This window comes from Urtica dioica, chromosome 7 (genome assembly GCF_054948205.1).
Source record: "Urtica dioica subsp. dioica isolate 48M chromosome 7, U.dioica_male_clone48M_v1_H2, whole genome shotgun sequence".
Taxonomy (NCBI): Eukaryota; Viridiplantae; Streptophyta; class Magnoliopsida; order Rosales; family Urticaceae; genus Urtica; species Urtica dioica.
The window spans coordinates 26394508-26456685 of record NC_142762.1 but is presented as its reverse complement, the minus strand read 5'-3'; the positions used below and the strand labels follow the sequence as shown (position 1 = coordinate 26456685).

At 38.8% G+C, this 62178-nt stretch overlaps 4 protein-coding genes and 1 long non-coding RNA gene across 11 annotated transcripts; 1 reads left to right on the top strand and 4 right to left on the bottom strand.

The window, feature by feature from the left end:
- Positions 1-2274: 2274 nt before the first annotated feature.
- LOC149390573 (Protein kinase superfamily protein) lies at positions 2275-8454 on the bottom strand. 3 transcript variants are annotated; one of them, XM_089619548.1, is made up of 17 exons: positions 8197-8454; positions 7368-8108; positions 6496-6794; positions 6262-6406; positions 5550-5662; positions 5031-5230; positions 4765-4941; positions 4445-4666; positions 4257-4297; positions 3927-3995; positions 3710-3810; positions 3525-3615; positions 3345-3443; positions 3166-3234; positions 2901-3032; positions 2717-2811; positions 2275-2619 (listed from the first exon to the last, which is right to left on the bottom strand). In XM_089619548.1, exons 2-17 carry the CDS (start codon positions 8004-8006, stop codon positions 2523-2525), a joined length of 2589 nt encoding a protein of 862 aa, XP_089475674.1. In that variant the 5' UTR covers positions 8007-8108; positions 8197-8454; the 3' UTR covers positions 2275-2522. The 3 variants fall into 3 exon arrangements, with proteins under 3 accessions (XP_089475674.1, XP_089475672.1, XP_089475673.1); XM_089619546.1 differs by having other exon boundaries at positions 4762-4941; positions 8197-8452; XM_089619547.1 differs by having other exon boundaries at positions 4762-4941; positions 7368-8094; positions 8197-8452.
- Positions 8455-22545: 14091 nt separating this feature from the next.
- On the bottom strand, positions 22546-23612 carry LOC149390572 (uncharacterized). The gene is made up of 2 exons (XM_089619809.1): positions 23205-23612; positions 22546-22968 (listed from the first exon to the last, which is right to left on the bottom strand). Exons 1-2 carry the CDS (start codon positions 23610-23612, stop codon positions 22546-22548), a joined length of 831 nt encoding a protein of 276 aa, XP_089475935.1.
- A 4135-nt stretch (positions 23613-27747) lies between these two features.
- Positions 27748-51319, top strand: LOC149390571 (binding protein). Of its 5 annotated transcripts, none has more exons than XM_089619141.1 (41): positions 27748-28007; positions 28517-28700; positions 30022-30085; positions 30507-30732; positions 31092-31268; positions 31551-31874; positions 33641-33863; positions 33944-34012; positions 34404-34850; positions 34983-35292; positions 35423-35878; positions 35970-36128; positions 36269-36418; positions 36492-36647; positions 36826-36867; positions 37037-37378; positions 37925-38098; positions 38707-38867; positions 38957-39272; positions 39414-39846; positions 39992-40328; positions 40430-40618; positions 41289-41550; positions 41737-41928; positions 42008-42226; positions 42315-42488; positions 44360-44475; positions 44740-45195; positions 45275-45485; positions 45768-45989; positions 46139-46594; positions 46672-47001; positions 47107-47559; positions 47650-47696; positions 47794-47887; positions 48434-48640; positions 49005-49130; positions 49221-49592; positions 49714-49945; positions 50178-50884; positions 50981-51319. In XM_089619141.1, the coding sequence occupies exons 2-40, from the start codon at positions 28582-28584 to the stop codon at positions 50873-50875; spliced, it is 9741 nt and encodes a 3246-aa protein (XP_089475267.1). In that variant the 5' UTR covers positions 27748-28007; positions 28517-28581; the 3' UTR covers positions 50876-50884; positions 50981-51319. The 5 variants fall into 5 exon arrangements, with proteins under 5 accessions (XP_089475267.1, XP_089475266.1, XP_089475268.1 ...); XM_089619140.1 differs by having other exon boundaries at positions 50178-50908; XM_089619142.1 differs by having other exon boundaries at positions 44743-45195; positions 50178-51319.
- LOC149390570 (uncharacterized) lies at positions 50977-52080 on the bottom strand. The gene is made up of 2 exons (XM_089619807.1): positions 51697-52080; positions 50977-51069 (listed from the first exon to the last, which is right to left on the bottom strand). The coding sequence occupies exons 1-2, from the start codon at positions 52078-52080 to the stop codon at positions 50977-50979; spliced, it is 477 nt and encodes a 158-aa protein (XP_089475933.1).
- Positions 52081-53388: 1308 nt separating this feature from the next.
- On the bottom strand, positions 53389-54256 carry LOC149390569 (uncharacterized). Its single transcript, XR_016300103.1, has 2 exons — positions 53917-54256; positions 53389-53815 (listed from the first exon to the last, which is right to left on the bottom strand). It is a non-coding gene; the product is annotated as an uncharacterized LOC149390569 (long non-coding RNA).
- Between the last annotated feature and the right edge of the window lie 7922 nt (positions 54257-62178).

The window sequence follows — 62178 nt, the reverse complement described above, 5'->3', positions numbered from 1 at the left end:
AACAAGGTAACAATAGTACTAACTCACATATACTGAATATAAGTGATAGTGTAACAGATCTAGACCTGCCTATTGCGTTGAGGAAGCCAGCTCGTGCATGTGGCCCCTATCAGATCCAAGACTTTGCCTATTATGGGAATTTGTCCACCAAGTACCAAGCTTTTGTGATTCAGATAGATCAGGTCACTATACCTGACTCAATTCAAGCAGCAATGACAAGTCCTGAGTGGAGTCAAGCAGCAAAAGAGGAGATAGCAGCATTCGAATAGAACAAGACATGGAGCTTTGTTAAACTACCTCAAGGGAAGAAGACAGTGGGGTGTAGATGGCTCTTTACCGTGAAACACAAGTCAGATGGTTCAATTGAGAGATACAAAGCTAGACTTGTCGCCAAAGGATATACGCAGTCTTATGGAATTGATTATCAATAGACTTTTGCACCTGTTGCTAAGCTCAACACAATCCGAGTTTTGATGTCAATTGCCTCAAACTTGGATTGGTCACTGTTCCAACTAGATGTAAAGAATGCTTTTCTCAATGGCAATCTTGAAGAAGAAGTGTATATGGACTTGCCCCCGGGATTTGAAGATACAAATGACAAGGATCGAGTATGTCGTCTCCACAAGTCCCTATACGGACTCAAACAAAGCCCAAGAGCCTGGTTTGGTCGCTTCACAAAGGTACTCAAAGAATGTAACTATACTCAAGGCAGATCACACATTATTCACAAAGCACTCAAGTCAAGGGAAATGCACAATCCTAAGTGTATATGTGGATGACATCATTCTCAGTGGTGATGATCAAGAGGAAATCAAGAAGCTCAAGGCAGTCTTAGCATCAGAATTTGAAGTTAGAGATCTCGGAGAGCTAAGGTATTTTCTGGGAATGGAGATTGCAAGGTCAAAGCTAGGAATTTCTGTGTCGCAAAGGAAATACACACTTGACTTGCTCAAGGAAACTGGCATGTTGGGGTGCAAACCATCAGATACACCAATGGATCCTAACGTGAAGCTAATGAAGAGGAGCACTGATAAGGGAGTGGATAAAGGTCAATATCAGAGACTAGTTGGGAAACTGATCTACCTATCTTACACTAGACCAGACATTAGTTTCTCAGTGAGCATGGCAAGTCGATTTATGAATGATCCATCTGAATGTCACCTAGAAGCTGTAATGAGGATCCTCAGGTATCTCAAGTCATTACCTGGAAGAGGATTAATGTTCAAGAAGCAGAACTGCCATGATATACACGTCTTCATTGATGCTGATTTGGCAGGATCCAAGACAGATTCAAGATCAACCTCGGGCATGTGATCATTTGTCCGGGGGAACTTAGTCACATGGCGTAGCAAGAGGCAGTCAGTTGTCTCAAGGAGCAGTGCTGAGTTCAAGTTGAGGGTCCAGTTAAGATGTGGTGTGACAACAAGTCAGCGCTAAGTATGGCCAAAGATCCTGTGCAACATGACCGGACGAAGCACGTTGAGATAGATAGACATTTCTTGAGCGAGAAGATAGATGAAAATGTCATCTCCATGCAATATGTTAACTCTCATAATCAAGCTGCTTATATTCTCACCAAGCCATTGCCTCGACAACACTTCCATGAAAATTGTTCCAAGCTCGCCTTGATTGGCATCTATCACCGAGCTTGAGGGGGAGTAGAGAATTATCCGGGTTCATCAGTTATCTATTAGTTAGCGTGTTAGTTACGTCACCTAGTCTTTAGGTAAGTTTAGTTCCGATAGCTCTGGTGTTAAGCTATCCGAAATAATAGGCTCTAGTTATGTTAATAAGTTTTCTCATTTGTTTAATTATCTTCTTGTATATATTCTGATTCGAGTATCATAATAAAATTATCGAGAATTATCAAGGCACTCTCTAAATTCTACAATATATATATATATATATATATATATATGATATCCATATGACAAACGTGTCAACAGCATAACGACGGCATATTTTGAACATTAGTTAATAACTCACAAGTAATTTGAAATTAAAATATTGATTGTAACTAGTGAATATGAAAATGTTAAGTACACTTGTACAACAAATGACAGAAAAAAGTCCTACATAGATTCTTTATATCAAATTTGCAAAATCAAAGTATTTTACAAAAACAGGGAATACAATCATTTTTCTTTACCAAACATACGGGCGTTACATATATATATATATATATATATATATATATATATATATATATATATATATATATATATATATATATATCGATTGCTCCGAGGATAGAAAACAAGTTGAGAAAAAGAATACATGGCTAAAAATCCATTATCTGTGGTTAGACTATTATATAAGAGTACATGATGTCAGAAACCACGGTTAATCTCCGGTGGTCAAAAGAACAGTTTTCTTTTTCAATTTTTTTTTCTTTTCTTTTCTTTCTTTTAAGTGGTATTAGAAAGGCGAAACTAACTGCATTTAGAAAGGGTTAGACAACCTATCGTAACGTCTCTATATTTTGGTTGGTTTTGAAGACATAGCTTTTGAGTACTCTGTTTTTAGGTACCGCTTAGTTGCATTGGTTGCAGTGGCGACTTCAACAACTTCTTCAACGAATCAACGATGCTTGAGAAAGTTGGACGTTTACTCGGAGCACTGCAAATTGGGAAAAGAAAACCTTATAACCAAGGAAAATGAATGAAGATTAATGCGACAAATAAAAAAAAATAAAAATAAAAAAACAAGCACATACTCGTCCCAACAGGATTCCATCAGAGAAGTTAGCAATGGGGACGTATTTGGTGGAATTGCCAGCCTCCTGTTCTGAAAGGCAACAGCTCCGACTACCTGAAAATCCTCTCAACCCGTTAACTCCTTAAAATCTAGAATAATATTTTAGTCTTTCCATGAAAATGAGTTGTGTGTACACAGTGTACCTGCGCGGGACTAAGTCCACTCCAAGGTTGTTGCATAGTTACGAGTTCCCACAGAATCACTCCGAAGCTATAAACGTCGGACTTTTCATTCGAAGGCTCTCCACGTAGGAATTCGGGAGCCATCCACTCTGGCTGAAAAGAAAAGAAAAAAAAAAAAAACAAGAGTGGTTAAGAACAAAGGCAGACCCGAATTCTTTACAACTATATGATATGATAGATCTTCTCTCTCTCCGAAGGGGTGTAAACGTGGAAGAGAGGAACTTACTGTTCCAGCAACAGACTTCGACGATATGAAAGTGTGTGCCTTGAATCGGGACAGCCCAAAATCACAGACCTGGCCAAAACATTAAAGACATTAAGCATTCACGACACAGAACTCACAAGTTTTACCATTAAAAAAAAAAGAGAGAGGAAGAGAGAGTTTTTTTTATTTTTTATTTTTACCTTGACAGTCCAATTTTTATCCACCAACAAATTCGGAGATTTTAAATCCCAGTGTACGATGGGAGGGTTCAAGCAATGCAGATAGTTGATACCCTTTGCCTGCCGAGAAGCAAGAGAATCATGTTTTGCAAGCATCGACTATTTGAGCCATATAATGATAAGAACAGTTTGGGAACAAACCACATCAAGTGCCATCCGCAAACGCCGCCTCTGATCAATAAGTTCGCCGGAGGCAGAAGCTGGCCTATGTATGAGGCGATACAGACTACCCCTTTTGAATTATCGTCAACACCAAATCCGACACGTCAGAATCACAAAATAAATAAATAAATAAATAAAGCAGTAAAGCAATTGCATGCTATTACCTTGGAAGGTACTCGGTTACTATTGAGAGATGTGGACGTTTTGTAACCGCACCCATGAAAAGCACCACATTTGGGTGGCGAACACGTTTCATTATCGCAACCTGAGACGATGCGGACACATTTTCAGTGACACATCCTTTTACACATTTTGTGAGAAAGGAACCAACCTTTCTCTCTCGCCTCAGTCACTTCTTTGGAAATCAAGTAAATGTCGTACCTCTCTCAAGAACTCCTTCAACTGGTCCTCTTCGAAATTCTGAACGGTTAGAACCTTCACAGCGACATCCTGAATTGCAGTCACCAGTGTACTATCAAACCAACTGGAACTTCAATGGCGAAAAATGAACATACTCATTGAAGAAATGAAGTCTTTGAGAACAATTGAAGAAATAAAATTCATTCAGAGATCTTGCATGCTAAATCAATAAAACTGAATTAAGCCAATGACATGCCTGCACGACTGATTGCTCGGCAGATAAAGTAGCAATAGAACAATGATAAAAGTAAGCTTAATCATAAAAGTTAATAGAGGATAAGATATACTAACCGATCCATGCCATTCAGCGCGATGCACAGTTCCGAATGACCCTTAAAAATAGGGGAAAAGAGGAAAAAAAAATTAAACCTGGAAGTCATTCCCTTATACTCTGGAAAGTAATAGGCAGATGGCAAAATAAAATATTTCATTCACCGATAAACGGAACACAGTAAGATACACGAGAAAAGAGACCATACCGGCACCAACACGTTCCTTGATACGTAACTCATCCCATGATATCTCAAGCCAATCCATTGCAAGAGACGGCTCGAGATTCAGGTAATTGGGAACTGCCATGGCAATAGCAGACTGAATATCCCGGCTCTCGGCTTTGCTCGAGTCCTCCTTTCGACTTGATGGCCTGGTTATGCCTGCCCTTACTTTTGTCTGATTAAGAGCCTCAGTTTTATATCCACTCCCTGATATGCAACCAAAAATAGTTCTCATCGACTATCGGACAATTATATCCGAACTTGAACTCTAGTATAGTCAGGCGCGTAATCAGAAATATTACCACGGACAGAAGACATGATGGAACTCTGAAGTGAGCAATGATCAGAGTTTTCTTTTGATTCCAAAGACATGAGGGAAAATTCCTTCCTGATATTGGATTGATCAACTAGACCACATGTGAGCCCCCTCTGTTCTTTTAGAAAACCACCAGCCCTAGTTTTCAGACTTTCAGTTCTCAGGGCTGAAAGCAAATAATCAAACATTAAAACTTTTTTTTTCCTTTTTTTCTTATGTAATCTACTTTGTAGTTCAAGTCAAGTAGGAACACACCGGTGTGTTGGAGATTTTCAGGAGAAACACGTGAGCTGTTCGACTGTGCATTTTGCCCGCTGTCTTTGTAAGGATGCTGAAATTCTTTCAGATGAGAGATCTGGAGCAGTGAGGGCATCGGAGAAAGAAATCCTCCGTTAATCGATGAATCTGGACCGTGGATATTTCCAGGTTCGCCAACTAAATCAACAACGTATTCCCTGTCACAAAACACAATTAGAACAGTGTAAACGTCATTTGTTAGAAAAAGCACAAAAAAGCAATGAAAAGAGAATTAGAACAGCTTTCTATTTCTTTATAATCTGTACGTGAGAATTATCCATGTGAAAGAAAGGCAATGAGAAACCCAGAAAGCAATGTTACCGTGGTACATGCGACTATAAAATTGTTGCAACATGCCATTTCCGGCGATATATATATTTATCCTGATTACCATTCTATGAAGGATTGAATTTCAATCATTGTGACACAAGCTTTACAAGAAGTTTCCTTTCGAAAAAATAAAAATAAAAAAATAACCTGGACTGTCTGGCATCTTCAATTTTGACTAGACACGAAGACCTATGATCCGCAACACAGTATTTGCAACCACGAGCTATCCGACACGGCAAACCTATGTAATCGGCCAGTTTCTGCATATGATAAACAGATCATTCTTGCATGTCAAGACAAGAACAAGATATAACAGTTCGCAGAATCCCATGGAAGAAACTATACTAAATGAAGTTCGCAACCACAATATAATGACAGAACCACAAAGAGGAACCATCCATTTCATTGCCACTTGTGAAACGACAGTTTAAATAGCAACACAAATGTAAACACTCGGTTAGGACCGTAAAATAGTCGGCGTACTCGCTTTTATGGGCTCAACTTTATTACACAGCAGGCAATTTATATATTTATAAAAAAACAGGGTCCATTAGCTATGGAGTCATATTTACAGTTTCACATTGTTATATAGTCAACGTTTCGTAAATCTTAGGTAAATAGTCACGTCCATGTATTTATATGCGTAAATTGATGTCCATTTTATTTCAGTGAAAACGCAAACCAGGAATAGCACGTCATGTTTGTGGCTGTTTAACTAAAATTTACGAAACGTTTGCTATATAACAATTCCAAATGTTTTAGTTGGCTAATATTTATTTAATCGTTTTGCAAAAAAAAATACTTTGATAGACTTATGAGAGTATGATTAACGAAAAGAAAAAGAAAAGGTTTGTGTGACCTTGAAAAGGATAGCGCGATGCCTGCAAAGTCCCATTGAAAGGCTGCCAATCGGAAGCACGATGCATTTTTGAAATTCTTTGAGTCTCTTGCTCACTAATTTCCAATGCATCTGGAGATCGCTCTGCTCCACCGGAAAAGTACCCCTTCAACCAGGAAAAAAAAAAATAAAAAAACTCAACTCAGTTAAACACTTGTGAACCGTCTCGGAACATAGATACAAATAGATACGCACCCCATGTAGATGGCAACGAGTTTTCCCAGCTTCTCTACGAGTACCAAGGTGTTTTCGGAGGCGCAGTAGAGCTGGTGCGCTTTGTCTTCGAGCTCCTTAAGTCTGGAGTCACCGTTTGTGTCAACCAGAACAACTTCCATGGACGTCTCGGCGGGGTCGATTGCCTTGAGGGACATCAATGATGGGAGGCGCTTTCCCTCGTCGGCGTCGTTGCACATCACCCACAGATATGGGTTCATCCCCAAAATGCTGTAGAAACCGTCCGTTATTTTGTCTGTGTAAGACAAGCATCCGCTAACCTACATCGTTTTACACCAACTATCTTCATTTTCAATCAAATCCAAAGTTATAAAAAAAAACAAAAAAAGTTCATTGTGAATCCAATTTACACAGTACAATAAACATGCTAGCCTTTTAAAAAAAAAGGGTAACAAAACATTGTATGACAACTCAGATTCACAATAAGGCAATATCGTTTTGAAGTGACATTGATATTTAAAGGAAAATACGAAGAAAATTATATACTCGGGAAATTATGTAATTTTAAATACACCAAAATCATCCGTTCGTGGGAATTCGGTTGGATTTCATATTTCACTCATTCTTATTCCAACGATAATATGAAAATACTTAATTCACTTATAAATGTTACTTCAAATCTTTTCTCAAAGGACACAGAAAAATAATAATGATTTTCAATTCGAACTTGGGAGTCCAAAATAAAAATCTGACTGCTGTTTAACAGGTGGCAAATGATAAGCAGTTATTGCTTTCTTGAATATGAACTCTCAGTATAGTACCACGTGGCGATGGAATAAATGAATAAAAAAACAGATGGCGACGAATTTGAAAAGAGGTAATGGCGGGCTCACCCAGAGACGATACGAAACGGTGTGGACATCGGAAGTATCGGGAGCAGTGAGTTGCATCATCAGATTGGGCTCTCCGGCGAGGCACGCCTGAGACCCCAGCCTCCGAGCCAGACTCAGCTGCAGCATATAGCTCTCCTTCGACCTCTGCGCCAAGCTTCCCTCCTCCGTCGCCGTCGCCGCCGCAGTCTCCGACGAAATTGTCGATAGGCCGGAGTGCTCCTTCGCGCCGGAGAACAGGCTCCCGGCGTAGCTGCTCCCGCTCGAGGCCTCCGGCGGCGGCGGAGGGAGGACGTGGTCCTGCTCCGGCATCCATTCGTCGAAAACCTGCTGCCGGCGGCGGCGGTGGTGGTGGTGGTGGTGAAGCTTCTTCGATTTGTTTGCGAAGAATTCGGAGAGAGCGGGGAATTTCGTTCTGGTTGTGGCGGAGAAGATCACTTCATGATCGCTGGCCGTGCCTTTGTTGTTGTTGATGAGTGGTTCCAAGGCCTTGAGAGAATTGTTTGAGTTTGTGTTTGCGTTGGTGGTATTTAGCTTGTTGATCAATTTCTCGCGATCTTCGATCTGCTGTTGTTTCGATTCATCGTTTATTCTTCGATCCGGAAATTGCCTCGGAAAGAAGTATGTCGTCCTGTGAGGCATTCTTCTTCTTCTTCTTCACGTGAAAACCAACGCGGTTTTCACACACGTGAGATCGAGCTCACTCTGATCTCCCTTCTCGCTTCGCGCACTGGAATAATCAATCTGAAAGAGGAAGTGATACTTTTCGATGAACTAAATTATACCGATCACGGTCAACGGATACGATATCTACACATATGCATACACACACCTGTGGGAATACGAGGCGCGACGGAGCGATTTCGGTTTCTGCAAAAAGAAAAGAAAAAGTGCTGCGCTGTTGATGATTTTTTTTTATTACTTTTGCATCGAAAACCGGTCTTTGCTAGTTATGGATTGGAAGAGAGAACTAAAGAAGTATATGAAGAACGAAGATCACAGAAATGAGTGAAGCCGTTGGGCTTTGGGGGTGTTGTGTGTGCATATACAGATAGAGAGAGAGAGAGAGAGTGACGCACACAATAGGCGGTGTGGCGTTAGAAACAGAAGAGATCTAACGTGAGTTTGTTCGGACTGCAGTGAAGGAATTTTTTTTATTTTTAGATTATAATATTTTGAGACAAACTAAAGACGAATCGGTGGGAAAGAATATATAGGTGCAAAAAAATGGGAGAGGATAGGATACTATTGTTGGCAATGCTAACCTGCGCCGTGGAACATCATGCGCACCAAACGTGTTCTCTTTACACGTGGAACAGAGTTCCATAGCCATTCTGACACGTGACTACATAGGTCGGAGATCGTCTGGGTGCGCACCGCGCATATAAGCTCAGTTTAGTGATATTTTCTTAATTTTTTTTAATGCGTCAGAGGGATGGGGTTTGTTTTGTTTATTCTTTTCTTTCTTAATATTGCTTGATATTTAATCAACCACCGCATGGCTGGACTTGGGATGATTTGTGTAGGAAAACGCTAGATGCTTATATTTTATATTTACAGTACCACTTATAATTGTTACACATTATAATAAGCACGATAACCTTTAAAGCTAATTAAAGTATTATAAAAGTGGATAAGTTTCCTGATATAGCCAAGTTCATTTTTAAAAAGAGGTCCACTACCGTCAATTTTTAAGTTCTCTATTGGCTCAGATTTATAAACAGCTTTTTTTTAACCAGTGGATGGAATGGAAACTACGATTCTTAACGGTTGATTAATTTCTCATAATGGTGACAGAACGTAAATGTTTTTAATTTGTTTTCCCCGAAAATTGTATAAGAAATAGAATTTTTTTCATATATATTTTTAATTAATTAATTTCGACTAAATTTAACCACTTAATTAAAAAAAATGTCAATTAATTTTGATGAATTTACTTAATATATTTTTTTTATGTGTAAATTGCACCTTTGCCCGCAAAGTAAATGGGCACAAAATATGCTTACAATGTTTTTCTTATTCTTATCCCTTTATAACTGTGATGTGTACGATAATAACAACATAAAAAAAAAAAAAAGCTTATTATTACGATTAAGTTACGTAATATAATATTCCGATAAAAATTAAAAAAAAAAAAGTTAATACGACTTTAATTTTTTTATGTCAACCCAAAGCAAGAGTTAAATTTTACGACGAGAATTTTTTTTTCCAGGCAAGATAGAAAACGATGGAATTTCCTTAGGTCTTAATTAGTAAAATCTAATTATCTGATCATGTGACTTCTTGAAGGACATAAAAATGTTATAAGTCTCGATTCATTGATTTTCTATCGTCACAAAATAATAGAATATCATTCATGTGAAATATATAATATCCCTATCTCATATTTCACGTCAATAATTAAACTAAAAAAAGCACTGTGACGTGATGTGATTACGTTGCCGAGTAATATAGCCTGTAAGAGAGGGTACGTTAATTACTTTTTTTCTTACTTTATTTTATTTTAGTTTTTTTTTTTCCGTGGTTAGATCACAACAACATGTGAGTAGTTGTTGAGGAGGTTGATGATAACCAAAAGGGTATTGTTTGCCTTTTTTTGTGGTTTGTAATAATCCTAACGCAAACCCCTTTACTTTCTCTCTTCACTTGGTATGCGTGATGCTCTTATATTACTTTCTTTTTTCTCAGCTTTAATTAGCTTCTTCTTTTTTGTAATAGATCCTGTATTTGAACCTTGTATTACTTTGTATCACACGTCAGCTTAACTTAGATTTTATCTATCTCTAGATTGGTTGTAATTTTGAATAACTTATAACTAATTATATATGTTTTCTTTGAGATGTTCATTTTCTCAATGAAAATTTCCGATCTCTCTCGCTTTCCTCTTCTCTCATTCACAAAATTCGTTTGCATCATGGTAGTTGTTCTTGTGATTCAGTTCATTTTCATGTTCACGCATGAGCTTTTTCATCTTGAATGAATATTCTTTGCATTTATGTGCTGGGTATGTTCAGTTGCAACCTACGGGAAAAAAAGAATACTTATTTAAATACAAACAAACAAATAAATCTAAATTTATCACTACCACGAAAACCTTTGTCAACTACAGCCAAAATCTTCGGCTGTAGTCAGTCAACCTTAACTACGGTTTATGATATGTAATCTAGTACAACAGAGTTTTGTCACTTAGCATACGACTTCAGTTTTTTTTTTAACAGTGTTTATATATACAAAAAAAAACAGTAATAAAAACATATTACTACAAATAATACATATAGTGTTTATATATCTCGTCAATAAAAACTACAGCGTTAGAGAGTTATTTTATTTTATTCAAATAATTTATATACCAGGACTATCAATTTTCGTTGTAGTCATACCTACAACTACTTTTGTTGTCTAGAGTATTTACGTATTTGATTATTTAATACTAATGTTTTAAATAGTTTATCAATATCTTTATCTGTAGTATATTTTATTTATACATTCAATTTTCTATTAAAATATATGCTTAAATAAATAAAAAATTTAAAAATTACAAAATTTATTTTGGTTAACTTTTACTACTATAAATTATTTTAGGTGGGGAAAAAAAGCAATGAACTAAAATAACACTTGTAAATTATATTCACCAATCGTTGAATTGTATCAAACTTTCGGGTTCTATAGTTGATTTGAACTAGAATACACGAAATCCTCCAACTTTTTCATCAGTAACATCTCTTGAGCAGTGTAAAATATTCTTGGGCCTGCCAAAACATTGAGCAAATGCATTATTGTAAGAAAATGGTACAAGATGGGGGGCCTTAACTTCTTTTTCTTAATTTTCTGATTCATTTATAATCTCATCAAAAACAAAAAGCAGCCAAATGAAACACCGTTATCACACTTAACCCGGGGAAACCGACCGGTTCCCGTCCGAAACTCGGGTTCAGAAGAGGTTTAGGTATGGTTATGAACAAAATCAATAAACTCATTGAGAATCGCTGAGAACCGGACGAGTCTCGGTCCACTTCCCGGTTCAAACAAATCGGCTTGGTTCATTTGGTTTTTTTTTTTTAAAATCATGGTATTTTAACGGGAATTGGGCCGATAACATTCATTTTGTCCGAGATTTAGGGTTTTCATTTCCGTCGCGAGCTCTTCCAATCTTCACGCGAAGGTCTACAAGTTTCCAAACTTTGTTGACATACATCGAGTGCATTTTAACTTTCATGGCGTCAAGCCAAAGGTTTGATTCAGAACAAGCCATTGCTTGGCTATAGGAAACAGGGTCATCCATGTCAGAGACGGCTACGAGAGTGTCTCCATAGGACATGTACCTGTCAGGCTTTTGAGTAGCCCTCCCACTACGTCGAAGTACTACTTGACGAGATTCTGATGAGTTAGGTTGTGTTTCAATTGGGGTAAGAACAGTTCTTACAGATTAGGTAGAAGCTTCCTCACCCAACTTTTCTTCAAGTCGAATAGCTAAAATTACTAAGTCAAATGAGGACTTAGGTGCCAAAACAAAAACGAAAGAAAACTAGAGAGAGAGAGGAGAAGTCGGCCAAGGTAGAGAGAGAAGCTCTCAATCTCTAAAACTTGGGATGAATGAAATGAGAAGAATGAGGGCTCTATTTATAGGAGAGGCTTTACCTTCAACAAGGTAGTTTCCTCTTCTATAGAATATCACGTATTAATGAGCTAAATTGCCTATTTCTCTTCCTCATTTGGGCGGCCAAGAGAGCTTCTAGAAGGCTTGGATTTGTTTCCTCTTTTGCTCCCTTGCCTTGCTTGGCCGATTTTCCTCTTTCCTCATAGAGGAAATTTGTTTCCTCTTTTTCTTTTGGCAAGTATCTTCATACATTAATGCACCAAATAAACTCTCTTTCACACTATGGGTTGCACGAATTTTGTTTCCCTTTCCCTTGGGTTGGACGGCCAAAAAAGTCTTCTAGAAAGGTTTTCCAGATTTTTCTTTACTTGTTCATGACAACATAAGAAAAGCCCTTTAAGAATTTTCAAGTAAAATTCTATGAAATGAAATTAATCCACAAGGCTCAATGAACTCATCATGGCTGAGTATCAATATGTCATCATATGACATTGTCAAAAAATTTGTCCAAAAAGACAAAAATACCCTTTTGACAATTTTCTTAAAACTTGTATCGTTCTTGTTTTGACTTAGCTTCTAGTTTAACTATTCCTACTCGATATGATTTGTGACAATGACCTCATGGATCCAAATTAACAAAGCTTGAGCTAAATACTTGGACTCAAAAGTTCACAAACCTTTTCCAAGTTTAGCTTAATGTCAACTGACTCCACTAAAGAGTTGACACTGAAAATCTCTCGGTTCAAATGAATTTATTTTCTACTCAAGAATTCAACCTAATTGTAATGAGTGGATCCAGTGAATATTATCTATGTTACCCTTCATGAATATCATTAGCTAGTCGGGATTTACAAAATTACCATTTTACCCTTCTAACTGTTATTTCCTCAACTCCTTTGTCGGTTGTGAATAAGTTAGAAACACTATATTGACGAGGAGCTAACAAGTCACATTGTTTCATCCAAAAGAGTCAAGACTCAATTTGGACACTGGCCAGTTCATTTATTCACATTCCAAGGAACAAAGCATGATGTGATATACATTGCATTTCAGTAATCTTGTACATGAACTCCATATCTATGAGAACTTCACAAAGTTACTCATGACATCTTCACAACTTAGTACTTCACCAATAGGTCCTGTTCAGAATCACATAGTGAGTCCGAACTCTGACTTTCTCAAATGAGAATACGTAAGTTGTGAAATGGCATGTCTCATCTCATGATTAAGGTAAGCATGATATAATTCATACGTAGTGACTTCGAGACACAAGAGGTTAAATGGTTTGTTCTTATCTTGTCTCTAGAAGTGCATTGGTCAATTCAGTACCTTCGGAAGATACCTAAAAGAACTATAGAGTCTCCAACTCTCAATGCCCCATAACCAGACATCATAGATTCTCCTAACAATCGTACTGAGGTCAATAGTCATTTGACCCTTAGATTGCGAATATATCGTTTTAAGCAAACTACAAAGAGTTTGTTCATGCAAATCTACATTTGTCTCTTCGTAAGTTGTTAGGTTTGTTTATGGACTAAAGACTAATGTTTTATCATAAAGCTTCAAACAGACAAGGAAGAATGAATGAACGTTTCAACTTTTTATTAACAAATAAGCAATTAAAAGCAAGAGTCTTCATGAGACTTTATTACATCAAATGTACAATATAAAGACTACAACTCTTCTTGTGGGCACCATTGACAACAAACTCCCACTTGACTCAAATAAGATGTGTGTAGTCCTTCATGGCTAATCCCTCTCAATGTTGGTCGAATACCTTGTTCGCTAGGGCCTTTGTGAATGGATCTGCCAGGTTGTCCACCGTTGAGATCTTCTTCACTTCCACGTCTCCGCGCTGCACGATCTCTCGAATCAAATGGTATTTCCTCTCAATATGTTTAGAGCGCTTATGGCTTCGAGGTTCCTTTGAGTTAGCGACAACCCCACTATTATCACAATAAAGGGTCATGGGCTCGTCGACGTTTGGAACAACTTCCAAATACTTAAGGAATTTTCTAAGCCATACAGCCTCTTTGGATGCTTCACACGCAGCCACATATTATGCTTCCATTGTGGAGTCAGCAATGCAAGATTGCTTAATACTCCTCCACACAACAGCTCCACCATTAAGGATGAACACAGATCCTGAAGTGGATTTCCTGGAATCCTTATCCGCTTGAAAATCGGAGTCGGTATATCCCCGTCATAGTCAGGTCAATACCTGAGTATGTAAGCATCAAGTTCCTAGTTCTTCGAAGATACTTAAGAACATGCTTAACAGCAATCCAGTGCTCGGGTCCAGGGTTGGATTGGAAACGGCTAACTACGCCAACGGCGAAACAGATGTCAGGTCTAGTGCAAAGCATAGCATACATGAGGCTTCCTACGGCAGAGGCGTAAGGAATTTTCCTCATGTCTTCAATCTCTTGTGCAGTCTTGGGAGACTGGTCCTTAGATAGTGAAACTGCATGCCTAAAGGGTGTTTGGCCCTTCTTGGAGTCTTGCATCGAGAAGCGATCCATCACCTTATCAATATAAGATGCTTGAGAGAGCGACAGGGTCCGGTTTTTCCTATCTCGAAAGATTTGGATCCCCAGAATGTACGCGGCTTCTCCTAGATCCTTCATGTCGAATTGCTTTGCTAGCCAGACCTTAACATCAGATAACTTACCCATGTCATTACCAATGAGTAATATATCATCAACATATAGTACCAGAAACACAACTTTGCATTCGTGTATTAACTTGTAAACACAAGGCTCATCTATTGACTGTTCAAAGCCGAAGCTCTTTACAGTTTCATCGAATCTAATATTCCATGACCTAGATGCTTGCTTTAATCCATAAATGGACTTGAGCAACTCACAAACCTTGGTCTCTTGACCTTCTTCCACGAAACCGTTTGGTTGAGCCATGTAAATGCGCTCGTCAAGATTGTCATTTAAGAAGGCTGTCTTGACATCCATTTGCCAGATCTCATAGTCGAGAGCTGCAGCTATGGATAGGAGTATGCGGATGGATTTAAGCATCGCGACTGGCGAGAAGGTTTCTTTATAGTCAATCCCTTCTTGTTGGGTATAACCATTCGCCACAAGTCGTGCTTTGAACGTCTCGACGTTCCCATTAGGACCCATTTTCTTCTTGTATATCCACTTACACCCTACGGGTTTAATCCCTTCAGGAAGGTCTACAAGTTTCCAGACTTTGTTGACATACATCGAGTGCATCTCAACTTTCATGGCGTCAAGCCAAAGGGTTGATTCAGAACAAGCCATCACTTGGCTATAGGAAACAAGATCATCCATGTCAGAGACGGCTACGAGAGAGTCTCCATAGGACATGTACCTGTCAGGCTTTTGAGTAGCCCTCCCACTACGTCGAAGTACTACTTGACGAGATTCTGATGAGTTAGGTTGTGTTTTAGTTGGGGTAAGAACAGTTCTTACAGATGAGGTAGAAGCTTCCTCACCCAACTTTTCTTCAAGCACAATTTTGCTTCTAGGTTTTGCATCGTTCATAAAGTCCTCCTCAAGGAAACGAGTATTCGTGCTAACGAAAGTCTTATCGTCCTTGGGACTATAGAAAATGAAACCTTTGGTTTCCTTTGGATATCCCACAAACAGGCACAATTCTGACCTACTAGCCAACTTGCTAGTCTTTTGCCTTAGCACATGTGCAGGGCAACCCCAAATTCGGATGTGGCCCAGATTTACTTTACGGCCAGTCCATCTTTCATAAGGAGTACCAGGAACCGTTTTAGACGGAACTTGGTTCAGAATGTAAGCGGCTGTTTCGAGGGCATACCCCCAAAAGGAAAGAGGGAGTGATGAGTAACTCATCATTGATCTAACCATCTCCATTAGAGTTCGGTCCCTTCTCTCTGACACTCCGTTTTGTTGAGGTGTGCCAGGTGCGGTAAGCTGAGAAGCGATACCTTCTTCCTTAAGAAAGTCATCGAACTCTCCAGACATATACTCACCACCTCGATCGGATCGAAGGGTTTTGATCACTTTGCCAGTTTGCTTTTCCACTAAAGCCCTAAAGACCTTAAATACGTTAAAGGTCTCGGATTTGTGTTTGAGCAAATAGACAAAACCATATCGCGAGTAATCATCGGTGAAGGTAACGAAGTATTCATATCCTCCGCGTGCCTGTTGACTGAGCGGACTACATACATCAGAATGTACTAGTTCCAGTAACTCAGTGGCTCTTCGACCCTTATCGGAGAAAGGTCGCTTAGTCATTTTTCCTTCTATGCAGGATTCACAAGTAGGTAGTGAACCTATTGCAGAGGCTTGGAGTGGACCGTCCCTTACAAATCTCTTAATCCTATCTAGACTGATATGACCAAGTCTTAAGTGCCATAGGTATGTTGATTTTGTTAGATCGGAGAATTCAGAAAGTTTGATCCTCTTTGGCTCCCTAATAAGATCATTATCTATTTCGGTGTCTAAAACTGAAGGTTGAGTGGGATAAATGTAAAAAAGAGCATTCTTCATACATGCATCAGTGACAAAAGAATTATCAGGAAACGAAATACGAATTCCATTCTTGATGAACTTTAAACAATAATCTTGCTTAAGAAGACGAGCAACGGATATTAAGTTATTCCCAAAGGTAGGAACAAAATAAACATTATTCAAGTTTAAAGTGCGGTCTTCAAAAGACAGCGTCACAGATCCCATAGCCTTCGCAAACACCAGGCTCCCATCACCCCATTTGAAACAGAACTTGCCTTCCTCTAAGCTTTTGGTTTTCTTAAAATCAATCAAGGAACAACAAATATGGTTAGTAGCAGCGGAGTCAAGAATCCACGTTGATACATTATCAGCTACTAACCATGCTTCGATAACTAATACAACACTATGTTCCTTTGCTTTAAGATAGGCAGGACAGTTCTTTTTATTGGCCTTGTGAGATCTCTTCTCAGTTCCAGAGGCGGAGGCTTTTTGCTCAGTAGCATGTGTCTCTCCTTGATTCCTCTTTCTCTTAGTGAGACCTTTTGCAGTGTGAAGCTCCTTCATAAGCTCGGTAACATGGTACTTTAGCTTGGTCATGCAGTAGTTCAGCTTGGAGGTATCAAGAGATGCGGGGAGAGTTTCTAAGATCATATCTATGACATTCTTCTCATCAATCTCAGATCCTAGGATTTTCATTTTATTCAGATAACTAATGATCAGTATCATAAAGTCTCCAACAGGAGTCCTAGCCTTCATGTGACAGTTCTTAAACTGTCGGACTGCTTGTTGCCTTGCTTGACGCCTTTGCCCTTCAAACATCTCAAGGAGATTGTAGAGCATGTCAGCGGCAGTCTCGATGTCACGATGTTGCTATTTCAGCATATTGTTCATAGATGCTTAAGATATAACATCTCACAATCTCATCGGATCGAAGCCAGGCCGCTAAGGCGTCTTTGTCCTCTTGAGTCGAATCATCATTCGTCAGAGGAGGACACGGGGTGGTGAGTACCTATTTGTGCTTGTTAATGGTAAGGATGATATTGAGGTTACGTTTCGAATCTACGTAGTTTTTCTTTTTCGAGTTTGTTCGAGGAAAGGATGAATGAGAGATGGTTGAGAGACATGTTGCTTAATTAAGTTGAAACAAGTTTATGATTTAGTCTTTGGTTTAGGATTTAAGCTTGTTTAAGACTTTGATAAAATCCAAAGGTGTTATAAACCAAACGATAATTTACTCCCTCAAGAGAAGGCCGCAAAAAATCTCCATTTACAAGTAAATGACACATCATTAATGCTTAGCCAAGATGTCAATACACCAATTTTGACTAGCCACCTTTTAAATTGGTTTGATCACTCACATTCTTTCGCAGAGCCTCAAGGGAGGATTACTAGGGATTGAGCCTAAGTGTGCAACCAACCACTTAGTCCAAAAGGTCAACTTTGAAAAACAATCCCCCAAGGGGAGACCTTGCCTTCATTGTATCACTCTCGGACGTAGCTCATTGAGCAATGATCGATGCAAAAATGCCTTGGAGTACTCCCATTTAAGAGAGGGCCGCAAGAGCGGCTCTTAGTCCCACGTTAATTGCTTCTTTCATTAGTGTTGGGGATCGTGGGTTACAAAAACAAATATAACCCTCCCACTTAGTTTTTGGAGTTGGTTCATCGACTCTTATAAGTTCGGAAACGGATTTCCTAGTTAGAGAGCGACAGAGCGGACAACTAGAAGAGAATCCTAGATTTTCATGTTCAGAGCAGTGTTAGTGCATAAAGGCACAAGGGACATACTCGGATCTTTTCCTATTTTCTATTTCGGGAAATTGCATGAGGGAAGTGTGAACTTCAACTCACTCGAACACTTGAAAGTTTGAGATTACACATCTTTTTATTTTTCGGTTTGTCTACAAAGAGACCTCCCACTCAAAATTTCAAGAGCATATATATTTTGAACATATGTGATATAGATATAGTTTTGAAAACATTTTGAAAACTTATTTGATTTGGATGACAAAATATTTTCAAGTTTGAAAACGAAAACGATTTTTCAAAATTCAAACTAGTTTTGTAAAAATTCAATTTCAATTAAACTTTCAAAAATCAAAACATTTTAATCTTACACATCATGTTTATAATCTTATGAAAAACATTTTTGCTCAAGAAATTTTTCTCATTAGAGTTCTATAACTCATGGTAGTGGGGCTGAAAATCCGGAATTCTAAAAAACTGGACTTTCGGAACAGCCGCGCACCTTGGAGTAAAATCACCATAACTGGCGGCTCCTATGTCCTTTTGACCTGAAACCGATGGCATTGGACAGAGGACAAACAGAGCTTTAATTTGATTCAAGAATCATTAAATTTCGATTTCTGAGCAGAGAGTTATGCCACTTTTACTGCAGGTTTTACTCCATCTCGAAGAAAAAAAAATAATTAAAGCTTGGTCCTTTTTAGGTGCGAAAAAGAATCGAGTGTAACAGAACGTTTTAGGAAGTTGTTAAAGCTTTTATTTGTGTTTTATTAGCAAGGTAATAACATGATTTAAAATAAATAACAACAAGCATAAAACGATTCAAGTAAATAAAAGAAACTAGCAAGACAAGAAAACTAGTCACAAAATTTTACTCGAAAAATTCGCAAACCTTTAAAACACGTTTTTCAATATAAAAAATTAAAAACTTTTAGAACTGATTCTACTGTGTTTTAAAAACATCCCAAACTCATAGAAAAACAACATGATTTTTAATTTAAAGAAATCAGCAATAAATTAAAAAAAAACCTAAGATAACAATTCTAACTTGTCACAAAATTAGTAAACTTTCGAAAACGATTTTCAAGCTCATATTTTTAAATACATGTACATGCATATCTTTGACCATAGCTCTGATACCATTTGTTGGAATTGATCTAGGGTCTAAGAAAAAGTTTAACGCTTCGTTAAGCGGCGGAATTTTAAAAATTTTCTTTTACAAGTAAAACAGTTTTTACTAACCTAGACAAAGAGCAAGTACATATAAATAAAACTAATATGAGCATAGAAGTTTACTAACCTTTTTAGACGCTTGAACGTTGAGAAGCTTTTGGAAAAAGGTTGCAACGTTCGTCTCTCCTCGCAGCTCATCTCTCTTCCTTCCTCGGCAACTCGAGCAACCACGAAAGTTTCTATCACTAAATCACTCGAGAGAAAAAGGAATTAGTGTGTGGGCACTTTTAAACACTACGACTTAAGAACGAGTCTTGAAGTCGAAGAGCTAAACTCTAGGTCAAATGAGGACCTAGGTGTCAAAACAATAAAAATGAAATTTAATAGAGAGAGAGAGAAGAGGGGCGGCCTAGTCTAGAGAGAGAAGCTCTCAATCTCTAAGGTTATGTTTGGTACCTCATCTGGAAAGTGTTTTTTACTTTTTGAGTTTGCTTTTTGTTTTACAATAAAGTAAAAAGTGTTTGGTTTACAACTGAAAAAATTTATTTGAAAAATTTTCAAGTTGTATTTTATTTTTATGAAGGATTTTCAAAAACAACTTTTATCTGTTTTTGCTTTTTTTCACTCACATCTCTCTCTCTCTCTCTCTCTCTCTCTCTCCAACTCGCCATCTCTCGTTGTGGGAACAAACCAAATACGCAGAAGAAAAAAAAAGAACCAGAGCTCATCTTGAGCGATTTCACGAAAGAGGGAAAGAGCGAGAGAGTCCGAGAGAGACCGGCGACTATGAGAGACGTCGGCGGCGAAGCGGTTCACGGCGGGGCCGCTGCGGCTTCTGACGCAAATCTGCCTAGGGATATCGGCGCTGGCCGGGAAGATGGGGTGGCTGATGGAGCGGCTCTTCTGCGGGCTCCAGGGCAACACGGACGCCAACGTGGCGGTGCTGGAGATGTTGACGGTGCTCCCGGAGGAGGACTCCGGCGACGCGGAGGGGCTGGCGAGGCACGGCGAGGCCGTCATGGAGTTTCTGCTCCAGCAGACTCGCGCGGAGGAGGGTGTGCAGAGGAAGGTTCTCCGGTGCCTTCTGAGATTTGAGATTGGAGTGAACGCCCAGAGAAGGAGAACCAAACAGCTTTTCAAAAGCAATTACAAAAATGTTTTTCACAACAATTTTAAAAAAATTGAAAAAAAATAAAAATTATTTGAGTTAACAACCAAACATCTCCTAAAACTTTGGATGAATGAAATGAGAAGAATAAGGTCCCTATTTATAGGAGAGGCTTTACCTTCAATAAGGTAGTTTCCTCTTCTATAGAATATCACATATTCATGAGCCAATTTCCTCTTTTCCTCTATGAGATACTCGGCCAAGGCAGCCTTCTAGAAGGCTTGGATTTGTTTCCTTTTTTGTTCCTTGCCTTGCCTTGACTCTACTTGGGCGCCTACTTCATTTCCTCTTAGGGGAAATTTGTTTCCTCTTTTTCTTTTGGCAAGTATCTTCATACATTTATGCACAAAATATTCTCTCTTTCTCTTGGGTATGTTGGGCGCCTATTTCATCTAGAAAAGGCTTCTAGAAGCTTTTCTATTTGTTCATGACAACATGAAAAAGACCCATTAAGAATTTTCAATAAAATTCTTATGAAATGAAATTAATCCACAAGGCCCAATAAGTCTAATTTGGCCGAGTGACATTAAGTCATCAAATGACCTTGTCAAAAAAATTATTGACATTCATTTCATGCTATGTCTCAAAAGACAAAATTACCCTTTTGACAATTTTCGTTCTTGCTTTGACTTAGCTTCCAGTTTAACTATTCCTACTCGATGTGATTCGTGACAGTGACCTCACGGATCCAAATGAACAAAGCTTGAGCTAAATACTTGGACTCAAAAGTTCACAAACCTTTTCCAAGTTTAGCTTAATGTCAACTGACTCCACTAAAGAGTTGACACTGAAAATCTCTCGGTTCAAATGAATTTATTTTCTACTCAAGAATTCAACCTAATTGTAATGAGTGGATCCACAGAATATTATCAGTGTTTACCCTTCATGAATATCATCAGCTAGTCGGGATTTACAAAATTACCATTTTACCCTTCTAGCTGTTATTTCCTCAACTCCTTTGTCGCTTGTGAATAAGTTAGAAACAATGTATTGACGAGGAGCTAACAAGTCACATTGTTTCATCCAAAAGAGTCAAGACTCAATTTGGACACTGGCCAGTTCATTTATTCACACTCCAATGAACAAAGCATGAGGTGATATACATTGCATTTCAGCAATCTTGTACATGAATTTCATATCTATGAGAACTTCACAAAGTTACTCATGACATTCTCACAACTTAGTACTTCACCAATAGGCCTTGTTCGGAATCACATAGTGAAAATGAACTCTGACTTTCTCAAATGAGAATACTAAGGTGTGAAATGACATGTCTCATTTCAGGATTAAGGTAAGCACGATGCAATTCATACGTAGTGACTTCGAGACATAAGAGGTTAAATGGTTTGTTCTTATCTTGTCTCTAGAAGTGCACTGGTCAATTCAGTACCTTCGGAAGATACCTAGAAGAACTATAGAGTCTCCAACTCTCAATGCCTCATAACCAGACATCATAGATTCTTCTAACAATCATACTGGGGTCAATAGTCCTTTGACCCTTAGATTGCAAATGTATCGTTTTAAGCAAACTACGAAGAGTTTGTTCATGCAAATCTACATTTGTCTCTTTGTAAGTTGTTTAGTTTGTTTATGGAATAAAGACTAATGTTTTATCATAAAGCTTCAAACAGACAAGGAAGAATGAATGAACGTTTCAACTTTTTATTAACAAATAAGCAATTAAAAGCAAGAGTCTTCATGAGACTTTATTACATCAAATGTACAATATAAAGACTACAACTCTTCTTGTGGGCACGATTGACAACAAACTCCCACTTGAATCAAAGAAGATGTGTGTAGTCCTTCATGCCTAATCCTTCTCGATGTTGGTCGAAGACCTTGTTCGCTAGGGCCTTTGTGAATGGATCTGCCAGGTTGTCCACCGTTGAGATCTTCTTCACTTCCACGTCTCCGCGCTGCACGATCTCTCGAATCAAATGGTATTTCCTCTCAATATGTTTAGAGCGCTTATGGCTTCGAGGTTCCTTTGAGTTAGCGACAGCCCCACTATTATCACAATAAAGGTTCCTTTGAGGTTCATTTGGCATCCAGCTTCTTCCTAGATTCCCTGTCAGCGAGAACAAAACATGTACTGCCAAAGATATGAAAATACTTAACATTGAGCTTCCTCCCCCGCCAAATTTCATAGCTGGTGCAAGACATGCCTGGACGAATGGACACTCTATTGTGAATATGGCAAGCAGTGTTGACGGCTTCGGCCCAGAAGCGATAGGGAAGTGACTTTGCATGAAGCATAACCCGAGCCATTTCTTGAATGGTTCTGTTTTTTCTTTCCACAATTCCATTCTGCTGAGGGGTGATTGGGGCAGAGAACTCATGCATGATTCCGTGGGAGTTGCAAAATTCCTGAAATTTGCAGTTCTCAAATTCTTTGCCGTGATCACTTCGAATCTTCACAATTTTTTGGAGGAGTTCTCTTTCTCGCGCTGCAGCCTCAAACTTAGAGTATGGAATGCATCAAACGCATCAGATTTTTCACGGAGAAATTTAACCCAGGTGTACCTGGAGTAGTCATCGACAACAACCAAGATATATCTTCTCCCACTAAGACTTTTCACTTGCATAGGACCCATGAGATGCATGTGAAGAAGTTCCAAGACACGGGAGGTAGTGATAAAGTCAACTTTCTTATGAGAGGAACGAACTTATTTTCCAATTTGACATTGCCCACAAACTCTTTCTTCTTTGATCTTGAGTTTGGGCAGGCCTCGAACAGCCTCTTTGGATACAAGGTTCCCCAGACTCCTCAGATTCAAGTGCCCGAGTCTTTTGTGCCACACATCAGTCATATCTGTTCTGCTAGCAAGACACGTAGAGATATGAGTTGAAGGAGCAGTCCATAGATAGCAGTTGCCAGCGGATCGCAGTCCCTTCATGTATATAAAGTTATCCTCGCGAGTGGTAGAGCGGTCGTTCTTTGTGAACGTGACAGTCAATTCTTGATCGCATAGCTGACTGATACTGATCAGATTGGCTTTGAGGCCGTCAACTAGGAGGATATTGTCAAGGACTGGAAGCCCAGACACATTCAGTTTTGCTTTTTCCAACCACAGTACCTGTAGAGCCTCTACCAAAAGTGACATGTCCCTTAGAGCAAGCTCGTTATGTTGTTGAGAAACGAGCCATCTCATGTCATGTGCCTTGAACACCCACTGTCAAAATACCAGTCCTCTCTGGCAGTGGTCTTGAGAGAGGTGTAAGCAACAAGAGCTTTGTGATCTTGCTTGATCCTCCATACTTGATGGGCTGGAGGTTGAGAGAGCTGCTTCTCAGATTGTTCTCTCAAGTCCACCTTTAACTTGGGAAATCTGCTCTGACCAAAGAGTACATTCTGACCAGTATTTTTCCATTCGAGGAATCTGCCATAGAGTGAATAGCAGAACGGGCGAATATGTCCCCATTTTCCACAAAAATGACATCTCCAGTCAGGTTTAGGGACTGACCTTGATAGCCCGTGATTTGAAGTCTTTGGAGATGTTGGGGACACCTTTCGTACATTGACGACTGGATCTTGGGAAGAAGGTACACAAATTGTTTTATGATAGGAGGATGAGCCAGATTTATACCTCAAGCCCCTCTGGCTGGACGAGGGCTGGCAAATCTTCAGAATCTCATTCAGATTAGAAGTTCATGAGTTCAACATTTGAACAGACCTGGTCATATTTCCCAGATCAGCAGTCAGTTTAGAGATTTGCTTTTTCAAACTCCCAATGACCTCAAGCAGATGCACTTTCTCACCCAGGAGTGATTCAATTCTGCTCTTCAGCATTTCAGGAGAGTCTTTCTTTAGTTCCTCAATCTCTTCAAGCAGGCTGATACGCTGACTTTCTAATTCTTCTATCTTCAACTTCTGCTCGAGAAAGGCGTTGGACTCGTCTGTCCATTTGACAAAAAGGGTTTCGTAAGCCTTCAATAGGACTTCATCACTTAATTCTTCCTCCACTTCTCCAGAACATGACTTGGTACTTTCTGGTGATGCAGTTTGAGACATGATGACTTTATAAGCATGCAGAAGAAACTCGTCATTGAGTTCCCCACTTCCAGCTGACTGAAAATCATTTGAGCACTCAGAAGGAGCCAGGGCAACTTTCCATTTATTTTCCTCTGGTAGATCTTCCTCCGGAACAGAACTGTCTGCCATGAAGGCCAGAAAGTTATTGCATCCATCATCTCCAGCATCACTCCCAGATTCGCTTTCTTCATCACTAAGTGTGGAATTGTAGTTCTTCTGCTGTCTTCTCAGATAGTTTGGGCACTCAACTTGGATGTGACCAAAGCATTCACATTCTCTGCATTGTATACCTTTTCCTTTGAACACATGAGGACTTCCCCGTTCTTCTCTTCCCTTTCTATTGGGAATTCTTGGTTTATACCCCTGGAAGGTTTTTCCCGGTTGAAGGGAGCATTTGATTGCCCTGGGAAGTTAGGAGATCTTTTCTCAAACTTTTTCAACAGCTTCCCGTAATTTTTGACCAGTAAGGCCAAAGATTCCTCGTAAGATTCTAAGGATGCCTCAGCTTGAGGAGACGGGGAATCGGGGACAGAGGATTTAAGAGCAAGGGCCTTTGATTTCTTCTCAGAGGAACCTGAGAATGACATCTCGTATGTGAGTAAGGACCCAATGAGTTCGTCTACTTTCATAGCAGATGTGCCATGCACTTCATCTATCGCAGTCACCTTGATCTTGAACCTCTCTGGAAGAGATCTCAAGATTTTCTTGACAAGCTTGGCATCTGACATGGGTTCCCCAAGAGAGTGTGACTCATTAGAGAGGTCTCTAACTCTCACATAGAACTCACTGATGGTTTCATCCTCATGCATTCTCATGTTCTCAAACTTGGTGGTGACAAGTTGTAATCGAGAATTTTTCACTTTGTCAGTTCCCTCAAATACTGTCTCAAGGATATCCCAAGCCTCATTGGCACTCTCACAAGTATTAATCAGTATGAACACATTTCTATCAACACCATTGTAGATAGCATTGAGAGCTTTGGAGTTAGAGAGAGAGCAACTTCATCTTCTGTGGGACTCCACTCAATCTCTGCTTTCTTCACGAAGGTAACACCATCATCCAGAGCCTTCTTGGGAGCTTCCCACCCGGTGATTATGGATTTACAGGTCTTGTGATCAATGGACCTTATAAACGCTCCCATCTTAGCCTTCCAGTACGCGTAGTTTTGCCCATCGAGCATAGGAGCCCGAGAAATCGAGCCGCCTTCCCTGAATGTGTCCATAGAAGAAGAAAGAAGCAGTAGGATTGAGAGAATCTCACCCAGAAGCTTAGGGTGCCTGCTCTGATACCACTTGAAAGCCCAGATCCACTGTTTAACCTGTTTAGTTAGATATTGTTAGGGACAACCAATAGAACACCAGATCATAAACAACAAACACAATAAGAATACCCGAGAGTGATAACCCAGTTCGGCCTCAAGTGCCTACTCTGGGGGGATTTGAATCCCAGTGAAAAGAGTATTTGCACTAGATAATAGAATGAGTATACACAGGAATACAATGGATGATCACCTTCCACTATTCCTACCTCCAAAACTATTTCTATGTAGATACTAACTTAGGCTCTCCCTAGATTTGAGCTCCACTCACTTTTCACACTCACACTCTCCCAGTGTTTCACTTCATAACAATAACATCAACTATAACAACAACAATAAAAGGCATGATTCGTCTTCACCGATGATAACCAAAACCCCACACGAAGAACCCATACTATTCTTCAAAGAACAAAATCGGCGTGTAAAGTGTGCAACCCTACCTAGGGTAAAACATTCTCCTTTTATAAGAGACAGCCAAGGAGAATGTCCTGAGATCGGACACCAGGATAGATGGCACACATCAGGACACGGACAGACAAAAAGCTGTCAGGAAAAGCCACGTCGAGTCCTGGCAAAAAGGGACGAGGAATGTTCTGTGCAAAGTCAATAACAACCCTTTGACACATAAGAGTTGCCTGAAACAAAACGCCAACTTCAATGTAACAACAGTTTCTCTAACAATCATTTATTGGACTCAATTGTCCATTTGTTCCAAAGATTGTGAATATATATTATTTTGTAAACAATTATTAAAAGATATGTTATGCACAAACTCTTCACATTTATATTATTATTATAAATAAAACGGGGCCTCCCAAAAGCCTCCTCACCTCTTGTATATATAATAAATCATAACACATACTTGTAAAGGATGAATATTTCATTTTTATTGATTTAGTTGAGATTTTACATAAAGTTACATTTTGAAAGGACTTATTACACTTAAAGTAAATGCTTCATTACATATATTTGTAGGCACAAGACTTTTGTATCATAAGTCAATGTTTATTATTTCAGTTCGATTTTTCTCTGTTATAGAAGTTTCGATCGAGCTCGATCAAATTGCAATCTCTTTTGTCGGTTTAATTATAAAATTACCGCAAATTCGCCTCATTTATTTTATTCTCCGTTCATTTCATATAAATTATAATTAGATCTTATCATGTATTATTATACACGAATTCTTGAGATATATAAATATGAAATCAAAACGACATTATATTAAATTATTGTTTGTTATTGTTAAGATTCAATTTTGGCATTAACAACCCTTAAGTTGGTAGGAGTTTTACTCAGTGTTTTAGATAAGGCAGTGCTTCGACATCTCTCAAATTAGTTAATCCATGCGCGAGATGTCGATGATTCCCTAGTGGACTAGGTTGACATTTTACTAGTAGTGTTTTGGATTTTTTTAATGAATTATTTTCGCGGTAATTCGAACCCTTCTTCTAGTTTGAAACGAGACGGATGAAAGTGCTTTATCAATTAAACTAATCATGAGTTTTTGTTTGTTTGTTTCTATACTTAATAACTTTTTGTCTAGTATTTTAATTATAAAGAAGTATTAAATTTTTTAGTCGAGAAGACTTTTAAAATTGCAATCTGTAACAGACGAAGATCAGCGTTTTTGCTCGTGATTTATGTAGTGATATGATAATGATTGGTTGCCTGTAAAAATGGGTAACTCACAAATTATTTTGTTGTATTTATGGTTGTTTGTAGTTCCTTTTCATCTTTTTATGAGTTTTTAATTTTTTTGTGCTATTTTTGTAGCGTCTTTGATTTTATCATATATGCTGAGCAGCTCTTTATAAAAAAATTTTTTTTTTTTTTTTTTTTGCTCGAGGACCAAATGTCTTATCTTTAAATCGGTAGGAGCAATATCTAAATATGAAATGTTCAGTGCTTATTTTGCAAAATCGATACCACGATTCTCTCTCATATGTCCTCTCACGTTCTCTCCTCGATTCTGCACTGACGCCATTGAAGAATTTCCGAAGAATTTCCGAAGAATTTGATTTGCTCATCGGATCTCCATTGAAGAACGAAAACGAAAAAAAACTCTAGCACACGAACCAATCTCAAAAGAGCCCTGCGATCTGATCGGGTCTTCGAACACCATTTCGATCCTCAAATTCCGTTGATTGTGTATGTTTTTTTTTTATTTTTTTATTTTTTTTTATCATCATATCTTATTTTTTTTTCGTTTAGTTTGTTCTAACCATTGAGTTAAAACGGTAACTAGACGATGTTTTGTGCTTATTACAAGTTTGGTAATTCCGTTTTTGCTTGTATTTTTCATACTATTCTTTTTTTTTGTTCACATGTAGTGTCTGGTTTAGCTTTGGTAATGATCGGTTATCTGGATGGTTTTCGAAATAGTTACTTTATCTTGGAGAATTTCAGGTTGTTACTGATTAATCTGACACTAATTTGTTTTCTGAGAATATGCGGAAATTTGGGCTAGAAATTTAACAAAGAAGTTAAGTTTTTTTATTTACCCACTTTTTCTTGGAGAATAGAAGTGCAAGTAATTCTTTGCAACTCTCAATCTAACATAACTCTTGAAATTAATGGAGTGTGATTGCCCTATGTTGGAAAGAGAGAAATTGTTGTTTGTTTGTTCCTTATGGAATCTATTGGGAGCACATTTGCAGATGCGATGAATGGGGTGGTATTTTGATCTTGACTTGTGATATAACATGACTTGGAGCAAAGAAGTATGAATATCGTCAAGGGTGTTGCCGACCTTATTCGAAGGACTTCGGGTGGTCAAACGGAGGAGTATGCTTCTCCCGGTTCACAAGCTCAGAGGCTTCCTACCCCAAAAATATGCTTCAGGTCTACATTCTTAACCTCGGATTCTTACAAACTGTTTTTTATGCTACAAATGATATTTTTCATACCTTTGAATTGGTTTGAACTTTTTTTTTAAAAGAAATTCGGACTTTATTAAAAATGCGGCTCAGCCGAAAAGATTACAGAAAAATTAGAGCTGAGGAAACCCAAAACCAGCTCTGAAACAGCAAAGAAAAAAACCTGTACAGCAGCTTACATAGCACTGACCCAATCCCTACCCAAATCTGTAAGAGAAAACGCCCCAAAAACTATACTATTTGAATGAAGCCATAAGGCAATACAAAGGTTGATTCTGTCGATCAAATTGTCCCCGTTCCAAGCCTCATCGTTGAAAAGCCGGTTGTTCCTGGCAGTCCAAATGCACCCTCACTCGTGAATCCGAAGCAGCCCTTCGATTGAATCAGGCAAGGTTTGGATGTCCAATTTTTGAAAAAGCCATTCCCAGATCGTCACTGCCACAGGACAACCGATAAAAAGGTGAATGGCATCCTCACTCGCTCTAGCACAAAGAAAGCAGAGACTTGGCATCAAAGTCATATGCGGATTAATCTTTTGAACCCGATCAGCCGTATTGACTCTGTTGAGCGCCAGTTGCCACGCAAAGATCTGAACTTTACTCGGGACTGGAGACTTCCAGACCGTCTCGAAAAAAGGGACAGAAGCAGGTTCCCCCTCGTCTGAGAGATCAGCCACCATTGACTTCACCGAAAAGTCTTCCTTGTCGCCTAACCAGACTCGGCGATCTCCGACACCTTCCCAAAGCCTAAAGGACTCCAGAGATGCCATCATGTCCGCAACTTCGCTAAACTCCCTTTCCGCCAGATTCCTAGGAAAGCAGAAATCCCATTGACAAGGTCAGGGCTTTCGGGAGAGAGGGACGCAAAGCTTTGGATATTCCCATTCTTGATCGGGCATAACCTAGCCAACCCCGGAAAACGGTCCTTGAAACATCTATCACCACTCCACACATCTTCCCAAAACCGAACCACCGACCCATCTAGAACCCTCCAAGAGACGCGGCTGTAAAAAACATCCCGCACCATGGATACCGACCTCCACGGACTGCGAAAAGAACGATCTTATATGAATGAAGCTGATAGAAGCAGTGTATATTGTTTTGACGTAATCTTAATTTGGTGTTGTATTAATGTGTACTTCGATATTTCCCGTCCTTTACCATTTTGTTTACTACAACGAGCGTGGTATAATTTATCTCAGTTATAATTAGCTGTTATGAACATGTTTGAAGACCATGGATGATGATTATATAAACCTTTACGGGTGGAACTCTTTTTCTGTCCAGTGAAATTGGGGATGAGGCAGTTCTGAAAACACTCTGGGACAAGTATGAGCAAGCGACGGACAAGGTATTTTCACACTTTGATTATACTTGTATAGAACATATGATAACATAAAACACCAGTTTCTTTTTAAAAAAAGAAGATAATACTTGTATAGAAATACATATTCTACACGTAATGATTTTACATTAGAAATGGAAAGAATTAATAGGACGTTGGGTTACTATCAAAGAACTGGATAATATTTGGATAGGAAAAATCAACGATATATTCGAGATTGGCCTAGTGCTATTTAGCTTGTATCTTCCTTTGTTGTAGATGGGGCTTTCTTCTCTTTTTTAATTCTATTTAGTTTCTTCTTAAAGAATTGAAATATATGTGCGGTCATAGGTAGTATACCAGCATGAATATAAAGAAAAGGTAAGATAACTTTGGAAATACATGCTTTGCATGTTTGGTGTATTCACTATGTTTATTTGACTTTCAGGTTGATAAAAGGAGGGACTTCCTTGTTTTTCTCAAGCGATTTCTTGTTGTGTACAAGAGTTGGGAGCCAGAGAGTTATGAGCAATCACAGGAGTCTGCTTCAACTTCTTTTATACTTGCAGATCATTCCGATGACATGATCGTTGGTTGCTTTTCTGGACATCCTAGTGAAATTATATTGACATTGACCGAAGAGATTAAACAAGTAACTGCATTGGTCACTGAATGTGAGTGCAGTATTCATCAAGTTTCACGTCAATTTTTTTCTTCTTTCCTTTATAATCATATAGATGGTTCCGGTGCAGAAGACTTTGGAAAAGTGGTTCTCTTTGTAAATGATTGATATTGTCTTACCATGTAGAAATAGTTTGGCAGATGCATTCTGAATGTTGCTCCCAATTTTTTAGGTACATGCATTAGAATCAAATTTCACAATTTTCCTATTCATTCCATAAGGATTACCGTTTTCATTTTTTATTTTATTGGATATTTTTATTTAATTTTTTTTCTCTGGGTTTTTTTTTTTTTTTTTTTTTTTTTTTTCATGTTTCTTAGCATTGCTTAGCATATTTCAATTGTGTTTCAGTGAATGCCAGTACATTAAGTCCAACAACGGATTTCTGTTCTCCTTCGACAAGCTTGAGTATTACTTCTGAAGGGTTTCCTGTCTTGGATGCTCTAATGATTGTTACCCGGTCACTGCACAATTGCCGAATTTTTGGATATTATGGGGGAATTCAAAAGCTTACTGCATTGATGAAAGGTATTATATCTGTTTTTCTTATTGAGGACTAACTAGATGTGCAACTTAGTTAAATGCCTGATGACGTGGATGATTTCAGCTAGTTTATTTGATAGAATACATCACTGATTGAATATGTTCTATATGAAATTCTAATGTACCGTGCGAGAGACCTATTCTCACAAACCTTTTTATTTTTATTTTTACTTTTTTATAACTTTTTTAGTTATTTACATAATACAATCTTCAAACATTCTGGATGGAAAAGTGCCTAATTGTACATATTGGTTTTCTTCAACGCAGGGTCTGTTGTCCAACTAAAAGCAATAAGCAGTGCAGTTTCTGCTGATGAAGATTTATCTAGCTTTACTGTGGAGAAGACTTTACTATTGCAACAAATACTTGTTTATGTGGTGTCAATAATATTCAGTTTCATTGATTTAAATTCAAATGTCTATGAGGGCATCGAGTGCAACAGTATTCTGAAAGGCTTTTTTTCTGAAGATGGTGGATCCCTGTTTGACACTTCTTATGGAAGTTTGAAGGTTCCGAGTGAAACAAAGATAAATTGGCACCAGAAAGCTGTTGTGTCCTTGATGGAGGCTGGCGGCCTAAATTGGTTAGTAGGTAAGGTACGCATACCTATTTCTAGATGTGTGTGTGCGTGACTTTCTTTTTGGATTTCTCCAAAAATTAAATTGATAACTTTCTATTTGTGTTTCTCCAAAATCATTGATCATCTTTTAATTCGTCTTATTTTAACTCTTTTATGGATTTCTCCATAACTTAATTGTTTATAACCGCGCTAAAAAAATAGTATTCCGACTAGCCGATGATATCTAGCTTTATACGCAGTGGAGAGTGGATTTATTGATCTCTTGGGTTGTCGGTCAGTATGTACCCGAGCATCCCGGTCTCCTTGAGTAGATTTGTTGGCATGTATATTACCATAGATGATAGGTTAGTTTCCTATATTTTAGGATCTACACTTTCTCTTTGGTCGGAGACAAAACTCATAGCCAGCTTTATCCCCAAGTTTCTTCTGGTTGTGGAGAGGAGCTATAGCAGACGTCATTCATTTTTGTGTGGCTTGTCATGCTGTGTCCAGAAGATGGAAGTGGTTTTACGAAAATGTAGGGTCCGAGTGATTTCCGGGAAGACTCCTAAGTGGGCCGCTGTGGTTAAGGCTGGCTTCCTCACTGAACTCTGGATCATTCAGTTGAAAAAAAACAAGTGCCTTCTCAATGACGAGGAATGGAGTGGAGAAAAGTTTATAGAGAGCTGCAATCAGCTTATCGATATATGGCTTCACAGTTATTGTAATGCTTCTTAGCATTATTTGCTGTTTGATTTACATAGGGATTGGGCTAGCGCCCTTAATCTAGGAAATCATCTAATCTCTCTGCTGTTTGGTGGCCGAGCTGTGGTCTTCATTCTCGGGCTCATGTGTAGTTCTGCGTGGGGTGTGGTCTTTTGGCTGCTTCCTAGTTGAGTTAGGTTGTAAAAATCTGGTCTTTAACAGGTTTATAAACAGTTATTATTATTTTTTTTTTAAAAGAAACAGCTGACTTTATTAGAACCGCGGCAAAGCCGGAAAATCCAGAACAAGAATTACAAAAAACCACAAGGGAGAACCCCAGGCAAAACAGAATCCCTAGAAGAATAAAATTACAGCGAACTAGACCAATCCCTAGCCAAGTCCGCTAAAGAAAAGGACTTGAACTCGTTACAACAGGAAAAAATCCAAAGAGCGATACAATGATTAACACTATCAGTCAACGCGTTCAAGTTCCACGCCTCGTCATTGAAGATGGATTTATTCCGGGTGTTCCAGATACACCACAAACCTGCCAGAACCCCGGTCTTAGCAGCTGCGACCCTTTTGGAGCTAAACCCTGGAGAGCCATATAATAGAAACAGTTCCTCAACGGAGTTAGGACGTGAGACGAGACCCAACTTTGTGCAAAGCCATCCCCATAAAGCAGTAGCCACTCTACACCGGATGAAGAGATGGTCGGCATCTTCGTTTGCGCTGAGACACATCGGACAAATATTTGGCGACAGAGAAAGGTGGGGGTTTAGCTTTTGAAGGCGATCTGCGGTGTTCGTTCTCTTAATAGCCACCAGCCACGCAAAAATTTGGACTTTGTTCGGAACCGGAGCTTTCCATATCCAGTTATTATTATTATTATTATTTTTTGGTTTGAGCTTTCGAAGCCGATGACAATAATGTATAGTCGTGCTCTGACTTGAGATTTCTCTTGATTATCCTTTTTAAATATGGCATTGTTGTTTTTTTAACAAACCAACACAGCTTGATTATCCTTTTTAAGGATGTACCTTTTAGTGATTTATTTATTTTTTCATTGATTGAGGCTGATATTGATTTTCAGAATTGCTGCGTGTCATCAAAAGGTTAAGCCTGAAACAACAGTGGATAGAATTATCACTTCATTGTGTGACTTTGAGAATTCTACATTCGGCACTATTAGAAAATCCCCGTGGTCAAAATCATTTCAAAAGTATCGGAGGGCTTGATGTTTTGTTGGATGGTCTGGGTGTACCTGTAAACAGCAACCAGATTCTGAAGAAATCTACTTGGGCTACTGAGAATAGGTAATGTATGTGTCAGAGAAGAAATAACTTTGTTAAACAATTTCTAGTCACTAACGCTGCCCTCTCTCACTCTTTCTCAGAGAAGAAATAACTTTGATAAACATTTTCCGGCTCCATGTTCTCTCTCTGGAAGTTTTACGAGAAGCTGTGTATCCTTCAAATGTTGTTCTATCGTGTTGTATCTCTTGTGATTTAGCAATGTCTGCCATCAGTCTTCAGTTAATTAATTGGTTTTTCTCTCTCTTTTCGTTTTTTTTCCCTTTTCAAGAAGCGAATTTTAATGAAATAAAAAAAGGAGTTCTGGAAGCAGCCAATAGCACTTGGAAAATTTTATAATGGTTTTGTTTGTCCTAAATATTAAAAGTAAGCTTTTTAGCGTGACAAAGTCAAAATCCACTTTCATATTATTTTGTTTGCTTAGCATAAATGGGAAAATATCTTTAAAATAAGTATATTATTATTTCATTTAGCAATCTAGTCATGGTGATTGAATGTGTTGAAGACACTTGTCAACATTTATTGTTCTTAACAAAATTCCAGCTTTACCAATCTTGGCAACTTGCAATTTCTGTGTGAAAATGGAAGAGTTCAAAAATTTGCAAATAGCTTTTGTTCACCAGCTTTCATGCTTCAAGAGTACAAGCTACAAGCCTTGGAATCATCTGAAAACAGTGATCATCAAATGCATCTTTCCAATTTTGAACAAGCGAATCAACAAACGACGCATTCTTCACTTTATGGGAGTGGTCCTAGTCCTCAGTGTTGGGGTGATTATGTTGCTAACTTGAGCAGGGTTCTTTGTTCTTTTCTTCTCCCCTCGGAAGTTATTAGATCTCAACATGTCCAATTACCTGCTGGTCGAGCATCATTGCCAGTTACCTCATTGTATGGTGAACTTTCAGCTAAATGGGTTATGAGGGTTCTTCTGGCAGTGTTTCCTTGCCTAAAGGCTAGCTCAAATCAAAACGAATTTCCGATTCATTCAAGGTGAATGCTCATATTTACCCCCATCTATTTAATGCCGGTTTTATGCATAAAAACAGTTTAAAAACGTCGTTTCGTATTTCTATGGTGTTTATCTTTTCTGGCTCACTGTTTTATTTATTTTTGTTCTTGCAGGATTTTCATCAGTACTCTCCAGCACTGCGTTCTAGATGCATTACGGAAGGTTCTTGTTAGATTCCCTTCATATTTGGATATATTTCGTGCAGAGGGAATATGGGAGCTCGTCTTTTCGGAGAACTTTTTATATTTTAGCCCCGCTGAGGATCTTCCCCCCCAATTTTCTGTGCATTGTGAGTCCCCAACAAAGAATGACACATCTTCTTTGAAGTATAAAATGAAGGCTTATGGGGTTGAAACTCTCCGAAAAGAAGTTATTTCATTTGTGGAGTTTGCAGCAACTTCCAATGGGAGTGCACATAACTTGGTATTTAGTCTGCCTAATATCTTTGATGGCGATAGTATTATAGTATAAAAGTTGTGTTACTCAAAGCTGTTCTTGCTATCTTAGAACATTCTCTTATCTTCGTTTTCCACCTTCTCTCATATTTTTGCAGCCAGAATTGTCTGCAATGCTTGACGCCCTTGAACAGTTTGCCAGTGATCATGAAGTTTCTGCTGTTCTTGGAGAGAGTCTGCTGCGAATATTACAGCTTTCATCTGAAAAAACCCTTGCTTCTTTTATATCGCTAAATGCTGCTACTCGGGTGCTTAAAGTTGCTTGTATTCATGCACAAGAGTATAAGAGGATTGGGACTACAAGTCCATCCGATGAGGTTAACGTCAGTGAAACGACTACATACAGCCTTCGGAAATCTCATTTGCATGGAACTCAAAGCTGTGTCCAATCTATGGAACTATGCATCGAGGTCTTCATGGATTTTTTTTCGGCAGCAGAGGAAACCAGGAGTTCCCTGTTGCACAGTTCTGAATGTATTGATTATTTATTCGAGTTATTTTGGGTAGAAGGTTTGCGAAATAATGTGCTCAAGTATATCCATGAGCTGATGAAGGTCCATGCTACTTCATTTTCTGTTGATTTTTCGATGTTCGATTAATTCAGTAAAGACTGGGTGTTGATTTCAACTTTTAACTGTTTTTCAGATTGTACCGCTGTCCGACGAAGATAAGAAAGCAAAGCTTCAGTTGTGTTCCAAATATTTAGAAACATTCACTCAGATAAGGGAGCATGAGAAAGGTTTTGCAGAACTTTGTATCGATTTACTGGTCGGAATGAGAGATATGCTCTTGATTGACCCCATGGTAAGATTTCACGATCCTCAAGTAAGATCTTGTTTTCTAACGCCATTACTTCAGGTCTTTTTTAAATCACAGACAGGCATTACATTTGTTCTATAATATCTGAAATCTTATTTATTAATTTTTTTTTTTCCTTCTTTCAGTATTATCAGGCTTTGTTTCGCGATGGAGAATGCTTTCTGCATGTTGTCTCGTTGCTAAATGGTAATATAGAAAAAGAAGGTGGAGAAAAGTTGGTTTTGAATGTTTTTCAAACTCTTACGTGTTTGCTCGCAAGCAACGATGCCTCGAAGGTAGTTTTCTGTTTATCTTGTTGCTTGCAAAGTATGCCGTGAGCATTTTGAGTAGTTAATGTATTTTTTTCAGGCTGCATTTAGATCGTTAACAGGGAAAGGATACCAAGCATTGCAGAGCTTGTTGCTTGACTTCTGCCAGTGGCATCCTAGTGAAGGTCTTTTAAACGCATTGCTAGACATGCTTGTAGATGGGAAGTTTGATGTCAAAGGCAGTCCCTTAATTAAGGTTTGTCTGTTGTCTTGCCAAAATCAGGGGGGTTTTGTATGTAACCATCCCCACTAGGTTTTTCATATCTTTTATAACATTTTGCAATGTAATTAATTGTGATAGAAATCTCATGATAATTTCTCCTACTAGTCCCTTTCTTTTAATTTTTTCTTTTTCTTTTTGTGTGTGTTTGTAGAATGAAGATGCAATCATACTTTATCTCACTGTGTTACGGAAGGTTGGTGATTCTCATTCTTTTTAGTGTTTCTTCTTCTCTTTATTCCTATATTTATATTCATCATTGTATATCTTATAAAAGTTTTATACGGAAGTGTGTTCTATTAACTATTCGAAGTTTGTTCTATTAACTATTCGATTTCTCTTTTACCTACTATTTCATGGGGCAGAGCAGTGAGTCACTACAACATCATGGACTTGATGTATTTCAACAGCTTCTGAAGGACTCGATTTCAAATCGAGCTTCATGTGTCAGAGCAGGAATGCTAGATTTTCTTCTTGAATGGTTCCCGCAAGCCAGTGACAGCGTTGTCATTAAAATTTCACAACTAATTCAAGTTATTGGTGGGCACAGTATATCTGGAAAGGATATTCGTAAAATCTTTGCTCTCCTCCGAAGTGACCAGGTTGTGAGTCAGCAAAAATATTGCTCACTGTTACTGTCTAGTGTTTTGTCAATGCTGAATGAGAAAGGACCAACTGCCTTCTTTGATTTCAGTGGGAATGATTCTGTAAGTTTCTGTGCTATGTGCTATCTTCTATGCTGCAATTGTTCAAGAGAAATTTACTAAATATGGCTTGTTAGACACACATACCGTTAATAGCTAAAAATTACTAGTCTGACCATAGCCCTGCCAAAAAAAAAAAAAAAGCTTTTGTTTTATTTGTTTTTATGTGTTTTGGTTTTTTTTTTCCTCATCCAGGTGCGTTCGCATGCAGCCATATATGGCAATGAATCATAGAATCACAGTTTTCTCAATTAATTTGGTCTTCGAGGGTAGTTTAGAAAAAGAAGTCATATTTTTGAATTTGGACAGTTTTGAGACAAAAATTGAATTTAATGTATTAGTTGTCCTATTTTTGATATTTCTTGTCTAATGCTAATGTAAAACTTGGGTATTCTGAAATTTATATTCACAAATATAAAATGCCTTATGAAGTTAACTAGTGGTATTATAGCTAAATGCATGCTTATCAGATTTCTGATTATTCATGTTGTTCAAAAGTTTGGATGTTATTCATTTTATGTTATTCTTCTTTCTGTGTATATGTGGCAGGGTATTGCTGTCAAAACCCCTGTCCAATGGCCTCTGAACAAAGGATTTTCTTTTTCATGCTGGTTTAGGGTGGAGAATTTCCCCCGAAACGGGATTATGGGTCTTTTCAGTTTTCAGACGGAAAATGGAAGAGGAAGCTTGGCTGTTCTTGCCAGGGACAAGCTTATTTATGAGGTAAAACACATGTGCTGTATGAAAGCAGTTGGGTATCTGCCAGTTCTTAATGCTTTGTTATAATTAGTATTGGTATAAACTGAATACTTATTATGACTATCTGAAGCGTCTCTTCTATCTATTCCCTCTCTTTTCTCCCTTCCATTTTTCCTGCAATCTTTTCCTTTTTATTTTTTTTGTTTGATCTCAGTTTTAAGAATGCAAAGCTCCACCCTCTTCTCGTTTTTGAAAAGAGATGAAGTTATTTGGTTGGAGGCTACTTCATTAATAAAAGAGAGACATATTTATAAGTAGGTCTAGGGACGATTCCAGAATAACATAATTAAACCTTAATTATCTAATGAAAACCTTAAATTCGTAATAATAAAAATGCAAATGTAAAAATAAAAATTGCAAGATTTATATAGCCTAATTTCACAACTAAAAAGTCTAATTTCCGTAATTAAAATCCCTCATGGCTTAAGTTGATGAAGTCATCTCAGGGGAAGCCACATGATAATAGTATAACCTTGAGGATTTTGGATTTCCAAATGTCATAAGAAAGTGAAAACTCTGCAGTGTTTTTGAAACTTCTTGCTATTTTTATGCTGATGTTGTTGTATTTGCAGTCCATCAATCTGAAGCGACAATGTGTTCAACTACCTATTAATGTGGCTAAAAAGAAATGGCATTTCCTATGTGTAACTCATAGCATTGGGAGGGCATTTTCTGGTGGTAGCTTATTGAAGTGTTTTGTTGATGGGGAGCTTGTATCCTCTGAAAAGTGCAGGTTGGTCCACCCTGTCCTCTGCACACTACTTCCATTTTTTTTATTCACAAGTTTAGTTCTTCCTAAGTTTTATATGTTTTCTTGTCCAGATATGCTAAAATTAATGAACCGCTGACAAACTGCAAAATTGGTGCAAGCACTAGTATGCCTCTGTATGAAGACGATATTTCATTGGAGTCTATGAAAGACTCTTCACCTTTCTGTGGTCAGATTGGCCCTGTTTATTTATTTAACGATGCTATATCCCATGATCATGTCCAGGGTATCTATTCTCTTGGACCAAATTACATGTACTCATTTCTTGACAATGACGCCTTGCCTTCTAGTGATAACCTGGTGCCAAGTGGAATTCTAGATAGCAAAGATGGCCTTTCATCCAAAATTATATTTGGGATCAATGCACAGGTCCTTTTTTTTTTATTTTTTATTTCTTATTCTTGTTTTTTTATATTTTGTTACTAATTTGTTAATATGGTCAAATCTTAAATGCTATTAGCCTTTACGTAGCAAAAAACATCACTTAGCAATGATGGTTTCTCCTTCCAGGCTAGTGATGGCAGGACACTGTTTAATGTTTCCCCGGTGCTAGATCATGTGCCAGATAGGAACTTATTTGAAGCAACTGTGATGGTTGGGACACAGATATGTTCTAGAAGCTTGTTGCAACAAATAATCTACTGTGTTGGTGGAGTATCAGTATTCTTTCCTCTTATAGCTCAGTCTGATAGATATGATAATGGAGGCGGTAGCCAATCTGAAAACTCATCGCTTGTGCCTATCACTGAAGAGAGGGTAACTGCCGAAGTAATTGAGATAATAGCTTCTGTTCTTGACGATAATTTGGCTAATCAACAACAAATGCATCTTCTGTCTGGATTTTTGATTTTGGGATTTTTGTTGCAATCAGTTCCTCCACAACAACTTAATCTACAAACTCTTTCAGCTTTGAAACATCTATTCAATGTCATTGCAAGCTGTGGTAAATATTACACTATCTTTATCATTTAATACAGAATAAATTGCTTTTTGAATTTTCTCCTTTCGTTCGTTTCGAATGCTGGAGCATAGTTGATAAATAGTTGCTCTCTATCTTTATTTGATATAATTTTTCTTCTTCTGTTCAGGCTTATCAGAGCTTCTTGTTAAAGATGCTATATCTAGCATATTTCTTAACCCATTCGTTTGGCTCTACACATCTTATAGAGTGCAAAGGGAACTGTACATGTTTCTTATACAGCAGTTTGATAATGATCCACGTTTACTCAAGAGTTTATGCCAGCTTCCGCGTGTTCTTGATATAACACGCCAATTTTATTGGGGTAACGAAAAATCTCGACCTGTCATCGGTAACAAGCCTCTTTTGCACCCTGTTACCGGAAAAGTCATTGGAGAGAGGCCTAGCACTGAAGAAATACATAAAATTCGTCTTCTTTTATTGTCTCTTGGTGAAATGAGTCTAAGGTATGTGTCGAAACGAAATGTAATTTTTCTTGGGCTTCTGTAATTGCCGAGCAGAACGAAATATAGGTTGTATCACTGAAGAGTCACTGGTAAAAATGCAGGCAGAACATCTCAGCCACAGATATTAACGCGTTGATAGCTTTTTTCGAGACGAGCGAAGATATGCCATGCATAGAGGATGCTCTACATATGGTTATTCGAGCTATTTCACAAAAGCCATTACTGTCAGCTTTTCTTGAACAAGTTGATTCTCTTGGTGGTTGCCATATCTTCATCAATCTTCTCCAGAGGTGTGAATGATTCTTATCATATATGACATTCCCTTTCTTATTTTCTACGTCTGATTATTTTCCAAAACATGTCTTACCTGATGCCTATCGTTATTAGTGTAATGGTGCAGATCATAATAATGCACAGAATTTGGGAGTCAGATCTTGAGTAAATCGGAGTGTTGAAATAATAGAGCAACATAGAGTATATGACAAACCGTTATTCTCCTAGTTTCCTTAAATAAAAACTCTACACCTAGAATTACTGTGTAAATTCTTCGTCAGACTGAATATTTTTCTTTAAAAGAGATACCCTCTTATTGAGTTGAAGAATCAACGAGAGACTGGCTAGTGCCATTTATTTTGTACTTTTCTTCTGGTTTTCATCTGATTTTTTTTTTTTTTTTTTAATATGCTTACTTTCCTTAGTTGTGTTTTGAAAAATTTACGTTATACAAGGCTAAGGTCCTTAAACAAAAAATTATAGATAATTATTGCTGCCTTTATTTTGAGCTCTTGGTCTAATCGGTCACCAACCCAAGGTTCGGGAGAAATATCATTTATTCATTAATAAAATGGTAGTTATTGTATATTTCTTCAGCCCAGTGAAACATGTGTGCATGATCATCTGGAGCTAATGTTAAGAGGATATACGTATGTTTTAATATAATATTTCTCGGTATTTCTATAGGGATTTTGAGCCAATTAGATTGCTTGGCTTGCAGTTCCTGGGAAGACTTCTTGTTGGTCTTCCATCTGAGAAAAAGGGGCCTAGATTTTTTAATCTTGCTGTTGGAAGATCCAGGTCTCTTTCAGAAGGCCATAAGAAAATCAGTTCGAGGTTGCTTCCTATTTTTGCAGCAATGGCTGATAGATTATTCAAGTTTCCGCAGACAGAGAATCTATGTGCCACCTTGTTTGATGTTCTTTTAGGCGGGGCTAGTCCTAAACAGGTATACAAAATACATTAAAATTTGAGAGTTGAATAATCTATACATTAAAACAGTAACCTCTTTGTATGTATATTGAAATTGGCTTTTGCCTTATTCAATATACATACAAAGAAGTTACTGTTTAAAATAAAAAATTGAGAGTTGGAAGTAATTTTCAATTTCACTGAGTTTGACTCTTTTGTGCAGGTGCTACAAAAATTAAATCAAGACAGTAGGCAGAGAAATAAGGGACATAGTTCTCAGTTTTTCCTTCCTCAGATATTGGTTCTCATATTCAGATTTCTGTTTGGTTCTGAAGATGCATATATCAGAATAAGAATACTTCGAGATCTGGTTGATCTTCTTGATTCAAGCCCTTCAAATATTGAAGCTTTTATGGTAGAGTTTCTTTATCATACTTAAATGGTTTCCATGCTTTCATATTAAAATGTTCTCATTTCTTCATTGTTGACAATAGGAATTCGGTTGGAGTTCCTGGTTGAGTGCTTCTATAAAACTTGACGTCATCAGAAACTATAAATCCAATTCACAAGGTCAAGATTCCGATAAGAAAAATGAGCTAAGCTTCATCAGAAACCTATTTTGCATTGTACTTTGCTACTATATGCATTCTGTAAAAGGAGGCTGGCAGCAATTAGAAGACACTGTGAACTTCTTACTCATGCAGTTTGAGCAAGTATGGTGATCTTCTTGCCTTTCAGTGTATTAAGCTGTTTAACTAAATGTGTAGCTCTTAATTTAATTTTCATCTAATATAATTGCAGGATAACATATGCCATCATTTGCTTCGTGATATATACGCTGATGTAATCCAAACACTGGTGGACCTGTGTGTTGAAGAGAACATTTTTATTTCGCAACCTTGTCGAGATAATACCCTATACCTTTTAAGACTGGTCGATGAGATGCTTATATCTGAAATTGACCATGATCTTCTGGTATGCATCTTTTCTTGGTGGTAACTAGGCATTGCTTTTTGTTCATATTCCTTATGATAATCATGCTTGGTACTCTAGTCTACTTATTATTGTCATTTTACTAATTTTTTTTTTTTAAAAGAAACTTTGGTCTTTTATTGAGAAAAACGGCTTAGCCGATAAAAGAACAATACAGACCCGGCAACCTCCAAAAGAAAAGACTAACCCCTACGCAGAGGGTAAAAGAACACAAGCCCAGTCCCTAGCAAGATCAGAGAGGGAAAAATTCTTAAAATCTTTACATTTCGAAAAAAGCCATAAGGCCATACAATGATTAATATTATCGATCAGTCCCTCCGTGCTCCTTGCTTCCTCATTGAAAATCCGCTTGTTCCTGTCAGTCCATAAGCACCACAAAGACGATAAGACTCCGACCTTAGCAGCTGCAACCCATTTAGAGTTAAACCCTTGAGTCTCGTGAATGCAAAACAGCCCTTCAATGGTATCGGGTACAGAGGACAAGCCCAACTTGTGAAAAAGCCACTTCCAAGCCGCCTCCGCCACAGAACACTCGAGGAAGAGATGTTCAGCGTCCTCGCACGCTTTAACGCAGAGGGAACATACGCTAGGCATCAAAGAGATGTGAGGGTTGAGTTTTTGGATGCGATCTGCCGTGTTAACTCTCTTAAGAGCCAATTGCCAAGCAAAAATTTGGACTTTGTTCGGGACCGAAGACTTCCATACCGTGTCGAAGAAAGGGACAAAATCTGGAGCCATCTCGGTGGAGAGATCTGTCACCAACGACTTCACTGAGAAGCCTTCCTCGTCGCCTAGCCACACCCGGCGATCTTCAATACCTTCCCATAGCCTGAAAGACTCCAAACTCTCCATCATTTCAACTGCCTCAAAGGATTCCCTGCTCGTTAAATTCTTGGAAAGCCGAAGTCCCAGTTAACAGACTCTGGGGTCTCTGAAGAGAGCGACGCGAAACTTTGAATGGGTGCGTTTTTGATCGGACACAGCCTGGCTAATCCCGGGAAACGCTCTTTGAAGCACCTTTCTCCACACCATACGTCTTCCCAAAAGCGAATCACCGATCCGTCGAAAGCCCTCCAAGAAACATGACTAAAAAAAACGTCCCGAGCCACCGATACCGATCGCCAAGGGTTTCGAAACGTACGATCTATAGCCTCCCCTGGGTCCCAGCCGTTAGGAAGAAAGCCGTAGATAGCTCTAATCACCTTATGCCAAAGAGCCTCTTCTTCAAGGGGAAAGCGCCATAGCCATTTAGCGAGAAGCGCAGTGTTCTTGTCCACGATACTCCCAAAGCCCAAACCTCCTTTGTCTTTAGGCAGCGAACATGTGTCCCAGGCCACGGCCGCTCGGGAATGACTCGAATCAAACCCTTCCCAAAAGAAACTGTTCATAATCTTCTCAATGTCATCAGCCACTCCCTTCGGCATTTTGAAGACGGACATAAAATAGGTGGGAAGCGCTGAGAGAACCGCTTTAATAAGAGTCATTTTACGACAAAAATCATTTTACTAAAATTGAAAGTAAAGTGAGACCTAAAAGGATGCGTTACTCACACGATCTCAGTAGGAAGAACTGCTGAGCTGTATTTAAGTTGAATTTGGTTGGTTAACTTATATGGTCTGTATGACCTAAAAAGTTCTTTTTTTTTTTTTCAAAACGTAGAATTTGGTTGGTTACTTTGCCTGTTTTCATTTCTATAGTTATGTTTTGAAATTCATGATAATGATGGCGGATTAAGGAAAAACTGTTGACACTTTGAATTGAATTCAACTTCTTCTCTCCCTCTATAGAATCATTTAGCATTACATTGGGTTATGACTGACCATGGTTCATAATGAATGTACTCTTTTTTACAGTTTCCAGCAAGCAGCTCAGAGTTTTCGCTTGATACTTTAGAAATTGAATGTCATAAAGATTATGACCCTGCTTTATTTGAAATGCTAAAAGGAGAATCTGAAGACCAAATATCCAGGTATGGTATCTCGACTTCTAACTCCAAGTTGATCCGTGTGATTATTACCAATAATGGTCTGCTAAAAAAAGAGTGTACCGGTTATATGTAAATCTGGCTCGTGCCATTATTAATAGAAAAGTTACTGTTTCAAAAAAAAAAGAGTGTACCGGCTAGAGATCTATCTTGCTCTGCTTTCACTATATTTACAATGTTCGACTTATCCAGGATTTTACCTTAATACAATATATCGTTTCTCAATAAAACAAAACGTTATCCATGCAGTAGTAATCAGCCAATGACAAATGAAGAAGATGTCAAACACGATGATAACTGGTGGAGTCTATATGATAATTTGTTGATAGTAGTAAGTGAGATGAATGGTAAGGGGCCAAGCAGAATTTCAACAAGATCGCCTCATCTGGCGGGCCCATCGTTTGGCCAGAGAGCACGTGGCTTGGTGGAGTCGTTGAACATTCCCGCTGCGGAGGTTGCTGCAGTTGTCGTCTCGGGAGGGATAGGCAGTGCATTGGGTGGGAAGCAATACAAAAACGTTGACAAGGCCATGCTTTTAAGAGGAGAGAGGTGCCCCCGTACAGTTTTTCGACTCGTAATCTTGTACCTCTGCAAGTCTTCTCTTCAGAGAGCAGCGCGATGTGTCCAACAGTTCATTTCACTCTTGCCGTGTTTCGTATCTGCCGAAGACGAGCAGAGCAAAAACAGACTGCAGCTGTTCATTTGGTACTATTTACATCATAATAGCCTTGCAGCCGTGTTCAGAATTATTGTTATCGTGAACCACTGTTTTTTTTTTCCCCAGGGATTTGCTTGCTGTTAGGTCCAAGTATGGAATGTTAAATGACGGTGCTCGTTTTCATGTTATATCACACCTGATCCGAGAAACTGTCAAGTGTGGAAAATCGGTTCTTGCATCTAGCATTTTGGACAGAGATGATTCGGACTCGGGAGGAAATTCCAAAGATTCAGGATCCATCCAGAATTTAATTCAGAAAGATCGATTGCTTGCAGCAGTAAGTATCTCAGTTATTGTATTGATTCCTTAAACAGTTCATTTTTTTTTTGTTTCTCCGTCAGCATTAAGTCTCTTTTTTCAGGTGTGATATAACATGAAAATGGAAAGAAAATTTACATTAATATATTGTCTTTTTTTGCAAATACAAAAACAAAAATGTTTAATCATTGTTTTCCAAGTACTTTGATAAGTTCTATACACTTTTTGTCATAATATGGCTGTAAAGCTTTCCATTTATCAATATCTGCCCCGCCTAAACTGCCTAGTACTATATCTTCAGGTCTCTGATGAGGCAAAGTATGTGACGATATTAAAAAGTGATCGGACCAAACAGTTGAATGATCTCAGCGCTAGGATGGACGAAAATATCTCTGTGGAATTGCAAAATAGGAAAGCTTTTGAGGATGACCTGCGAAATATTGTAACCTCCATTTTAGTGTCTGATGACAGCAGAAGAGATGCGTTCCAACTTAAATACGAGGAGGAGCAGCAAAATATCATCGTATGTGAACTCTTACCATTATCTGTTTTTTTTGTTGCAACTTAGATAGCTTTTTTTTGTTCACTATTTAGCTCCTTTTAATTTACTCCTAATGGTCGAAACTATACAGTGATGTATCTGTATCAATTGACAATTGTGCTGGTTAACAGGAAAAGTGGATACACATGTTTCGTGCATTGATTGATGAGAGGGGTCCGTGGTCTGCTAATCCATCTCAGGACGATACTTTAAGACATTGGAAACTTGACAAGACAGAAGATACATGGCGGCGAAGACTAAAGCTGAGACAGAATTATCATTTTGATGAAAAATTATGTCATCCTCCGTCCTCTGAGCTTAAACTTACTGCCACTGAGAGTAAATCTGGATTAGCTGGGCAAATTCCTGAACAGATGAAGCAGTTTCTTCTGAAAGGAGTGCGGAGAATAACTGATGAGGTGTTTTCAGAGTCTAGTGAACCTGATACTGAACTTTCAAAGGAGAATACCTTGATTTCCAAGGAATCTTTGGAGAGTCAGGGCTCAGAACTACTTAAAGACTCTGGTGAATGGGTGCAAGGGCGGCAAGATTCTATATCATCATCTGTAGAGACTGATAATAGTGAGGTAATTTAGATGGAAAGAAGATGTGTAAGGATTGCAATATAAATAATCGGTTTGTTGACATTTTTATTCTTTAACAGGTGCTTATATCAGTGGCTTGTGTGCTTGTTACACCAAAAAGAAAATTAGCTGGACATCTGGCAGTCAGGAAAAATGAGTTGCATTTTTTCGGGGAGTTTTTAGTCGAAGGTACTGGAGGATCGTCAGTGTTCAGAAACTTCTGTACAACGAGCGATTCGGACTTGACCAAGACTGATCAAAAGCAGAGGCCCCTAAAATGGCGTGTATATCTGGATTTGTATCCTGAGAAGGATGCCGTAGTGGATGATTCTGACACCAGTCATGAGAATGTGCTCAAAAGGAAACAGCTAAAAAGTATTAAGCGCCATAGGAGATGGAACATTGGGAAGGTGGTTACTATGCTTTTCTATTTTTTCTTTGTAAGTTTTCCTCTTGCATCTCGCATAGGGTCTGATGTTTTTGTTTTTATTGTTTGTTTTATTTTCTGATCAAAGATTAAAGCTGTTCACTGGACTCGCTACTTGCTAAGATACACGGCCATAGAGATTTTCTTCAACAATTCAGTTTCCCCGATATTTTTTAATTTTGCATCACAGAAGGATGCAAAAGATATTGGAACCTTGATAGTTGCTACCAGAAATGAATACTTGTTCCCTAAAGGAAGTGGTAGAGACAAGAGTGGTGTTATTTCATTTGCTGATAGACGTGTTGCATTGGAGATGGCCGAAACTGCCAGAGAGAGCTGGAGAAGGAGGGATATAACAAACTTTGAATATCTAATGATTCTGAATACGCTGGCAGGGAGATCCTATAATGACCTAACACAATATCCCGTATTCCCTTGGATTTTGGCTGACTACTCATCAGAAGCTCTCGATTTTAACAAGTCATCAACATTTCGAGATCTTTCAAAGCCGATTGGGGCAGTGGATTCAAAACGGTTCGAGGTTTGTTCTGTTTATTTTGTTATCATAATGACGATAAGGTTCGACTCAACTTTGGATTCAATAATTGGTGATATGCCTCAATAAATGCAGGTTTTTGAAGAGAGATACCGCAGTTTCTCTGATCCAGATATACCCAGGTAATTAGCTAGCCCCTTTTGGTAGTTTCTATGTGTTGCTAAGGACGAACTTTCTTTTTCACATTTCCAAATGCTAAATTAGTATGCAAACATGCAGTTTTTACTATGGGTCTCATTATTCGAGCATGGGAATTGTGCTATATTACCTTCTTCGTTTGGAGCCTTATACTTCTCTTCACAGAAATTTGCAGGTGAGTAGTTGGTGGTATATCTTTTCATCTTACCAAATTTTTAACATTTGATTTATTTTTTTTACATTCCTAAAAGTTATTCAATAAAAAATGAGTGAGACCAGGGAATTTAATTGCTCTATCATGAACACATTTTTTTTGTTGTCAGAGAAGATATACTACGGAAAATAAAAGGTCCTCCCTCTAAATTTAGTTCTGGAATGCCCTCTCCTTTCAATTTCCTTAATTTCAGTCGCTAGATAGTAGGACACCATTGTTGCACAAGGAAAATTCACATATTTTACATGAATGAAAAAAAAAAAAAAATGAATAATCTGGTCTTGTTGATTATGTAGTAATTTGTGACCCTTCTTTATTTGGGATATTATTTTATTTCTCATGACTCAGTGAGTTTTTTCTAAGAGACATAATGGCTTGATTCTATCAGTAACGACTTCTTGTAACATTGTAACAAAACTTAAATCCCATTTCTTGAAGAACTTGTATAAATACCATAAAGTGAGTGACCAGTATGGTTCAAGGATTTAACCACATCACCTTTGTCAGGGTGGTAAGTTTGATCATGCAGATCGGCTATTCCAAAGTGTTGATGGAACATATCGCAACTGTCTTTCCAATACAAGTGATGTCAAGGAGTTGATACCAGAGTTCTTTTACATGCCAGAGTTTCTCACCAACTCAAACTCTTACCATTTAGGGGTGAAGCAAGACGGTGAACCGATAAGTGAAGTTTTTCTTCCTCCGTGGGCAAAGGTATGGACCATAAGAACTTTGGACTACAAGAAATAACAATCTTTAGATACTTGATTTAAAAAGTACATAGAAAAAGATGACACGTAATCTGTGCTCGGATTTGCCTCTGTACTTCTTGATTTAGCCTCTCCAATATATAGAGACTAACCCTTAAATTAGATTTTGACTCAAAGATAATTCCTTATCAGTTAATGGAGTTATATGTAGGTCTGATTACAACCGGGCTGGGCTAATTAATTTAAATGACATAAATCAAATGACTTGAATCCCATTATTAATCCGTTACAAGCAGCATGGGAAACGTGCAGCTTTTATATCTTGTGCGATAGTTTGGATTGTGAACATAGCTTTACTAATTTGGCAGGGCTCACCAGAAGAATTCATTAGAAGAAACCGTGAGGCTCTTGAAAGCGAGTATGTTAGCTCAAACCTTCATCACTGGATAGATTTGGTGTTTGGTTACAAGCAGCGTGGGAAGCCTGCTGTTGAGGTTTCTCTCTGACAACTCAGATCATGTCTCTGTCTTCCAATCTTTGATTGATTGACATGCCTAACATATTTTTCTTATCTCCTTGTATAGGCGGCTAACATCTTCTACTATTTAACATACGAAGGTGCTGTGGACTTAGACACCATGGAGGATGATTTGCAAAGATCGGCAATTGAGGACCAAATTGCAAATTTTGGCCAGACACCTATTCAGATTTTCCGCAAGAAACACCCAAGAAGAGGACCACCAATCCCAATTGCTCATCCTCTTTACTTTGCGCCTGGATCAATTAAGTTGACTTCAGTCGTATCTAGTACACGATACCCTCCTACAGCTGTACTATACATCCATGTTTTAGACTCTAACATCATTCTTGTAAACCAAGGGATAACATTGTCAGTAAAGATGTGGTTGACAACTCAATTGCAGTCTGGAGGAAATTTTACATTTTCTGGAACCCACGTAGGTTTCTGGCTCATTCAATTATGTGAATAGTGTTTTTTTGTTTGTTTGTTTGTTTGTTTTTTTTTTTTTTTTTTTAATGTATGGTACTGTCACTAAATACTTTATCAAAATTTTGCAGGATCCCCTCTTTGGTATTGGCTCTGATACGTTATCGTCTCGTAAAATTGGAAGTCCTTTGGCTGAAAATATTGAGCTAGGAGCTCAATGCTTTACAACAATGCAAACAGCGTCCGAGAATTATTTGATATCTTGTGGCAACTGGGAAAATAGCTTCCAAGTTATATCCTTGAACGATGGAAGAATGGTGCAGAGCATCAGACAGCATAAGGATGTTGTAAGCTGTGTAGCAGGTAAATTTTGAAGTGTTTCTTAATAGTCACAATCGGGAAAATATTTTTCCATCAATTACTACCCAAAAAAATGATTTCAGCTACTCCTTTGCTCATATATATGGACTTCCGAACTTAATATGATTTCAGATGCTTTTCGAACGTAATTAAGCTACATAATTGGAATATGTCTCTTTTGATGCCGGTGGTGCATGGTTTAAGTATTTGACTTGTATAAACTACGTTGATGCAGTGACATCGGATGGAAGCATCCTTGCCACTGGAAGTTTCGACACTACAGTTATGGTATGGGAAGTCGTCCGTGGAAAAACCCCAGAAAAGAGAGTTCGCACACAGGCCGAACAACTACGGAAAGATTCGGTCGTCGTCGAAACTCCGTTTCATATTCTTTGCGGGCACGACGATGTAATCACGTGCTTGTTTGTTAGCGTGGAGCTTGACATTGTTATCAGCGGGTCCAAGGACGGAACGTGCATTTTCCATACGCTGAGGGAAGGAAGATATGTGAGATCTCTACGCCAACCAAACGGCTGCGCATTGTCGAAGCTTGTCGTCTCTCAGCACGGCCGAATTGTGCTTTACGCGGATGACGATCTCAGTTTGCACCTCTACTCGATCAACGGCAAACACCTTGCATCTTCGGAATCCAATGGCCGCCTCAACTGTCTCCAACTCAGCAAATGCGGTGAGTTTCTCGTCTGCGCCGGAGACCAAGGGCAGATCGTCGTATGCTCTATGGATTCCCTCGAGGTTATACACAAGTACAGTGGAATCGGAAAAGTCATAACATCTCTCACAGTGACTTCCGAAGAATGCTTTTTGGCCGGGACCAAAGACGGAAGCCTCCTTGTGTATTCTATAGAAAATCCTCAACTTCGCAAATCCAGTGCCTCTCGGAGTTCTAAATCGAAATATTCTGTACCGGGATAGATCGGAAATGTAGGTGGAAGAATTGAAGATATGGTAAAAGCCTAAAAGATATGTTATTTATATTATATACTTTACTGCCTAATTCATATCGGATATGGTGTTTAGGACTGGCCGATGTAGCACGATGTGGTCCAGAGGACTTTCTTCATCAAGTTGGTGGAAATTGATGCATACAGATTTTTGGCATTACTAGACTATTACAGAAATATATCAAAATTGTGACTGACATGTTGAGAGAATGGTCTCAAGAGCTACAGATGGAGTCGGACCATCATTTATACAAGGGATGCTATATAGTAATATCATGCATAGGTTCTGTGGCAGACCGAATTAGAAATATTGTTAATGCCTTCGGACTGTTCTATTTTCTTTTAATAGAAGCTAACGAACTTACAACACTGTACATAAATTGTCGGGTTAAGTTCAATTTTCTCTTAAATTCGATTTTTTTTTTGTTTACATTTTTTCCCCTCCACCAGAATCAAATGAAACTTACTGATCAGCTAATCTAAAACCGGTACAAAATAGAACAGTTTTTATTGAACAACTCACTCGATGTATTTAGTAATTTCATATATGATGTAAAGTTTGCATGAAATGTTTTGAAAATCAACTGATGTCTTATCCACCCGACTCTCGCTAGCTAAACTTATTATTACTGCATATTTTAAAACACCAACTTTTTTTAAATTTATTATTTATCTCACTATGAAGGTATTCTTTATTATTTTTTTTTTTGAAACATCAGAATTCTCATTAAACAGGCTTATCAGCCATAATAACATCATACAACCAAGGGGAGCTTCTCCTTTCCAGATTACGTCAGTAACAAAATTTAGAGCGTATCTAGCAAGCTTGTGGGCAGCCTTGTTACTGTCCCGACTAATGAAGGAAAAGTGGAGTTCTTCGAAACTCTCCCCTAAGCACTTGATTTCCTCAATCTGTAAGCCTAGCTCCGTCGTCGGCGACCTGTCCTGCGTAATTAGGGTGATGAGGCTCTGACAGTCAGACTGGATCAAGATCTTCCGAAGTTGAAGGGTCGCCGTGACATGCAGTCTTTGCATAATAGCCCGGGCCTCAGCCTCTGGGGGTTTGAGGCGCTGGTTCGAGGACAAGATGGCCGTCGCAATAACATGGCCACTGTGATCCCGAACGACACATCCTGCACCCGTCCTCCCGAAATCGGTATCAATGGCAGCATCCATGGTTACCGCTGTCCAATGTGTCTCAAAGCGGAGGCCATTGGTGGAACCTTACTGAGTCACTCTCATCATGCTTGGTCTGCTTCGGGGGAGGTTTGGTTTCGTGGAAGTAATGGGCCGTCCACTCCCCCGTGGCTTCATGTCGTCTTCTAATTCCTTGCAGAACCCAATCGTTTCGGGATTTCCAAATCTGCCACGAGAGCATCAGGAACCACTCCAAATCCTCTGTCTTCATCAGGAACCACCTCCGGATTGAGGGTTTGACTCGAGAGAATCAAGTCTGCATCTTCTGGAACAAACATCGCTTTCACTAAGTCTTCGTTCCAGCCCCCGTTGTAGTTCCTCAACTCGGCAACACGCATCTCACAGGGAAGGGGAGCGGGGTCGATTAGCATGAACATCTTCGGCCTCGGGATCCATCGATCACTAATGACATCTACATGCTCTCCGTCTCCAATACGCCATCTCGATCCTCTCTCTACGAGTTTCCTGCCCCAAAGAATACCTTTCCAAATTTGGGAGCAACCCGCCCCCTCGTTAGCTTCCAAGAAATCAGACTCGGGAAAGTAACATACCTTGAGGACACGGTTCACCAAGCTCTAGCAGATAATGTTCCAAGCTTTATTAGCGAGGAAGGCTTGGTTGAAGTAACATACCTTGAGGACACGGTTCACTATGAAGGTATTCTAGTTTCAAACTTTCAATCTATATGTCTGGCACATACATTGACACAATTTTTTTTGTTTTTTGAAGTATATTGCGATCTCTTTTTGTCAGCTTCTCTATTGGCATGTTGGTGTTTCGTCATATATATATATATATATATATATATATATATATATATATATATATATATATATATATATGGGAAAATATCAAGAGTATCCCTTGTGTTTAATCGAAATGCGAGATTTATCCCCTCTATTTCTAGAAGTATCAGACATATTCTTTCAGTTTAATATAAATGACATATACATCCCCTAAAAAATTGTTATATTACAAATATTACTCTTTTTCGTTTATTTTTTAGAAAAAAATAATTTGAACTCCCCAAAATACCCTTAATAGAATAAATATTTATTTACTATTTTATTAAAAAAAATCAAATTCTCTCTTTATAAAAAAAATCCTTTAACTTTTAATAAAGAAATTTTTTAATTCAATTATTTTGTATATAGAATAGAAAATAAAAAAATATTTCATTATAACTCATGATCATCAAAATCTCTCTTTGATTCAATTTTTCCCTATATATATACACCTTTTTCTGTTGGTTATCACTTTTCATAGACTTTTTCACATTTTTTGAGATCATCAAAACGGTGTGAGAAACTGGTACTTATATCCACGATATTAGCAAATCAATGGAAAAACAAACGAAGCAAAATTACATATTACATAAAACCGGAAAACTATGCTCATAGGCCTCAACTCACAAAGTTATGGCTGTGGTAAGGGCGATTATTCGGGGTAAACAAAAGGCACATGGCCTATAAACAACAGCTTTATTATTGTGTCCTCGGATTTTCTTATCAAGGCTTAGGAAGAAGGAGATCCTTAAGCCGGAGAGCTGAGCTAGCTGAGGGAACACATGTCTCGACCGTAAACTTGCAAAAGCAAGCCGAAGGAATACTTCTTGTGCAACGGCAATTCCCGGGACAGTCCACTGGGCAGCGTGCCATCAATCCTTCGTACCGTTGGCACTTTGTCTCACCGAGTTCTTCTTTGCACTCACATTCTGAGCACAATGATCATGAGTACCGTTTTCTCTCCTCTCAGTAATTAAGGTGTCATCATTTATTATTTAAGTGTATATATGAATATAGTACTAGTAGTTACCTGAATATATCTTGAGCTCCAAAGAAGAATCGAACCTAGCGGCGGGACAAATAGTGGCTACTGCAAGGAGCACTATGAGAATCATGGAAGCCTTATTCATGATGGCCCTATGATTCGTCTTATTCTTTTTTTTTTTTTTTTTTTTTTTTTTTTTAAATATATAAAAATGTGGGTGATCTTATCTGAAATGAAAGAAGATTGGTGCTATTTTAGGACCAAATGCTGGGCGCGTTTTATAATTGCAAATTTGAGGTCTCTTCATGATTCTTATCCTAAAATGGGGTAGCGTGGTTGTTGGATGTCTTTAATAATATTATTTATTTATGGCCAGAGCCAAGAGGTGATTGGATTTCTTAATGGATTTATAAAATATATAAAAACAAATCACAGGGACTAGGTCATTTTGAACATTAAATTTGCAATTTAGCCAACATTTCAAGTATGTTTAAAATTTAGTCATATTTAGTGATTACCTTATTAATCAGATATCATTTTAAATAATCATTTGTAGCATTTTTATACTTTAATTTTTGTAAATGACTAATTTGTAAAATAAATGAAAACAATGATTAGTTTTTTAAAATTAAATTTAAAATTGGTTAAATAATTAGGACGACCTAAATACATATATATATATATATATATATATATATATATATATATATTATAGAGATCAGAGAATACAATTTGTAGTATAAAACATTATTAAAAAATTTCACTAGTAAGGACATGGTTTAGAGTTCATATACATTTCAGAAACAATGTCCATATATATTATAGAGATCAGAGAATACAGCTTGTAGTATAAAAACATTATTAAAAAATTTCACTAGTAAGAACATGGTTTAGAGTTCATATACATTTCAGAAATAAAGTCCAAAAATACATTTCATATAAATGCATCAGAAAAAGTAAATAGACTTTTATGATTAGAAAGGGATTTAAATTTTTTGAATTTCTACCAACCGACAAAAACTTGATTGCACATGGAAAATATCGTCTATTTACATAACTACTTTAACCAATCTCTTTAGACTCATTATTTGCTCTCTTTAATTACTGTCTACTTTAATAACGAACGGAAACGCCATGCCAAATTGATTGAATAAGCAACATTCCAAAATCCCAACATAATAGTGCATGAAAGTGCAGATCTGCTGTATAACCTTTCTAACATTGTTAAGAACGACTACAAGAACAACAAGCAATCGATAATAAAAGCAAGTCAATGACACCAAGAGTGGTAAACCAGTTCGGCATTAAAATGCATACTCTGGGGGGATATGTATCTCGGTGAAAAGAGTAACTCCACTAGACAATAGAATGAGTACACGACGGAATACAATGAATAATCACCTTCCACTATTCCTAACTCCAAGCTATTCTATGGTGTTACTAGCCTAGGTTCCCCTTAGATTTGAGCTCCCCTCACTTTTCACTCTTACTCTCCCAATGTATCAGTATATAATAACAACAACAACTGTAAAACGCTAGGTTTGTCTTTGCCGGAAAAGAACCAAAACCTAGAGACACTAGAACAAATAAAAGCATCCGGTGCGACGATTGTCGCACCAAATGCCTAAACAGTCGCACCTAATAGTTTATTTATATATTATTTTTTGAAGGCAACTTAGCTGCAGTGGGGATTGAACCCGCGACCTCCACACAGGAAGTGGTGTGGAATTACCACTAGACTATCCTAGGTACCACCGCGCCTAATAATTTATTAAGTGCGACTTTAGGTGCGACAATGTCGCACCTAAAAATCCGTCGCTAAAGATATTAGGTGCGACATGTCGCATCGAAAAGTGTCAAATATTAGGTGCGACATATCGCACCTAATGTCGCACCTATTTTGTTGCCAAAATTCTTGAAATTGGCGGGTGTTTTCATATTGAGTGCGACATGTAACACCCAATAAGCTTACTGCCATTATATTCGGTGCGACATGTCGCACCCAATAAGCTTCCCACCATATAGTAGTCGCACCTAATATGTTATTTTTAATTAAAAAAATTAATCTATAATTAAATAAAAATTAATTAACAAAATAATAAATTAGAAACAATAATATTCTATAAATAGAATTCTTATATAAATTAAACATACAAATCCAGTCTAATAAAAATGAACAAGTCAATTTCTAATTTTTTTTCCTATACAACTTATCGATAGTAGAATTTTCTCTACCAAATAAGTTGCTAGAACTTCGAGAACCGCTTCCTCGTCCTCGTCCGTCGCTGCCTGACGCGCTGCCACTCGTTCCGTCGCTTCTGTAAGGACGGTCTCGCAAGAAATCCATAGAACCAGGCGTAGAACCCGGCGTAGAACCTGGCGTCTCCTGATCTGTGCCACCTGGTTACGGTGCAGGCTGAGGCTGAGGAGTCGTGGGAGGATGGTGGTGCATCTGGGACTGGGTGAGGAAAGCGATCTGTTGCCGCATCTCCTGCAGCTCGACTTGTTGGGCGTCCATCTAAGTTCGCATCTCGCTAACCAATGGATCGGTCTGAGATGACGAACTTGACGAGCCTCTATCTAGCGCTTGGGCCACACCCAACGATGACCTTGAGATCGAAGGCCCTATCCTGACTTCCCAGTCTCTGCGTACTCCTAAAACTTTGCATATCGCGTACTCTTTTGCATCTTCTTGGTAGATCACGGTGTTTTTCTCCTCCGCTTGTCGCAAAATATCTATCGTCATGGCGGTGACTTGATCCTTCACAAAAAAACCACAAAAATTTATCATATAAGAATAATTTAAGTAATTAAATATAGTAAATAAAACAAGTAACTTACAAATTGAGACTTCGCGAGGTCCGTCGTCCACGATCCCTTAGCGTCATGGTGTTTTTCTGACCATATCGCTAAAGCTGAGCCCATACTCTCATCTTCCTTTCACTGCAATTTTTCAACGTTAAAATAAGAATCACATATATATTGCAACTTAATATTAAGCGACTTGCGTTCTTCGAGCGATGACCAAAAAAACTAAGCGACCCTTGTCTCGCCTTCGTCTTCTTCTTCTTCGAATTTTCCCGGTTGCGGAGAGACTTCACATGCGAGACATAAATTCATTAAATTCAATATTAAGAAATTCAAATAACCCTCGGAACTTCAACTCATACATTATGCTCCGGCGAGTCGAACGTCTCTATTGCCTTCAACCAGGCTTCCTGGTTATAGCCTTTGGGAGTTTCGTTTCTAGCGAGATCTTTACTCCCGTAAAAAGTCTTGAAGAAGAGCTGTGACAATCTCGACTTCTGGCCACGACACATCCTCTTCGCATCACGAATGATAGTCTCAATCTCGTTGCGAATAGGATCTGCTGACACAAGCTCGCCAGTGTCAGGATGAGCGTACACGAAGCGGTACTCGTTATGAATCGAGCTCATAAGAGCCGCCACACTCTGAGCAGGCACGTGATTCCAGTCAGGGAGGTCGAAGAGAATGGTACTCTTGATCAAGTTTCCTATGCGGTTTTGGAACGTCCCGATCAATGGGTTTTGCTCCCTGACGTCTTGGTAGAACGCCTCATATGTTTGATCATAACGAACTATGTTCGCTCCAGGAGTCCCAATACCAGCTCTCGCGGAAATGAGGCCAGTCGTTGGTCCCCGCTTCTTCCTCGGCATCTTCGGGGGATCACGATCTCCTCCTGATGGGTCTTGACCCGAAGAAGTCGACATCCTGCAAAATGAATTGTATTTAGTATTTATTATTTAATTAGTATTCGACTGTGGTTATTACATGGTGTTAGTCATTCATCATCGTCACTAGATATAATGTTAGTATCAACATCAACGTCGTCTCCCTTAAAAACGGCGCATTCCTCATCTTCTTCATCCACTTCTTCATCATCGTCAACAATAGTAACAAGCTCGATCGGCTGTAGCGGTTTCATGCCGATGATTAAGAGGTGGATGTTTGAAAATTCTGTTATCAACGGAATCGAGGCTGAAGTGATCGAGTCAACTTCAGGAATGTCCCATATCCCTCGATGATTGCATTCCTGAACGATTTCCCATTCGTGACCCTTAACGAGATCTTGGATGTAAAACACTTGATTTGCCTGAGTCGCGAGTATATACGGCTCTTCTGTAAACCACTCTTTGGAGGTATACGAACTCGTTGCTCCGGTGGTCTTATCAACGTGCACTATACGCCCTGCATTGTACTTGTAACCATACCATATGCATTTGAACAGTACGACACGACAGTTATGTCTATAGTTCCGCACGATGACGTCTTCCATTCGACTGTAAAAATTATACTCATTCACAGGCACACAAACACCGTTGTTCTGGGTGATTCGTTGGTTATCACGACGACGAGTGATGAACTTCACGTCATTCACAAAGCAACTCGGATACTGATGAGCAATTTGCAAGGATCCGACAGACAATGTGTAAAGCTCTTCGGACATGTCGGAACCACTAACTTTCATTAGCATTAGCATTTTTAGTATGCTTTCAGCAAATGAATTCTTTCATTTTACCTTTTTTGCAAACCAAATTTTGAATTCTTTTCTATGCATTGCTTCAATATCAGAATCTTCAGTTCCCGCTTCAGAGTTATTTTGAATAAGTTCCAAATGCTCACTGTTAACATTACGTAATTAAATGTAAATCAATGAGGTGATGTACATTTTTAAATGAACCAAGCACTTACATCAAATACGGATCGACTTCTGGACAACTGGTATAAATGTACCACTCCGCATTCTCTTTCTGGTCGTCGACTAAAACTAATGGATTCATCATCCCGTAAGGCACACAGTTTTTGGACCGGAAAACATAAAGTTCCCGCACTTGAACTTCATCGACAGTTTTCTTGTCTTCGAGATACTTTACTACAAATGTCAATGCCTCTTCTACAACGTACGCTTCCGCAATAGAGCCTTCTGGCCTAACTCTATTTTTGACAAAATGTTTTAACGTTCCGAGGTATTTCTCAACTGGGTACATCCATTGCATATGCACCGGACCGCCACACAACGATTCATCTGGTAGATGAATTGCCACGTGAACCATGATCGTGAAAAAAGCTGGCAGAAATATCATCTCAAGCTTACACAATATCTCAATGATGGAATCTTGCGGAGTCAACTTGACAGGTTTACGACGTTTCTTGTGGCGATCTACGTAGTGATCAGTGTTTATCCTCAATCGGTGAGGCGTATGCAAGAATCGACGATGGTCATAGTAGACGATCCTGTTTCTGACTTTCATAGATGGCGTCTCAATGTTGCATGTGGGGTACGCAAGACACCCTTGGCCACTCCATCCCGACAAAGACGATCGAGCCGGAAAGTCATTTATCGTCCATAGAAGCGTGGCACGCAACCGAAACACTTCATCGTTTGTCCCATCTCGCACTAACCCAGTATCCCACAATTCTTTCAGCTCTTCAATAACTGGTTGTAAGAACACGTCTATGTCTTTTCCAGGTGAGCTCGACCCAGGTATCAGAAGCGTTAGCATCAGGTACTCCTTTTCATGCATAACCAATGCAGCAAATTGTACGCAGTTAGTACCATGGGCCACATACTGTACGCTAGACTCATTTCTCCAAACGGGTTGAACCCATCAGAAGCTAGTCCCAGGCGTACGTTGCGAGGCTCTGCAGCAAAATCTGGATATCTCTCGTTTAGATTCTTCCACGTTGAACCATCCGCAGGATGTCGCAAAACGCCTTCTTCCTTGACGCGATCTCGTTCGTGCCACTGCATCTCAAGCGACGTGTGTCGAGAAGCGTACGATCGCTTCAATCGATCTTTCAAGGGAAAGTATCGAAATATCTTTTGTGATATATTCTTCCCGGTTGACTTCCATCTGGTCTCATTGTAAATTGGGCACACTTAAGCTTTCTTGAGATATTTTTCGAAATAACACACAATCGTTGATGTACGCGTCGATCATCTCGTATCCCATGCCAAGACGCTTCAGCTTCGTCTTGGACTCATATTGTTTTTCCAGAATTCGGTTACCAATTGGATGAGACTTCCTCAAGAGCTGCAACCATTCTGTAAACGACTTGTTCGTCAATTGGTTCGTGACTTTGATGTGCATCAACGAAACGAGGAATGAAAAAGACGAAAACTCTTTGCATCTAGGGTACAATTCTACTTACAACTCGATGAATAAGTCTCCCACTTACTCATCTGCACGCACTTCGCTTGGAGTCGGATCCGCAAAGTCGCCGAACTCCTCGTGATCCATTATATCATGGAGAGCATCGTGCAATCCACCGACTCCTCTCTGGTTAGTTTCGCTGGCATCTTCTACTTGGGTAAGGACATGACGTTCGTCTTGACGATACCATTTGGTGTATCCCGGCGTAAACTCCTTGTTCAAAAGGTGATTCTTTACGACCTCGATGTCCTGTCATCTCACGTTATTGCAAGACTTACAAGGACAATGATATTAACCATTTTCGTTTGGTAGTCTGCTTGCAAGGTGAATAAACTCGTTAACCCCTGTTTTATACAGCAAACTCAACCGATTGTTCTCGATAATCCAATCTCTACTTGGATTTGACATTCCGCTGAATGAGATGGTCAAACACGATTATTGTTAAGGGACGGGGAACGAATTTAATAGAATGAAAGAAAGATTACGAAACTAATTATATCGAAACTCTACCGAAATTTCGGTAGAGTTTTCCCTATAATAGTGATAAACCAAAAACCTGCAAACATGTTTAAAAAAAATGTACAAACCATCCAGAACTATCATATTAATCACAATTGTAAATCCTAAACCGAGACTCCGTGGCTCGGTGCAATACATATTACAATTAACTTAATTTAACTCATTTATAATTATAATAACTTAAAATATCATCTTAAACTACCTAAACATGCTACTAGATTTAAATCACAATTAAATTAATCAAACTACCTAAACATGTTATTAAAATACTTCATTTGCTATTAATAATTATTAAACTATATTACAATAAACTTATTACTAATTATTAATTATAATAAAAACTAATTATATTTACTTACTAATTATATCTACTTACTAATTCAACAAATACATGAACAAAAAAAAATTACCTCAAACGCTGAGATTTCGGCGACGAGGAGGGGTGGCGAAGTTGGCGAGGAGGGGTGGTCAGCGAGGAGGGTACGTGCGGTGGCCGTCGGCGAGGAGGGACTGAGGTTGTCGGCGGGGACGGGGTTGAGCGTTGGGCTGTCTCGTCCGGTAGGAGTCGGCGAGGAGGACGCACTGGTCGAGGGCGGAGGGCTGAAGTGAGAAAGAGAGTGAGAGAGAGTGAGAAAGAGAGAGACTTACAACGGCGGTGACGAGCAGGCAGCGTCGAGGGCAGGGGGTCCTTATCGCGGGCGGGCGGCGAGGGGCGGCGCTGGCGCTCGACAAGGGCTGGTCATGGGAGGGAGGCGCGAGGGGTGGTGACGGGCGGCGCGAAAGAGCGGGCTGGGTCGTGAGCGGGTGGGCGGCGGCTGGGTCACGGGCGGGGGGCGCGAGTGGCGGCGCGAAGGGCGGGCGGGCGGCGGCTGGGTTGTGGGCGAGAGAGAGTGAGAGAGAGGGAGATATCCGAAAAAATGCAAATGAGGAAGAATGAGGCCGTGTGAGTTTAAATACCCTAATATTTTCAGGTGTGACATTGTCGCACCTGTTTTGATTATCAGGTGCGACATGTCGCACTTGTTGTGATCATGTGGTGCGACATGTCGCACCGGAAGGTATTTGCTGCAACAATGTCACACCGAAACACAGTTTAAAATTTTTGAAACTTTTGCGACAAAGTCGCGCCGAAAAGTATCAGGTGCGACTTATCGCACCGGATACCACTTCAATTTAGCGAAAATTTTACTTTTCCGGAAAGGTATCCGGTGCGACATGTCGCACCTAATGCCCATTTAAGTGCGACTTTTAGGTGCGACATGTCGCACCTAATACCTTTCCGCACCAGAAAATTGATTTTGTAGTAGTGAGAACCAAACACACACACACACTTTTTTCTTGAAGAGATGATTTCGACGTGTAAAGTGTGATACCCTTTTCTAGGGTATGGCATTCTCTTTTATATGAGACAAGAAAAGAGAATGTCCTATGATCAGACACAGGACAAATGGCGCACATCAGGACGAGGACAATCAAAAAGCTGTCAGCGAGGTCACGTCATTTCCTGGCATAAGTGACGAAATATGTTATGTGCGATGCTAGAGACCAATAAGAACAATAGAGTTGCCTGAATCAAAACGTCAACCTTATGTAACAGTGCGCATATAATATT

Coding starts and splice junctions, on each gene's coding strand:
- LOC149390570 (XM_089619807.1), bottom strand. CDS start 52,080: ATGGATGCTGCCATTGATACCGATTTCGGGAGGACGGGTGCAGGATGT. Junction 51,070..51,696: donor CTCTAAATTTTGTTACTGAC/GTAATCTGGAAA, acceptor TTTCTGTAATAG/TCTAGTAATGCCAAAAATCT.
- LOC149390572 (XM_089619809.1), bottom strand. CDS start 23,612: ATGTCACTTTTGGTAGAGGCTCTACAGGTACTGTGGTTGGAAAAAGCA. Junction 22,969..23,204: donor TCAAGATCAAAGAAGAAAGA/GTTTGTGGGCAA, acceptor CCATACTCTAAG/TTTGAGGCTGCAGCGCGAGA.
- LOC149390573 (XM_089619546.1), bottom strand. CDS start 8,006: ATGCCTCACAGGACGACATACTTCTTTCCGAGGCAATTTCCGGATCGA. Junction 3,996..4,256: donor GCGCTGAATGGCATGGATCG/GTTAGTATATCT, acceptor ACTGCAATTCAG/GATGTCGCTGTGAAGGTTCT. Junction 3,444..3,524: donor TGCGGATGGCACTTGATGTG/GTTTGTTCCCAA, acceptor GCTTCTCGGCAG/GCAAAGGGTATCAACTATCT.
- LOC149390571 (XM_089619141.1), top strand. CDS start 28,582: ATGAATATCGTCAAGGGTGTTGCCGACCTTATTCGAAGGACTTCGGGT. Junction 35,293..35,422: donor ATGGGAGTGCACATAACTTG/GTATTTAGTCTG, acceptor ATATTTTTGCAG/CCAGAATTGTCTGCAATGCT. Junction 36,129..36,268: donor TGCTCTTGATTGACCCCATG/GTAAGATTTCAC, acceptor TCCTTCTTTCAG/TATTATCAGGCTTTGTTTCG.